Source organism: Lynx rufus, unplaced genomic scaffold (assembly GCF_022079265.1).
Source record: "Lynx rufus isolate CCGP_SWC_20201006 ecotype Redwood Valley unplaced genomic scaffold, mLynRuf1.p SCAF_19, whole genome shotgun sequence".
Lineage (NCBI taxonomy): Eukaryota > Metazoa > Chordata > Mammalia > Carnivora > Felidae > Lynx > Lynx rufus.
The window spans coordinates 10,317,503-10,389,591 of NW_025814833.1; the positions used below are offsets into that span (position 1 = coordinate 10,317,503).

Consider the following 72,089-nt stretch of genomic DNA (forward strand, 5'->3'; position numbering starts at 1 on the left):
CCTGTCCGGGGGCGCACGGTCGCCCAGAGGAGGTCGACTCGCCGGTGCTCACTATCGCGCCGAGCTCCCTCCGTCCCTCCCTCCGCCGAGGCGCGAGATTGCGGCGCGCAGCGCAGCGCAGCGCATCGACTGCCGCGGGCTCCGCTGGGCGATTGCAGCCGAGTCCGTTTCTCGTCTAGCTGCCGCCGCGGCGACCGTTGCTTCGTCTTCCTCCCGGACGCTTGTGGTAAGTTGGAGCCCCGGGCGGCATTGCTAGCCGAGACCCTAACGGTTCAGGCGGGGGGGATGGGGTGGGGAGCGGGGACAGGTCCCGGATGGTTGCAGCTTGCAGAACTGCGCTGGCCCGAGCGGGAGGTGGGGGGGGGGGGCGGGGGGTAGGGAGGGACTCTGAACGCGCAGCTCGAGGAGAGCCTGGGGGTCTCTGGGAGGAGGCGGGGGGGGGGTGTCTTAGCTCCACGGGAGGGGCACTGAAGCCTCAAAGGAGGTTGGGAAGCCGGGGTGGGGGGGGGAGGGGGGAGGACTTGAGATGGAGGCGCTGGGCGGAGGGGGGGAGGGTGGTCTCGAGAATCCAGCGCCCGGGTTGCTGAGAGAGAAACGGGAGGCGGGCGTGGGGTCTCAAGAAGTGGAGGGGCGGGGGGAGAGGGAACGTGGGTGTCTCTGGGCAGAGGTTCGGGCTGCGGAAGGTGCAACTGAATTGGGGATACGGGCTCCGTTTTTAAGAAAGCCGATTTCAGGAAAGTGGGAGGGGGGCACAGGGCTTGGGACAGTGGGAGCAGCGTGGGGCGAAGGATCCTCTCTGACGTGCTCATTGAAAACCGACCCTGATTCTCGGAGGGTCTCAGGGAACACCGGTAACTCTGGGGACAGGAACACTGCGGATCTGTGTCTGGGTCTAACAGCTGTGGGCTGAATTTGAACAGCGCTGCTGATGGTCACGTAAGTTTAAGAGGAGAGCATAAGGGCATTCGGCGAGCCTTTTTATGAGTTTACCTAAGTCACTATATTTTGAAGAGGATCGCGGAAAAGTCTCCAGTCTTAACAGTGTACCGCGGGATTGCTAAACGTAAGAACAGGTTGCCGTTCCTGAAGCCACATAAAGTTCGTCATTGCAAAACGTGTCTGTGTGTCTGTTTCTTTTCTTTTCTTTCTTTTTTTTTTTTTTTTTTTTTTTGCGCCGTGCCCTTTGCCTTTGGCTTCCCGTTGGGTAGTACGCGACCGGAGGTGACCAACATTTTGTATTGTGTTCAAGACCCCTTTATTTGAAGCGACAGCACTCCTCCACTCAGATTCAGCGGGCGACATTTGATACTTGGTATCTAATTTGGTCAAGAATCGGAGCCAGTACCGTGCAGCTTCTTCATTAATGTTCACCATCACGAGCCCTACCCAAGGAACCTCTGACTGCTGAGCCACTAAGGGCCTATGCCCCTCACCACATACCTTTCAGGCAGGCTAACCGAGGGAACCTCGCTGTAGGGCGAAGTAGCACTTAGCTGAAATGATTGGGGTTGGGGGAGAGACACTGCGCAGTGAGCAATCTCTGAGCTTCCCAGCTTGCAGACCCTCGTGACCTCACCCACAGGGGTGCAGAAGGACATCTGGGTTCTAGAGCTTAAATTTTGATGGAGAGGTGTATCCACATATCAACCATTCTGACAATCACACACACACACACACACACACACACACACACACACACACCTCACCCCCCCGCTCCAGGGGGTGAGGGGGGGAGAATTAAATAGTTTTTTCTATGTTGTCGGGAGGTGGGTTCTAGAATATTTAATTAAACATTTTATTCCTTAAATATGTTCTTCTAATCCTCCTGGGGAGGTAATAAAATATTTGTTTATTTCATCCACACAATTTCTTTCCTACTAGCTATTATCATCTACAGCAACAAGCCCAAGGTAAGTCCTGAAATTCCGAAGGTGGATAAGGCTTATGATTGCAATGTCAAGGTAGGATCTGGGGTGCTTAAGCCAGCACTGACAGTGTTTTTCTCTCTGCATGATCTAGAGAAGGTTATTAACCCTTCCTGTGCTTTCCTGAGAGATCTATATCTGGAGCTGTCACGGTTGATGATGATGACATTTTCAGATAATAACATGACAGGCTTTGGTGCTGTATGAATTCATGCGAGGAGAGAGGAGAAACTGACATTTTTCTAGATTAATTTAAGGCAATGGAGTAAGAAATATTTCTTTGTGCTTTCAAGGCTACCTGGGAAAAAAGATGTTTATTTCTTCAACAGTACAAGTAAAACCTTAAAAACCTAACATCTCTGATATGACATTGGACTGATCCATTAAAGGTTTAAGCACTGTGGGGATCTCCCCCACCGGGGTTTACAGGTAGTAGATTTCTCCTCTGGCAAGTAAATTCTAAAACCGTGTTAGATGGGCACTACCATTTGGAATTGAATGATTTGAGAATATTTCTGCATGTAGCTGGTCAGTACCTAAATCTAAATAAGAATCTGAAGCCTCCATGAATCCTCAGTTATTTTACTAGTCCATTTATTGCCTTCAAGTAAACGGTATTTCTCTCCACTGAAGGGAAACACAACAATCAAAACGAAATTTGAGAGAGAGATTATCCGAAACCAACATTAAATGTCTGAGCCTGCAGGGACATAGGTCCCAAGCTATAATGGCTCCAGAAGCTTCAGACCATTTCGTCAGCATCATTAAAGAACCTCTTACCACCTTACTCTTATAGCAGCGGAACCCCTCCCAAAATGGGGGTGTACAACGCTTGTATTGAGACTTTTTTGGTAGAACATCTGCTGAAGATCAGTGTTGTCTAGTGGAAGAAATAATGAATTGGTACCACTAGGGGCCTAGATAGCCATGAGCAAATGAGGAAAACTTGACCGTAAGTTGGAGTTAATAAGATACAGTAATAAGATATACCATCGTAATATAATAACGTACATTAACGTTACGCATTAATGTAATGATCTGTTAATCCTATTTGATTATTGTGAAGCACATGGATATTAAGCATTTTAAATTTTTGCACAAAGCTGTTTTTGTTTATTATTATTGTTTATTTGTCCCTGTTCCAGGATACTTATGTCATTTAATCTACAACTTGTACACTCTTGAATCTCAGAAACCCCATATGCTGAGAACATTGCTGCAAAACAGCCTAGTAATCTCCATTTTCAACAAGGAACACTGAAACCAACCAAGAGGTTAAGCCGCACCATCATTTGGCCAGTCGCTAGCCGATTTCACCTAATGCTCACACACAACGACCCCTTGGCAGTTATTTCTGACATTGTCATACACAAATGATAGAGTAAAAGCAGGAGTTCAAACACGAAGCACGTGAGCTAGAATCTTAATTATGTTGTTTTTTTTTTTTTCTCCCTGTACCCAGTATCTCTACTTCATCCTAATTCTTCTTCGTTTCAACTGTGTTTTAAGACTATGGCATCTGGGGGCGCCTGGGTGGCTCAGTGGGTTGAGCCTCCAACTGTGGCTAAGTTCGAGCCCCACATCAGGCTTGTTGCTGTCAGCGCAGAGCTGATTTAGATTTAGATCCCCTGTCTCCCTCCCTCTGTGCCCTTCCCCTGCTTGCGCTCTCTCAAAAATCAATAAAAGGTTTACGATATCGCATCTACAGTGGGCATTTAATAAAGCCAATCTTATTAATTAGGGTAAACTTTATTCATAGACGACCACTTGCATGATCTAATTTGAGAAGCACTAGAAAGGCCTCTGGGCCCCCAAATGAGTCGCCTTCGTGGTTTTCTGCAGCACTCGAGATTCTACATTGAGGAATTTCCTTCTCTAATGTTAGTTCTCGTCTCCTTTAAATACAAACATCCACTAAGAGGGGCGACTTATTTTTGTCACTGCCTATTAATAACTAAGCCTAAATTTGTTGACAGTTATCGAACAGTGAATAAAACTATAAATTCAGTCCTTCAGTCTCACAGACCGTATTTTAGCTGCTGGACAACCCCCGGTGCCCCGTGACCCCCTGTTGGACAGTGCAGGTATAGACTGTCCTCGTCGCTGCAGAAAGTTCTTTTGGACATGAATTTCCAGCACACTAGAACATGTCTCTTCTGCTTTTATTTAAAGAAGTTTTCACTGATGCATACCCCTTTTCAACATTTTCTGGTCTCTTAATGCCTACACCTTCGTTGAAATTTTCGGCACCTGGCCCTTTCTTGTTGTCCGGTTTTACTCTTGCCGGTTTCTAGAGACTTCATTATTTTTGCCGATAGCTGAATAACAGTCCGGCCTCCTCGTTCCTTGGCCTCTTGTTTTCCATTGTCCTCGGGCCCAGGGACACACCTGAAATACATCAGTTTCTAAAATTTTACAGTTCAGAAATACTAGGAAGTTCAGAAAACTTGGACTCAGTACCCACCCACTTGCCATCTCTACTTGCCATCTGATAGTCTGACCCCTATGCCACTCATCGCATTTCTCACCATCACCCAATACACACGACCGTCCGTCCTCGCTGCCCTTCCACTGCTCCCCCCACCTTTTACCTCCCCTATTTCAGGATAATCCGTCCTATTTTCTACTCGGATCGCTGAGCATTCCTGGAGAAAACTCACAAAACTACACATTCACTGTCTCCAGTCTCAGCTGGGCCCTCAGCACGGCTCAACAATCCCTTTGCTTGCCAAATTTGCATGTTGACTCCCTTTCCTATGTTCCGAGACACGTGTTCCAAACTTTTGCAAGTCCTGCCAACTTCTCTAGGCTACTCCGGTACCCCCCCGATTTCAGCAATTCTTTCACACCACACAGAGAAAACAGAAGCTAAAGAGATAGATGTATGAGGAAGATGTCATCTCTATTATCTTCTCCGTCCTCTTCTTCTAGACATTTATTTATTACTTCTGTCCCTACGTCTTTTGCTTTGCCTTGGAAACATAAATGCCCCTGTTCCTTTCCCGAGTTAACTTCTCCCTCTGAGCACTGGATCCTGTTTCCTTCTATGTCCAGAAGGTCTCATCCATGATACAGTCGTCTCTTTCTGCAGTATCTTACATGGTCCCTTTTGGTTCCTTGCCCTCCACATACAAACTCCATCTTCCTTATATTGAAAAAGTGGATCCCTTGTGACAGGCTAGTGTTATTAATACATTTCAAGTTAGTTATTAAAATGACCACGCTTTCCTTCTGACCCATTTTTAAGGAAGTGCTCTCCTGAACCTGTTCTCCATCCCATCCCCAGCCTTATTTCTCTATCAGTTTCTTTTGGGCCATGGAAAAACATTGAGAGTATATAGGTGGTCAGCGAAGGCCATTTCACCTGCCCTAAATTCCTAAACACGGCTTTAGTTAATTCGGTTCAGGTCACGATAAGAATGAAATATCCTCCATATCAACTAATCTCTCGAAAAGAATAGCAATGAACACACTGAACTGGGGTTCTCTTTATCTTTTTTCATTTTTCTAAAAAAAAAAAAATTACCGTTGCCTTTAAAGTCGTTAGTGTCTTTGAAGTCATGGTGCGTTTTTTTAATGTTTATTCATTTATTTTTGAGAAAGAGAAGCATTAGGGAGGGAGGGAGGGGCAGATAGAGAGGGGCAGAGAGTCTCAAGCAGGTTGCATGCTGTCGACGCAGAGCCCGACATAGGGCTTGATCTCACGAACCTTTCACGAACCGCGAGATCATGACCTGAGCCAAGATCGAGAGTCAGAGGCTTCACCGACTGAGCCACCCAGCTGCCCCATAAGTACGTTTTAAATCCACAAGTCTCTGAGTTTATCTCAGTAGTCAAAGACTTAATACTTTCAGGTACAGCTTCCTATGATCAAAGTAGGAAGACTCGCCCATTTTAAGAGGGTTACATGTATTTTACTCATGTAAGCCTCACATTTACCCCATGAGAAGGCATATTTACCCCATGCGAAGGTACGACTAATACCCGCCATTTGCAGGTAGGGAAACTGAGGCACCACAAAGGGGTTAAATAATCCACTTACGCTAATTAACTGAAACCAAGCTTGGAACCTTGCAGTTCTGATTCCAGAGACTATGCTGTCCAACGGTAAACTCTCCTGTCTTCGTTACGGAATGGGCTACTTTATCTTTCATACTGTAGCCCCTAGTCTTTGGATGGAACAGATTTGCATGTGAACATTAGGCTATTATTACTGACAGTGTCCATTAATCATTAATACGCTGTTTGACAAAGTAATAAGATAGGCGTGTAACATTTCATCTGGGGATTCAGCTATCAATAAAAAAAAAAAAAACAAAAGTAAAGCAAATGAGAAAGTACTGTTAATGCTGAGGGACTGAGGGACAAGAAGCCTGAGTGAGGCTCAGGGGACCTAGATCATTTAAAAGCTGACTTAAAATCATGGATATAATGCTGTTCTGCACAGAGGCTGACTGGAAAGACTCAGGTGTCATTACAGTGAGTTGGACACATAAGGGTGTGTGGTTTGTCCTATATGTGACACCACAACACAGGCCATTGAAATTTAGTCCTTTATATACAGTCGCCTACTTGGAATTCAAACAGGAAAATTGAAATCCTGGAGGTCCGAGACTGGAAGAAGCAGAGGGTGTTAAAAATTCTTTATCATGGGGCGCCTGGGTAGCTCGATCTGTTGAGCGTCTGACTCTTGATTGTGGCTCAGGTCATGATCCCAGGGTCATGAGATCGAGCCCCACATAGGCTCTGTGCTGAGCATGGAACCTGCTTAAGATCCTCTCTCCCCTCCCCCCCTTCCCTCCCTCCCTCTGCCCTTCCCTTCTCAGGTGCTCTCTGTCTAAAATTTAAAAAATTAAATAAAATTATTTATCGTGTATCAGAGAGGAGTGAGGGGTTGTCTGATCCTATTTGCCATGTATTACCTTTTCACACTGGCATCAGGAGAAACAATTTAATAGCCATGACCTGGAAAATAGGTACTGTAAAAAGTAATTGTCAACTTTTTAGTTTACTGATCTGAGCTGAGGTAGGAAGACTGTATTCCAGTTGAGTACTTAAAATTAATGAAGGGTTTAAAAGAACATACCAAACAATCTGTATGCTTAAAGGCTTTATTTTGTGATTGATGAAAAAAACTACTTCCATTTTAATGACATAAAAACTGGGACTTGTGATTCCACAATAATTTATTGCTTAGAAATGGGGAGTCAAATGGGAAAACTTAGTTCTGTGCTTTTAGCTTCCCTTCCCAAACCTATCTAAATTCTACTTGGTTTTCAAGGTCTGGTTTAAACAACCACCCCCACCTTGCATAAAGGTTTTGCTGACTAACCCACATACATGGCAAACTTGTTGCTCATAGTACGTAATCAATTAATATATCTTGATTAATTGTATTGTCGTATATATGATCAATCCATATCTATCTATTTATCTATCTATCTATCTATCTATCTCTCTATCGATCTATCCATCCATCCTCTTAGGAATGTATGTTCCAATGGTTAAAAGTGAAAGAAGACACAGGAAGAAATAGAGTAGAATTTCTCGCACACCTTCACAAAAACTTTTAAAAACTCAAAGCATCGGCAGAACAAAGGATTTCTCTGAAATGATGTCATGTAATCTCTCTCAACATACTTTAGAGCGATTAAGAAATTATAAGTCTTCTTAATAAAGTTTTTTTTGATGTTTATTTATTTTTGACAAAGAGAGAGACAGAGCATGAACAGGGAAGGGCAGAGAGAGGAAGACACAGAATCTGAAGCAGGCTCCAGGCTCTGAGCTGTCAGCACAGAGCCCGACGTGGGGCTCGAACTCACAGACCGCGAGATCATGACCTGAGCCGAAGTCAGACGCTCAACCGACTGAGCCACCCAGGCGCCCCAAGAAATTATAAATCTTCTTAAACTGGTTTATAGCTAAAGTTTAGCCCTATCATACACAGTTTATTTTTTTTCAGTTCACAATGGAATAATATACAACCATAATATATTTTTATTTATTTTATTTAAATAAACTAAATAGATAATTAATAGATGATAGATAGATAGATAGATAGATAGATATAAAAGAGAGAAAGAGACACCCGATTCTATTGGCCACATACATGTTTGGTGAAGATGGGTAATGATCAATGATTAGGATCAGTTCCATATTCTGGCTGTAGAATTCCCTTGTTTTTTAGCTTTTAATTAGTAACCTCAAGGGTCTACACTCATTTTGTAGTGTGAGTTGATGGTTCAGAGTGGAGCAGAACTTTTTCTTTTTTAAGTAATAATTCCTGAATGCCTTTACAGCAAATAAATTCATAAACAAGTTTTATTGCTTCATTTTTATACTGTAATAGGAAATCAGAGGTTACTATTAATGAATTCCTTGAGTGATAAAATTGTGAACCTGTTAGTTTTTTTTTTTTTTAATCTTAGAAAAACAGTTAAAATGAATGTAATGCTTCTGTAGGTAGATTGTTCTAGCACTCTTTGGGGGTTTGGTTAGTCACTGATTCCCAAAGGGCTAATAGCCCCATATCTTATATTATTATGTGTAATGTCAGTCTACAATAGATGCAGAGAGAAATTGATGACTATTCTTGGTGGAAGTAAAAGAAAAAGGATCTGGTATCTCTCCAACAAATTTTTTTTAAGCCAAGTTTTTAAAAAGCAGAAATGAGTTGGTTTCTCAACAGACTTATTTCCCTCGTCCTTTCATTATGCTTCTATACCTATTTTTAAAATCACTGCAAACAAATGGACAAAATTGATGACATATGGTACAATTATAAGCTCGAAAACTACTCATGTGTACGATGACCCTCTTCCCCACTTGGGAAGGTATTCTTTATTAGGATGGTTACTTATCTTTTTGAAAAATATATTTTTATTGTCATAAAATACACATACCATTAAAGTTACCATCTTAACCATGGTTACATGTACATTTCAGTAGTATTACATACATTCACACAGTTTTGGGACCATCACCGCCATCCATCTTTGTAACTCTTTTCATCGTGTAAAACTGAAACTCTATACCCATTGAACAAGTTCCCCTCCACCCCAATCCTTGGTTACACTTTCTGCCTGATACATTGCCTCTTGCTCCACAAAATCTTAAGTTAGCACCCACTCACTCATTTCATTAGTTTGAAGGTTCATTACCACCCTCTCACTGAATTATGGTCTACCTTAACTTTTTTCCTGCTTCTACTGCCAAACCTCAGCCAATCATCTCAATGTTTGGTAAGTAGATTGACAAAATTCATGATCCATGTTTATCTGTCAAATTAGTCAACTGCATGATGAAGGCGAATCCAAGGCTTGTAACAATCATGGAATTTCAGCAAGTGTTTGTTGAGGGCCTACTGTCTGCGTAACATTTCTTTGGATGTTAGAGAAGTGACACACATATTACACAGTACTTCCTTGAAGAAGTTAATAGTCCTGTTAGACCGAAAGGTAATTCCGTATAATAATATAGTCCTGCAGCTTATAGTACAGACGACAGTGACTTTCTTTCCTTCCTACCCTCAAGAGCCTCAGTTTCTACAACTATAGAATAAGAGGATTGTACCAAGTGATCTTTCTGATCTTTCTGGATCAAACTAACCTTTTTGTTACAAACAAGGATGCAGAGGGGCGCCTGGGTGGCTCAGTCGGTTAAGCGTCCGACTTTGGCTCAGGTCATGATCTCACAGTTCGTGAGTTCGAGCCCTGCGCCAGGCTCTGTGCTGACAGCTCAGAACCTGGAGCCTGCTTCACATTCTGTGACTCCCTCTCTCTCTGCCCCTTCCCTGCTCGTGCTCTGTCTCTCTCTGTCTCAAAAATAAATAAACATTAAAAAAAAGAAGAATTTTTAAAATAAAATTAAAAAAAAAAAACAACACAAGGATACAGAAACCACTGAGGTTAAATGCCTTACATCCCTAAGGTTACAAATCTGGAAACATAAATTATATGAATGTATAAAATGGAGAAAGGAATATGAAGAAACCTCTCACAAATTTTACCACTAAAATAAAAGTAGTGAGAATTTAATAGAATTTAATAATTTAATACATCATTACACCTAGAATCTAATGTAATAGTTAAAAACCACTGGCAACTTGAGACGATAATCCATTGCTATAAAGTAATTTGCTACCTTTTTAACCTTAGTGTTGTACTTGGCTGTGGATAAGTACAATTTTCAGAAGAGCAGCCAAACTTGTTCCTATCTATGGTCGATATGCTGAGTCTCTTGATTCAGAGTGAAGCAACTAGAGCAAATAAAAGGACATTTATCTGTAGCCTAATACAGAATGCAGGTAGGAAAACACTCACATTGTTCGAATTTAAAAAGTATTCTATCCCTCCTCCCACATTTCTTTACTTTTTCATGCAAATTGAAATAATGCTTATTCTTTCTGCCTGGGAGTCATTCTTGGATCACCTTTCTCCCTCTATTCTCAACCTTCTCAGTTATTTTGACAAAATGCTGCTCAAAACTTCCCCCCTTTTCATTCCCACTGTGATTATAGAATCTGAGGATTAGCGCCTTAAGGCTCACTTCCGACAACTCCCCAATTCCGCGTTTGAAGTCTACACGTCTCCCACACACATCACAATGCCACAAAATCGGGCTGCCCAACGTCTGGGCAAAGCAGACGTGTGGTTAATAGCAGCCAGAGGCTAAGGTAGCTGTCAAATGTCGAGACGTTTTATGAAGGTGGGGCTGGGAGGACGATGCAGATGGTAAAGCCAAGGAACAATACCTAAAATTCACATGTGCTATGATTTTGTATGTGCAGTGGAGAGGGACTGCTGGTCATATAAAGGATTATCTAGGTTGACACCGCACACATTGTATTGTGTTTGGTTTTGTTCGTTTGCTTTTTGTTTTTTAGGCCTCGAGGTCTGTCTCCAATGTGCCTGGCATGGTGTTTAAGGTTCTATATGCATCATCTTCCTTTTGAATTTGAGTCTTGTCTTTCCTACTGGCTTATGAACTCGCATAGGACGAAATTACGTATTATTCACTTCCCCCACAACTACCCTCTGCATACATCATTACACATTGTGGGCTCTTTCAATACATATTTGCTTAATAATTAATACATAAGAGCACACGAGCACTGTGGAGAAAGGTTTTTATAGTACAAATTTACAGTTTAATGACTTGCGTTCTCGTCTTTTCTGAGCCTCGATGTCCTCCCCTGTTTAAGTAAGCCAGACTGAATGGTTTACTAAGGGCATTTCAAATGTTGCAATATATGAAAATACCAGCAGGTTTGCAGTTCTGAAAATTCGCTTCAATAATAATGCTCAAGTAGTTGAGTTTTATAGCCAAGAAGATAATTGTAACTCTTCTCCAACTACTTAAGAACTCCTTAAACAATCTAAAATGAAACCTCACTTAGGATCTTGATCTTGTCCTTTCCTTTTTCACTCCAGGGCCTAAGTAGGAAATGATTCATTATTTAAAGGTTACTAAACGAGTGGAAATTTCTCTTCTTTTTGTCTCTTTTTGACAGCAAATTTAGGACATCATTGGCTACCAATAACAAATTAAATATAACCATTTTTAGGTGGTTTAAATTAAACCATCTGCAGCCACAGTCCCTCCACAAGAATTAATTAATATCTCGGTGAATATCAGGGCTGTCATTGCCTAGCTGATGATTGAGCTTCGTGATTAGAAATTGTCTTTTCCTTTAATATATTCCTAGACTGAATTGGATATGTAAGCTATTACTTTATAGAGGACTTCAAAAGAAAAGGAAATTTGTGGGCAGATATTCATCTCGAGGCCTTTAATTACATTTCATATTATCTTTTTCCCCTTGTATCAGAACCTTTCTTTTATGAGGCGTATTCAATTTACTGTATTTGTATTCAGAACTCTTTGAGTCTTTGAGAGTGACCGCAGATGGCTGGACGGAGCAAAGGAAAGGCCATTTATAGCTTGTTCATGACTTCTTTCTGTGTTCTATTTTGATTTCTAATTACTTTCTCTTGAAAATGATATCAAGCTCCTTTATCACCATCTTCAATGAATCTAAAGTTATACCCTTTGTGTTGGCATAAAATAATTTCAAAGGAACTATTCAAACTTGGGTCCTCAGCCGGATTTTAACCTGTGGCACTCAAGCCTACTCTAGATCTAGCTGAATAATCGTGTAGATTTCTATCACCATCATCACTTTAAGGATATTTTTTTGAAACTTAACTACACGTGACATTGTAAAAACATGGCAGAGAATATAGCAGTTATTCTTAGAGTCACAGAACTGGCAAGCCAGTATTTAATGAACATTTTTTGTGTGATGTGGTTCCTACCATAGAGGAACTTACATTTCTTTCAGCAAGATAAAATAGATACATGCACCATCAGATGTTCTTTGGATAGCTGAAAATATGATATGGATCTCTGGAGATAGGTGAAGCTTGGAGGTAAAAGAATTTGGACCAATCCATACTCTTCTGGCGTAGCTGAATTTCAGAACTTTCCAAGGGAAAGAAGGTTGTAGAGAGGGAAGAACAGAGGTCCAAACAGTAAGCATTGATTATGCAAAGCTTTGGGGAATATCTAAGCATTATATTTTTCTCAGAATCTTCAAAATGAAACACGCAGGCTTTCTCTCCCAACTGTATACGTTATCACATTCAATTACTGTTAAGGTTCTGCTCTGTGCAAGACATTTGACTGAATAGTCCAAGGTCTCCCAGAAGAGGAAACGATATATAACTTGTGATCTCCAGGAAGCTGGAGTCCAGTTGGGGAGCCAATATATGAGTGCCACATAAAGGATTTGGTCTTCCCCCCCTCAAAAAAAAAAAAAAAAGGTTTCTGTTAAATTAAACTTAGAGAAATTTCCAGGAATAGATATAGAAACGTTTTTGCCCTGAAGCTCAAAGAAAGAATATGGATTTGGATCAATTCTCTCAGGTGCCTTGTTCACTATCACCTGAATTTATAGTGACCAAATCTCTTTTTTGCTGACTCAGAAATTTCCAGATGGATAGCATTTTTGTAGAAAACAGACACAAAACCAAAAACATCTCACCGAGTCTGGCGTCCTTCATGCTCAATCTTGTTACTAGTAAGTAAGTAGATATCTGAATTATACATTGACTTATAGTACTAGTAAGTAAATGATTCGCTGTGGATTAAACTCTCAGGTAAAATCAGTTGTCTATCAAGTGACTACTAATTCTCAATACCAAAAGAGTCGTACATTTTTATTAGATAATTTACAGAACTTAATATTTTTAGGAATATTAGCAAAGTCATTCACAATTCCAAAATACAAGGATGACATTATGAAAACATTAACAAGTTGGGTACTAAGAATTTTAATAAAGCAATGGAACTAAAGTATACTGATAGCATTTGTAACAGACTTACTATTGCTTGTGTTTCAAAGATAAATGAATACAGGCTTAAAAAGGGGCCCCTAACTTGTTCCAGGTCACTCAGCTAATTATTGGCAAAGCTTACAAGGAGAACCCAAATCTCTTAAACCTCAAATGAGGTTCTTTTCCACCATGGTCTACCTCTTCTTGAAGGCTATGTGGCACATGAAATGAAAGCCTTTAAAAATTTGACATCATACTGTCCTTGAGAATCACGTCATGCTTGGTAAATCTAGAATAAACAGAAAGTGAATTCACACTGTTGGTTTCAATAACCAGAAAGTTTGTAGTACAAGTGTGTGAATATTTTCAAGGTTGTGATTTTCATTCTTACTGACATAGATAAGAGATCCCGTGTGTGATATATTATATATATATATATATGTATATATATATTCAGAATGAGAGGAAGAGAATCATGGAAAAGACAAGAGTATTTTCTGCAGTTTAAATTAGATAACTGACCAGTTGACAGGCCGTGTGCATTTATTTATGGTAGCATTTTTATTTTTTAATTTGTTAAAGCAACTGAAGTCTGAAACAGCTCAAGGCTGGATGATTCCTTTCTATAAATTACGTCTCTTGAAATGTACAAATGCAAGCATGAGTCACTAGCTACAGAATTCCAGCTTTAATCCATTATGTCATTTTTATAAGGAAACAAACCGGTGACCTTCACGTGGTGTTAAGGACAATGAATCTGTGAATTACAGACTATGGGAAAGATGTGATCATAACACGAACAGTCCAATGAGTTCGATGCTATGATCTAAAAGGGAAAAAAAAATAAAGTACATTTTGAAGGCAAACTGAAACATTCACATACCTTGGAAGCAAATGTCAAATAGTTAACTTTCAGTTAGATGTGCATGGGCAGAAACGGTAACCAGAAAGAAAATGCACAGCCCAAGGAAATCTGCAATGTAGGTTTTGTGGAGTGGTTTCAATTTTCTATTGATTCATCGGAACTTTTCAACTATAGGGTTACTGAAATTGTTATTTATACGTACCATTCCATCTAGTAAATACAGTGCAAAATCTCTGAGGCAGGAGGTGGTTCAGGGAAGTCACGGATACCTCTCGTAAAAAGGGGGAAAGGGAAAGGAATTAAATATTGAGCCCCACTCTATCCTAGTCAATGCATTTGACAAAGTACATACATTCCCTCATGCAATTTGCACGACAACCGTAATAAACAGGAAATGGAGACACAGAGAATTTAAGTCACATGCCCAAGCGCATAGCCCATCTACGTAGAGCCAGGCATCAAGCCCAAAATGTACTGTCACTATAACATTTACTTAGTCACTGGCAATGTCCTCAAAGGACTACATAAACGGAAAACAAGTCAGGAGACATCAGTCATAGGTAAGCTTCTACAAATCAAGGATGCGTGTATTCTCAAAGATGTCAGTTCATTTTTAAAGGTGAGGGAATTATTATTTACTAATAGGATTAAAGGTGGAAAAAGCGTGCAAAACGTTATCTAATAATAGTAATTGGCAATGGAATAGAAAAATGGTAGAAATGAATCATAATATTTTTTTTAAAAAATACCTGACACAGTTTATGTAATCAGAGGTCTTTGTGATTAAGAGCATTTAGAGTATGTAAAAGTAAAAAAAAAAAAAAAAAAATTTGTTTTGAAGATGGTGTTTAAGATTAGATGAGGAGTTTTATTTTATTTTTTTCAATGTTTATTTATTTATTTTCAGAGAGAGCTTGAGCAGGGGAGTGCAGAGAGACAGGGAGGGAGACAGAGAATCCCAAGCAGGCTCCGCACTGCCAGCATGGGGCCCGATGCAGGGCTCGAACCCACGAACTGTGAAATTGTGACCTGAGCCAAAGGCAAGAGTCGGACGCTTAACCGACTGAGCCACCACCCAAGGCGCCCCTTAAAGAGCACTTTAAATAAGTTTTAGAGTCTGAGTGTTCTCATCTTATGAGGGTAACAATTTGTCCCTTGCAAGATTGTTCTAAGGATGTGATGCATAACGTATACACAGAAGCTAGCGCATGATAAACTTAAAATAAACAAGAAAAAAAAAAAAAAGACCAGACAGATTTACCTTAAGTTCCCCCAAATCACATTTACTAGGGGGAAAAGACAGTCATAATAACACAGGAAACATTTTGAGTACGTATGCCGTGAAATTCCATTCTGCTCTTATAGCTTCATAACATAATAAATGCTTCTATTTTAATCTAATTTCGTATATGATAGTTATATTTTCTCATCATTTAACAAGCTCAACTTTATTTTTTTTAATTTTTTTAAATGTTTATTTATTTTTTAGTCAGAGAGAGAGAGAGAGAGAGACAGAGCGTGAGCAGGGGAGGGGCAGAGAGAGAGGGAGACAGAATCTGAAGCAGGCTCTGTGCTGTCAGCACAAAGCCTGATGCGGGGCTCGAACTCATAGACTGTGAGATCACGACCTGAGCTGAAGTCAGACGCTTAGCCGACTGAGCCACCCAGGTGTCCCAACAAGCTCAACTTTAAACATGGCATCTGCATTTTATTTATTTATTTTATTTTATTTTTTATTTTTTTTTTAAATTTACATCCAAATTAGTTAGCATATAGTGCAACAATGATTTCAGGGGTAGATTCCTTAATGCTCCTTACCCATTTAGCCCATCCCCTCTCCCATAGCCCCTCCAGTAACCCTCAGTTTGTTCTCCATATTTAGGAGTCTCTTCTGTTTTGTCCCCCTCCCTGTTTTTGTATTATATTTGTTTCCCTTCCCTTATGTTCATCTGTTTTGTCTCTTAAAGTCCTCATACGAGTGAAGTCATATGACACTTGTCTTTCTCTGACTAATTTCGCTTAGCATAATCCCCTCCAGTTCCATCCACATAGTTGCAAATGGCAAGATTTCATTCTTTTTGATTGCCGAGTAATACTCCATTGTATATATATACTACATCTTCTTTATCCATTCATCCATCGATGGACATGTGGGCTCCTTCCATACTTTGGCTCTTGTTGATAGTGCTGCTATAAACATGGGGGTGCATGTGCCCCTTGGAAACAGCACCCCTATATGCCGCGGATAAATGCCTCGTAGTGCAATTGCTGGGTCATAGGGTAGTTCTCTTTGCAGTTTTTTGAGGAACCTCCATACTGTTTCCCAGAGTGGCTGCACCAGCTTGCATTCCCACCAACAGTGTTTTCTTTTGGTATACTGATAATATATTTTGTACTGTTTTTCCTGAAACTTTTACAGTGAAGCTGATCGTGCCAAGTTGAGTAAATATTGTGACTAAATGGTTTTGTATAAAAACAAAGCATACCAAACAAATCCACCAGTGATCTGAGAATATTTTAAGAACGAGTTTTCAATATTACTCAGAGCAAAAGCCTATAGAGTATTCAGAACCTGTCATTAGTTTTTAGCTGAACTCTGAATTTGTTAGCTTTAAGGAAACTGGAAAGAAAATCGCTGGCTGTATATATGCCACGACAAGTTAAACAAAAAGGGGGCTGTGAGGAAGACATAAACTTGCACAACAAACTACAAAACCAACCCCTCCCCAAAATAACCCGTAATGAATATCAGCTGTGAAAAGTGGAGTTTAAAATAAAGTTTCAAACACAGCTTTTGCCCATAATAAAGAAGGCATAGAGTTTCTTCTACTTGGTCCTTTTTTGGATGCTTACGGACTTGGCACGTTCCTCACCAGAGAAGTCACTGGAACGTATGGTTTCGTATTAAGATCAATGACTGAAAAGACTCATCTCAAATAGAAAAGTTTGCATCATTCTGATTATACATAAACACTTAATATTTGCTGATGCGAGATAGAGGCCATATAAAAGTTGACCTTTGGGTGTATCTTATTCAATTAAAAAAGATTTCATAATGCTTCAGCTGTCTGGCTATATTTGTCATAGGTTTTTGGGTTTGTTTGTTTTTTTTTTAATGTTCTGCCCCAGCTTCGGCATCACTACAAAATACGCACAACTTTCAGAGCTTTGGGTATTGACGTTATTGTTACTTTTTAATTTTTATTTATATAGAGCGTGAGCAGGGGGAGGGGCAGAGACAGAGAGAGAGAGAGAGAGAGAGAGAGAATCCCAAGTCGACTCCATGCCGTTAGCACAGAGGCCAACGCAGGGCTCGACCTCAGGAACCGTGAGATCATGACCTGAGCTGAAACCAAGAGTCAGTCGCTTAACTGACTGCACCACCCAGGCGCCCTGCATTATTATGTGTTAATTAAAACCTGGCCTTTCCTGATTCTCGATGTATATGTGTTTACACAATTATCATGTGAAATTAATGCAGTTCCCCATGTATTTTTAACAATACTATCAATCTTTCAAAGTTATTTTAAGATCTGATGTTTTTATTGGTAGTAATGGATTCAATCCCAAATCTTTTTTAACAGTTTTATTGAGATATAATTCGGATACGATGCAATTCACCCACTTTAAAGTATACAGTTCGATGGTTTCTAGGTTGAGAACTTTTTCATGATCCTCAAAAGGATCCTTTCTTTGTGTATAGACTTGCTTATTCTGGAACCCACAAACTTTTGACATATGTACTTGCTGGGAATGTCGGACAGGTTGTTTTATATTAAGAAGAGTTGGCAGGGGCGCCTGGGTGGTGCAGTCGGTTAAGCGTCCGACTTCAGCTAAGGTCAGGATCTCGCGGTCCGTGAGTTCGAGCCCCGCGTCGGGCTCTGTACTGACAGCTCGGAGCCTGGAGCCTGTTTCAGAATCTGTGTCTCCCTCTCTCTCTGCCCCTCCCCCGTTCATGCTCTCTCTCTCTCTCTGTCTCAAAAATAAATAAAACGTTAAAAAAAATTTTTAAAAAAAAGAAGAGTTGGCAAATAAAACAAAATTTGTGGTTAGATTCAGGCAATACACTCTTGATTTATCTGGCTCAATCCTTAACTTTTTTAAACTTCTGAATGTAATAAAATTTTGCGTCTGGGATTCTATCACCTTCATTTTTGTCTCAAGTTTTCTGTTAGTACCACAAAATCAATAAAAAGGGAGGCATCCTTAAAGTACTCCTGTTCAAAATTAATTGATTTCAGAAAAACCTTAGTTTCACACTCAGGAATATTCCATTTCTCCCTTTCTTTCATTTTTCTACCCAATCAACACCGGCCAAACTTGACTATCCTTTAAGGAAAGGAGGCATTTACATCAGAAAACTTTTGAGTATGTGCTATTTGCAGTTGAATGCCTCGGCCTCTGGTTGTTTGGGGGTTTTTTGGGTTTTTCCCCCCCTCTCAATCTCTAATATGGAACACACCTCCTTAAAATTACACCTATTCAGAGCATTTTTGTGAACTAAAACTGCCTTTCATTCTGCTAGGCTTCGCATTATTCTTTTATAATAGCCGCGTAGCATAACCCATCACTAGGAACTTTCAATTCGTATACACGTTAGCTGCCAACCTCAAAAAGCCACTTTAATCACATAAAACCTGCCGCCTTCTACCCAAAATATGATACCTATTATTTAATATACTTCCCATTTGCAGCGATCAGTCTCGTAATGTCTAGTAACATATATAAATAGATCCTATTAACATGCCCAAATTCGTGATTTAATCTTCTTTTTCTGAAGCGTATATGCTCTATACACAATAGAAAATAATTTGTTATTGTTACTTGTACTAAATATGAGGATGCGATTGGTAATGTGCTATTTTGTATTGGAAAGCTTTGCCCAGTGGTTTTGTCTTTTGAAATTGCTCCTTTGGTTTGCCATGTTCACTTGAACTTGTGATTCACTGTTCCGAGTATCACCAAGGGTCCACTCCAGTGCTCTCTTGGACACCACACAGAAAGCTTTAAAGGCAGTATTACGTTAGATAAAGAAGGTGGTATTAGAATATCCAATTAACTTGAAGAGAAAGTTAAGAGAATGTGAATGAATAAATCAACAGGATAAGGCAAGGGGATATGCTTTAAATAGTCTATAAACAAGACTCAGTGAAAGAAAAGAATGTTTTGAACAAAGGACAGAAGAAATAGAAAAGGAGAAGAGCATACCTTATGGTTCCATTGATAGGAACTTCTAGAATGGGCAAAAATAATCTAAAGTGATAGAAGTAAGGAAATGGCCACTCTGAGTCAGTGGGGGGTGACTACAAAGGAACAGGAAGATAGAACCATTCGGTATGTTCATTGGCACGGGGATTGCGCAGGTGTGTATTTTCTTCCTCAAAACTGGTCAAACTCCATATGTAAAATATGTACATGTTATTATATGTAATTTATACTTCATTAGAGTAAACTGTGTAGAAGTCAAAGCACTCAGTAAAGGGTAACCATTGTGTTTGAATGGGATCAGATTTTAATCCCGAATGAAAGATGACCTCCTTCTTTTTAAATACGAAATATCTGCGTCATTCCAAAGAGGTACATTACACTCTTTTGTAATGTATTCCTGCTTCTCAGGATTGAGTACTGCCATTTTTTTTTATTTTTTTTTTTTAACGTTTATTTATGTTTGGGACAGAGAGAGAGCATGAACGGGGGAGGGTCAGAGAGAGAGGGAGACACAGAATCGGAAGCAGGCTCCAGGCTCTGAGCCATCAGCCCAGAGCCTGACGCGGGGCTCGAACTCACGGACCGCAAGATCGTGACCTGAGCTGAAGTCGGACGCTTAACCGACTGAGCCACCCAGGCGCCCCAGAGTACTGCCATTTTAATGATGACGCTTAGCCACAGTAAGATAGGCATTTCTTTAATAGACATTCTACTTTAAATGCCTGTTTTTTTCCCTGTGATTTCAACCGAGGAGAAATAAAGCAGCAAACTTATCCATTAAATCTTCGCAGGATTCGTATGACTTTGAAAGCGCGATTTTTTTTTTTTAATTTTTTTTTCAACGTTTATTTATTTTTGGGACAGAGAGAGACAAAGCATGAACGGGGGAGGGGCAGAGAGAGAGGGAGACACAGAATCGGAAACAGGCTCCAGGCTCTGAGCCGTCAGCACAGAGCCCGACGCGGGGCTCGAACTCACGGACCGCGAGATCGTGACCTGGCTGAAGTCGGACGCTTAACCGACTGCGCCACCCAGGCGCCCCTGAAAGCGCGATTTTGAATTGAAACGACTGTTTCAGAATACTCTTTCTGCGGGTAGGCTGAAAGCAAAATAACATTAATTTTTGTAGGAAAAGGAAGATAAAATCTGCCTTGAACAATCACAAAATTCCCCTTCATACCACTTTATAAGTCAGTTATAAATAGCATCAGAAGTAATAGGGTTGCACATGAGAAATTGAAAGATAGTGCATGCACTATTTTTGGAGGAGCCATTGTGTCGTGTTTGGATCAGTATGTAGAGCTAGGTTGTGGCTAGGGGCGTCTTTCCTTTTTCTCTGGAGTCGGCAGCCTACAAAGGAGAAAACTTTATCAAAGTCATGTGGGAATTTTATTTTTATTTTTATTTTTTATTTAAATTCAAGTTAAGTTAACATACAGTGTTGTCATGGCTTCAGGAGTACAACCCAGTGATTCATCCCTTGTATATGACACCCACTGCTCATCCCAAAAAGTGTCCTCCTTGATGTCCATCAGCCATTTAACCCAACTGCCCACCCACCACCCCTCCAGCAACCCTCGGTTTGTTCTCTGTCTTTAAGAGTCTCTTCCAGTTGGCCTCGCTCTCTGTTTTGATCTTATTTTTCCTTCCCTTCCCCTACGTTCATCTGTTTGGTTTCTTAAATTCCACATACGAGTGAAATCGCATATCTGCCTTTCTCTGACCGACTTATTTCACTTAGCATAGTACTCTCTAGTTCCATCCATGTTGCTGCAAATGGCAAGATTTCATTCTTTTTCATTGCTGAGTAGTATTCCATTGTGTATATATGCCACATTGTTTTTATCCATTTGTCCATCGATGGACATCTGGGTTCTTTCCATAATTTGGCTATTGTTGATAGTGCTGCTCTACACGTCATGTGGGAATTTTAAAGACAACAGTTGAGTAAGGTAAAAAGAAACTTGAAATGACAGAATGCTGATGACAAAATATATCTCAGATTTATGTATAAATAACCGAAAGAAAAAGACTGAAGAGTGTGTGACAGATATAAAATCTGAATGTAAAGAATGCCATCAGTGTGGAGCAGAGGCAAATCAAGTGGGATTAAAGAGAGAGACAGAAATGGGGGGAAAAAAAGTTAATTTTGCCTAGGGTATTCCAGACTTTTTCAAAATTAATTAAAATTTTAGAAATGTACACGAATATGTTGCAAACACCAGAAAAAGTATTTTTTTTCAGTTGATAGGTCTGGAAGTAATTTTTTATAAATTTTTTTTTTCAACGTTTATTTATTTTTGGGACAGAGAGAGACAGAGCATGAACGGGGGAGGGGCAGAGAGAGAGGGAGACACAGAATCGGAAACAGGCTCCAGGCTCCGAGCCATCAGCCCAGAGCCTGACGCGGGGCTCGAACTCACGGACCGCGAGATCGTGACCTGGCTGAAGTCGGACGGTTAACCGACTGCGCCACCCAGGCGCCCCTGGAAGTAATTTTTTAAACTGTAAGATCGATTGTTTTTATGGAGGAGCAGAAATGCTTCATTATATCTCATTTCTCCCCCCAAGGGAGTGTGGAAACCCGCAATAAATAAATCCTGTGTGAATAGGTAAAATTAAGTGGGAGCTACAGCAGTAGAACAGGTCATTACTATGCACTGAAATGATTTCAGGCTTTGCCGCAATTCTATGTTTCATTTTTACCATACAGACTAATAACTTGGCAATCGACTTCTTCAGCATGCAAGGAGTCTCATCATGGCTCAAAAATTACTAATTTTGTACTTCTGGGTCTGGAAATGTGCTAGGCAGAACCAGGTTTACATCCCTTTTCATGAAGAAATTATTTTTATTTGCTGTAGATCCCCTACCATTTCACGAAAACACATGTTTAAGGTGATCATGTGTTCTCACATATTTATTTCATAAATCTTTGTATTATTTAGAGCTGTAAAACAGACAAGAACATTCTAGTGCAAATTTATAATATTAAATGTATTTTCCTGACATTTAGATTAAGATAGCAAAGCTTTTACCCATGTTGCTTTTCATTAATTTGAAGTCAGAACTACTCTTTATTTACTGTCATAAGGAATGAAAAATATAACAATTTGTTGGCATAGTCCATTGTCCCTTGAATGATTAAGAGGGTAGTCACATTAAATTATTTAAATTGTAGCTTTAAATTTATTGCATTAATATTTTATACTATGCTTCAAATCTGTTACTTTATATTGATAAGTTTATGAGCTAATAAATTATTTTAATGTCTTCAAATAATACGATAATTAATATTGCATATGTATTTTTTATAACTCTATTCGTCATTTCATTATTTGATTTTATTTACTTGAATGAATGGAAGAATTAGTTTTGTAGGGGAGGAAAAACTTTTCCTCTACCCTGTTGGGTTCTGTTCCTGAGACCTGCAAACTAAAATGCCAAGTGAGAGAATAACAGGAGAAAAAGTTTTGTTTCATATACATATGAAGCCAACAAAAAAAGCAACTGGCTTGTTTAACAGTAAAGTTAAGGACTTATATACTTAACTTGGTAGGAAAAAGGAGAAGTGAAGAACAACTTCTCTAGGAAAAGCAAATAGGTTTCTTTAGTAAAAACAAGTGGGTTTTTTAGGAGAACAGATGGGAGAGAAGTTTGTGATAATGTTTGTCTATACAGGTACCAGTGGTCTTTCCATCTACCACAGAGCTATAGAATTTTGCGGAGAGGGTATTCATGATAGCCTCATTAACCCAGACATTACAGCTTTTAGTCAGATAAAGGAAACACAGGAGGCTTTTTTTTTTCCTGCAATATGGTTACAGCAGATTTATTTGTCCTGCAAAAATGTAGCTGGCTAATATTTGTATTAATTTTGTTTTCAAATCTCAAAATAAACACTGTCAACCGATAGGTTTCAAATAATTGATACTGAAATGGCGATTTTTCAAATGTCATTTCCCCTTCCAGCTTCTAGTATCGTTTTTCATACCTATGGGTAAAATACCATTTAATTAATCCTGGTCTGTAATTACTTCCCGGGAAATAATGTTTTAACTTAATATTTGAATCATGATTTTGCTGGTTCATGTATAATACTCCACTGATATTTAATTTTCTCTGTTATCTGCTACACTAATGGTTGGGGCTTTTTAAAATTAACTTTATATAAATGAAACAGTCTTCTGGTGCCTTATGGGTATCAGCCTCATTACTTTTCAGTTATGCTTTATACATGGATAGTATAAATAGCTATTGTAAATAACACTTTACTTACAGAGTTCTCATTGCATTTTTCTAAATGTTTGTTTTCAGGGATATCAACCAATATCCATGAGCATCTATAGGCCAACCATCGCCATCCTTCAAAACTAATTGTAAGTATACCCATAAACATGCTACAGCACTCTCATTTTGCAGTAATATTCAACCATTATAGTTAGGAGATTCTGCTTATTTTGGTAATGTAGACCTACCTCTGAACTAGTAAACATTTTCCACGAATGATTTACCATATTTGAAAAAGAATATTATTTCATTGCTAAATAACATTTTAATGCAGCTTTAAAAAAAAAAAAACTCAGCCTATTTAATTACCAAATAATGTGTTAAACAGACACCCTTGCCAAAATGTTTAATCAGCACCCTGACTTTATACTAAATAAATATCAAATAAGATAACATAAATAAGAACAACTAGGCTAGTCAAGACAAACTGGGAACTTTAATTTTTCTCCTTCAGAAACAAACTCACATCCGAGATTAGGCCATAGAAAATACAGCTATTATTTTCCTATGATAAACTTTTGAAGATATTCTTGATGGATGGACCCAAAAATCTCAGGAGGAGTATGAGGGGAGACTGAGAATTTTGTTTCTTCTTTTTTTTTTAATTTTTTTAAAGTTTATGTATTTTTGAGAGAGAGAACGGGAGTGGGGGAGGGGCAGCGAGAGAGGGAGACAGAATCCGAAGCAGGCTCCAGGCTCTGAGCTGTCAGCACAGAGCCCGACGCGGGGCTCAAACCTACGAACCGTAAGATCATGACCTGAGCCAAAGTTAGACGCTTAACTGACTGAGCCTCCCAGGCACCCCTGAGAATTTTGTTTCTTAAAAAGGAGTATCAGGGGGTTCCTGGGTGGCTCAGTCGGTATTCTCTAGGTTTCTTAAGCATGTTATTACAATTTAGGCAAAGTAGGTCAGAATTAGATCCCTTATTTTAAGCTCTAGACTGCACAGGGAATCCTCAATTAAATTTCTGATTGTTCTGGGGTGCCTATAGGTGGCTCAATCAGTTAAGCATCTTACTCTTGATCCGTGTCCTAGGTCATGATCCTCACGGTTTGTGAGTTCGAGTCCCCCATCAGGTTCTGTGCTAACGGTTCAGAGCCTGCTTGGAATTCTCTCTCTCCCTCTCTGTCTCTGCCCCTATCTTGCTTGTGCTCTCTTTCTCTCAAAATAAATTTTAAAAAATTAAAATAAATTTCTGATTGTTCTCAAAGTCATCCACATATATTTAATTCCACACAATGTTTTTAGAATGATAGTGTTGGAGGAAGAACTGATAATGATCGTAGAGGTTAACTTGCTTTTACAGTAAAATGTTAACAGACTCTTTCAGTATAAAATTAATATATACCCATTACATAAAAATTAAATAATACAACCTAAAGTGGAAAGTGGAAGTCTATCCAAATTGGAGAGAAGTTAGGGTGGAATAAGGGTGGGGAATGTCTGCTGAACATATTATGATCGATCAAAAAATAGAAGAAGAAAACAGTGATTTTACATCAAAGTAGTTGCATCAAAATGGCTGCATTAAAATGTACCATAGTCAGAATGGTCAATATCAAATTGTCCTGCTTTGTGATTTGATGACTCACCATTTAACATGATGGCAAAGGTTCCACTTCCTTTGTTTAAGATGTATTGAAGAAATTCTTGGTGCTATATAGCCAGGTTTCCATAAAAGAAACATGAAATTCAAAAAGCGTAAAACGTAAAATCTTAAAGAGCCCCAGCAGCTGTCCTGAGAGTGCACACAAGAAGTCACTCAGTGTACTTTTGTGAAAATCCAAGTTTTCCCACAGATGTTTTCACTACGTTGGTGAAACAGGCTAACGTGGACAGGCAGGTAAGTTTACACTCTCAAGCTTCAAACCGTGTTCACTCACACAAGGCCACCTCGTCTATATCAATGGCAACAGAAGCCCTACGGGGTGGTAAAGACCAAGGTCAGCCTTAGTAGAATGTGACATAAGCCGGTTTCACCTGCAGTACGCCCCTTTGGACACACGCCTGTTGACACCTTGTTCTTACCCAGCTGTTAACTGGAAGAGAGATTTGATATACAAATTCATGCTAGAGTGGCAATATCTAACAAGTCCTACCCCATCCAGAGAGGGGCACATTTTAACATCGAAAATGGGACTCCAACAAATCCCTTGATTGGCTAAAAGAGAAAATATGCCCCAAATGTCATCACGTTGGTATATAAGCTTGTTGCCTACTTCGCTTCTCCAAAAGGCTGGCCTCCTCAGGGCATATTAGTGACACGAAAAATAGATATGCAACATACTTAATATAAAACCTTAGACTCTGGTTATTTATGGTAAAGAATTTTGTTATTGTCACTAAATATGTTCATTCTCACTGTATGTAGAAGAGTACTAAAAGTTTTGTGATAATGTACATACATCCACAACTTGATATTCTTTGAGGTTTTGAAATGGGGGTGCCTGGTGATTTCTAGCTATTTTAAGCTATATGAGATTCCACCGATTTTAAAAATAAAAGGCAATTGACCTGATTGGTCTCCAGCTATCACTCAAACTTAGTAACACCTACTCTGAAGCCTTACTTAATGCTACCTATGGGCTACTATGAGATATATATATACTTATTATATATATATATAATATATAGTTATTATATATCATATATATCACAGTGAAGGTAATATGTATCAGATATATATATCTGATACATATGTCATGTCATATATATATATATGATATATGTATCAGATATATATATCAGATATATATCACAGTGAAGATAATAATTTAGGAAATGTGTTCAATGTCTCCTGCGAAAAATAATCAGTTGGACACTGTGCTCCCTCCTGAGCTGGATAAGGTTTGTAATATTAGTAAGTATTAAAGGTAAATATTATCTTTTTTTCTGTAAAACCATATCACCATTTAAAGTTTCTTCACAGAAAGTGAAGAAATGATGTACATACATTCCTTCTACAATGTCACCACGGATTTATACTTGTCCCTTTCTTGACATCTATATTAACACCTATACTTAAGAATTAAATTCACACCTACGTGAACACCTATATTTAAGAATTGTGTCTTTTAAACTTTTGACTAGGTGACTCTGTGTTGTGATAAATAAATACAAGTTCATTTAACGGAAGGATTTTTTTGCAGTGTAAGTTCTCTGATATATAACTGAGTATTATTATAAAGTTGTTTTGGTTACCAAATGACTTAAAGGAAGACATAAGTAGACGCTAACAAAAATCAGCTATTACCTACGTACATCATATTGTTCTTCAGCTCTTCATTTGGTTAAAGTAAATGAAACATAATCAAAACTCATGAAAGGGTACAGAATTGAGTATTAAAATGTTGTGTGTTCCATGAGTAGAATATGCCTTTTATACCACCTACAGGAACCAACATGGTGTCTTGTACATAATATGCATTTAATAATATATTCAATAATTAGTGCAATAATAACGATTGAACTAGTAGTGATAAAATAATAGCACCTTGGGAATAGATACTCAGTCAGGCATGTCTTTCAGTAGTGAATATATATACATATTTAGAGCATAAGAAAACCTAAACCTTTATAAGATAATTCCACATTCCTCACAATTTTTACTTGTGCTAATATTCCAAAAATTGAAGTAGTCTTTTATAATAATCAATAGAACTAAAAAACGTGGCTTTAACTGAGGGAAGAAATATTTACTGATTTCAATAATCCAATTGAGCCAACTGATAACTTGAAAAACTACATACCACACATATTTTTCACTCTGACTAGTCTGCACCCAAAGCCAACAAGGCTGGCAATGTGGTTCAGAATGTGCCCGTGCTAAAATGTTCCAACTTCTCAAAATAAGCAAAAATCACTTTATTTTGGAAAGCTCAGCAGCTAAGCAGTTTCAAGGTAGAGTTGCATGGCCATTCACACTAGATCATAGCAGCGAAATAATTTTATATGTACATTTTCTGATTTTGAATATACACCTTTCAAAGCTATGCTTGTACTTCTAAATTTTGCATTTTCGAAACATTCATATCTCCCGAAATCTCAAATATGGGTGTAACTTTCTTTTAAACATGGGTGTAACTTAAGGAACTGCAACAATTAAATTAATACATGTGGTATAAGAGGCCGTCGGGATCAAGGAGTTTATGACGTAGAGAATGTTGATTTCGTATTTATTAGTCTTAAGTACATATTGCTATCATTTTAGAAACGGCACATATTACCTTCCCAAAGGATACAGATATCTTAATGAGGCAGAAGTTGTTACACGTTGTATGAAATGCATATTTGCATATTTGCATCATGTTTCTATCACATTTTACTCTCGTTTAAAAATTATTTTTTCCCCCGCCAAAATTAAACCTATGACCCAGACAAATAACACGTGGTATATGAGAGCTTGCTAACAATCGCTTTCTGAAATATTCTCTCTTCGTACCTCTAGGCATCATTGTTCATTTAGCTTTCTCAAAACTAAGTATCTTTATTTGTGTCTTTAGAGACAAATAAAAACTGATAGTAAGCTTATAAAAAGATACTAATAAGATGTGAAAAGCGAATCACGTATTTGTGGTATGTTCGTTAAAACTATATCATATCAATTAAAATCTCTATGTAATTAATTGTCTTTCCATGGAGTATTCGTATTGACTTCATAGGGTTTTGATTATATGAGAATATACTCTCCATGTGTTGCAAGGTTCTTAACATCATTGCCAATGACACTGTCATTTAGACGGTTGGATTGGGCAAGAAACTGTCGGTCATCCTTGAACATCTTCCTATCCCTTATGCCCCATAACCAATTTCATCACCAACTCCTGGCAACTTTAGCTTCTGAATATCTTCACTCCATTTCTAGCATCCTTATACTGGGTTTGGTTTGTCCATCACTTCTTGTCTGAGTACAGGAACACCCTTCGAAATGATTGCCCCAATTACACATTTGCACTCCCAAATCCCATCCTCCCTATTCTTAGTGCTCTGAGAATAAATACCAAAATCTTTGTTATGGGTTGTAAGAGAACCTAATCTGACCCCTGTCGACCTCTTCAGTGCCATAGTTTACCCTCTTCCCTCACCTCCCTCATGAATGCTTCGGCTACAACTGTCTACTTTCAGTTCCTTGAACACATCATGCTCTCGCCTCTGTTGTGAATCATTCCTTGCATTTCCCACCTCTCCTAACGCTCACACCACCATCATAGCACTTACTGCGGTTTATACGTTTATGTTTATACATTATATTAAGTTTGTCCATTTATGCTTGTGCTTAGAGATCCCTATCTCCTCCACTAGACGTGAACGTCAGGAGATGAAGGGCAGGATTTGCTTTGGCTGAAGGTTGTAATTTTCAGCATCCGGCACGGTGCCTAGCATATGATTCAGTAAATAGTCATTGACTGAATAACTCAATGAACACATAAGTATTTGTTAAAAAGTCATTTGTGTAACTTCTTGGAAGTAGTTGATCTGTGGTTGCTTAATTGTGCAGGCTATTTTTCTACTCGCCGCCCCCTACTGGTAGCTATATATATTGCAGCCTGGTGAAAAATTTTAGAGGCCTCAGGTACTAAGACCTTAACATAGGGTTGCAGATGGGAGCTATCAATTAACTGTGACAGCAGTAAACGTATCACCGTGTCTTCAAATGTGACATTAAGTCTACAAGCAATTGACATATAAAAAGACATCAGATAACCAAATCCTATCACTGCTATGCATTATTAAATAAGCAAGTTCAGGGGCGCCTGGGTGGCTCAGTCGGTTGAGTGGCCGACTTCGGCTCAGGTCACGATCTCGCGGTCCGTGAGTTCGAGCCCCGCGTCGGGCTCTGTGCTGACAGCTCAGAGCCTGGAGCCTGTTTCGGATTCTGTGTCTCCCTCTCTCTCTGACCCTCCCCCGTTCATGCTCTGTCTCTCTCTGTCTCAAAAATAAATAAACGTTAAATAAGCAAGTTCAAATTTGTGGCAAATTAATTCTGCATAACCTATAAAGTATTAGGAACTAGTGCTAATGGGGCTCACCTTTCACGTTAAAAAATGGAATATATATATATATATATTGAATGTAGTATGAAGGTATCATTCAATATATGAATATATATGAATATGATTGAAATGTGATGTTACTAGACGAACACGTTGATAAATGATATGATTCTGAGTTTATATTTCCTCCTGGCCAACTAAGATTTCTTATTCCTGCTTTAATTTCACATTGTATTTTATTTTTATTCCACTAAATTACACTTAGCTATTATGCAGTGAACCAAATTTGTCTCCGATTGCATATATCTCCTGTATCTCATACATTTTACTACCCTAGTCATGTTTCCATTTTTTCGTCTGTTAAAATATTGACAATTTTAAGACAGCACGATGAGTGCCGGAGCAATGTTTCTCAAGCCTTATTGTGGATGTAATCATCTGGGGATTCTGTTAAGCTGCAGATTCTGCTTAAGTAGGCCCGGAAAGGAGCCAGAGTTTGCGTGTCTAACAAGCTCCCAGGTGACGATATCGTCGGTCCGTGAACTATACTTGCGGGAGCACAGTAAAACAGCAGGGGTCAACAACCTTCTTCTGTAAAGGGCCAGGTAGTAATTATTTGTGGCGCTGTGTTCCACATAGTCTCTTGCAACAACTCAGCTTTGCTGTTCTAGCATACCGTCGGCCACGGGCAACATCGAGAGGAATGGTTGCTCATAAAACTTTATGAACACTGAAATTCAAATGTCTACAGTTTTCACAGAGTATGGCATATCATTCATCTTTTTATTTGTTTTTTAAAACCATCTAAAAAATGCAAGTGCCATTCTTAGTTCGTGGGCCATATACAAAGACAGTGTATAGTTTGCCGATCGCCCCGCGAGAGGATAAAGTGCCAGTGGGTAGGCCGGACGTGTCCGGCGAGAGAGGCTCTGTAGAGACGATTGCTGTGACTCGAAGACACAAGGCGTTGCAGATTTTCATGAGGAGTTGTGTCAAGCGAGCGTGCAGAATGAGAAGTGGAGGATGTGATTAAGTTCCACATTTTGGAACGTTCAGAGAAGCCTGGTCTGCCGAGAGGGAGGAAGAGGGTAGCAATGATTGAAGAAACCAGGAAAAGCTACATTGGAAAGGTCAGGACTCTCTGCAAGTGACAGCAGACTGTTCTCAGATGAGAGGTCTAGGGAAGCATTTATAGAATCGAGGTTTGCAAATTCATTGAGGAAAAGTGAAATGAAGATCACAAAGCCAGGCAGGGCAGGCCAGTCAAGCCATTTTGTCCATTATTACAAAGCACACAGCCGACTACAAAGGGAAGCCAAGAACTGATGAATGAAGATTAAAAACATGGCCTCTCCAAACGCCTCAGCGGCTGACTCACCTTGCTGATGAGCTGGAGAGTAGGCATACACACTGAGAGGTGAAATGAGCATGTGTCTGTTATTTCTCTGGAAGCGGCGGTAGAGTGAGGCAATGGAATGTGACCCAACACCAGAGCTGGAAATGGTGAAAGATGGAATGTCAAGTACAAAAGTAACTCAATCCCAATACTTTGGAGAAAGCTCTTCCTCTAGTTCGCTGTCCATTTCTCACATCATCCATCCCAAAAGGACTTTGTCCAGTTGTTTTACAGTTGTGTTTCATTGGAATGCTAGAAGTGAATTAAGACTTGCTTGGGGAGCACCTGGGTGGCTCAGTCAGTTAAGCATCCGACTTCGGCTCAGGTCATGATCTCAAGGTTAGTGAGTTCAAGCCCCACATCGGGCTCTGCACGGACAGCTCGGAGCCTATCTGGGATTCTCTCTCTCCCTCTCTCTCTCTGCCCATCCCCCGTACTCTCTTTCTCTCTCTCCCTCTCATAAGCAATTACACTTAAAACATGATTTGCTGGGAACTTATTATATACAAGGAACTTAAGGATTTTTTTTAATTCTTATAACAATCTAATAAATAGGGAAATGACCACTTATTTACTTAGATTTTCTCCAAGATAGGGAATGCATCTACAAGGAGCTATGACTCAGTCATAATCCCGAAGAGTAAAGAAAAAAATAGAAGGCAGAGGGAAAGTTTTCACTGTTCCACAATGGAGGGAAAGCCAACATTTTGGTCAGAAAATTATGCGTGACTTTCAAATACTGACTAACCATGACAGGAAAGGCAACTTATTAATGGAAGTTAGGAAGAATACCAAATGTACACATAGGAAATTTTAAACTTTTTTTAACATTCAAAAGACCTGGGACCAGGTTTCCATCAAATAAGGAGAGATGTTGCATTTAGTTATAATATAAATTATTGTTTATTGAACATCTACTCAACTCCAGGCAATATAGTGAAAATTATACAAATTATTCCATTTAATTTTCACATTTTAGTAAAAGTGGTTGTTATTATGAAAACTTAACATATGAGTCCAAGAGGGCTTAAGTGAGTTATTCAAGGTTCCCTGACTCCTTTGGACTTGCCTAAGAAAAATTGCTATTGTGGGGTGTCTGACTTTGGCTCAGGTCACAATCTCACAGTTCATGGGTTCAAGCCCCGCGTCGGGCTCTGTCCTGACACTTTGGAGCCTGGAGCCTGCCTCGAATTCTGCGTCTCCCTCTCTCTCTGCCCCTCCCCAGTTCAGGCGCTGTCTCTCTGTGTCTCTCAAAAATAAACATTAAAAAAAAGAAAAACCGCTAGTGTGTAAATCTGAAAATATTAAATACATAGCACATACCAGATGCCAAACAGAAATTCATCGTTGTTTTCTTGCTATTATGGTCAATAGTGTCACTGCTATTTACCTGATGCCTCTAAGCCTTTTTTTTTTTTTTTTACCTCAACCATAATGTGAAAGTCAATATAATACAAGTAGGTCAAAGGATTACATGAAACAACCCACTTAAAGTCTCTAGCATATGGAGGCCACTTGGTAAATGTCAAAACTACATAAATTTTCTCTTGAAGGATGCTCTTTATTCTTAAATACGACCCAATAAGACAGTCGATGTCAATGCTTCCAGTTATTTAGCGGTAGGCCCCTGGGTAATGAAGTTGACCGTGTATCTTCAGAAAACAATGTCTGACTAAAAAATGACTTTAGTTTAAGTGTGTGGAATCAGAAGGTTGAGTTTAGGGCTGAAATACTCCGAACATACTTCAAAGTTTCTGGGTTGATTTTCTGCCCCACCTACTATTTCCTGTAGTTTATTTCTTACATATCTGTGTATGTAACAAAAGAATATTAGTTATAATCCTATTAAAATAGTATAATTCGTTCATTTTTTTGCCCCAGTTCAAGAGTTGTCTTTTATTTATTTTAGAAATTTTTTTTTTAATGTTTATTCTTGAGAGAGAGAGAGACAGAGAGAGACAGAGCATGAGGAAGGGAGGGGCAGAGAGAGAGAGACACAGAATCCGAAGCAGGCTCCAGGCTCTGGGCTGTCAGCCCAGAGCCTGATGTGGGGCTTGAACTCACGAACCCTGAGAACATGACCTGCACCGAAGTCAGACGCTTAACCGACTGAGCCACCCAGGCGCCCCCAACAGTTGTCTTTTAATAGTTGGGGCAATGTTTACTGATAGTATGAAAGTGCTTGATAAATGTGTTCAATACATGTTGGACGAAAGAGTGAATTAATGACTCGTTTCCATTATTATTTATTATTTTTATATCTTTAGATTTCCATAAAGAAAGCTCCCTTTAAATTGGATATATACTTAGCTCTGTAAATTCATTTAAACAAAACACATCGTGTTCCCCTGGACATAAAAATACAAATGAATTAGGCCTTATTACACTTTATTTTTTTTAATTATATTTAAAAATTGATTTTGGTACTCGATGTGCTAACATTTAAGTACAGCACACCTGCCTCACATTGTTTGCTCCTTGGTGCTTTTCTTCAATTAATATTCATTTTGATGAGCTTTGGCAGTCCTCATGCTTTTAAAGGGTAAGCCAGATTTTCAGTTGACAAACAGATCTTGGTGTATTGACTACCAGTAACCTCGGATTCTAAAAGGAGAGAAGACGACCAAGTAACTCCAGTATCCTAGAGAAACCTGGTATTTCAGTGTCTTCTCTAAATTGTTACCTAAAAGCCGGCCTAGAACGTACCTTTTCAGAGAGGGACGCTTTGGGGAAAAATGTGTGCCAGAGAACCTATCATTGAAAAGATAGCTCAGGGAAACAAAGCCATAAAGGCCAAGGAGAAAGGGTCAAATTAACTGGGATCGTGATACCGTAGAGAAGTGGCCTGGGAGCTCAACACTGAAGACAGTTGAGTTTAGAATGTAGATCTGGCGGGAAGAAGGGCACTTCAGGAGTGTGTGTTGAGGGGCAGGGGCTCCACAAAAAGCTGGGAAACCAATTAGCACGGAATGAGTGGGAGCCGATGGGGCCTGTGACCTTATTGGGTTATAGTCAGTAACGGGATAAGGCGGAATAGATAAGACGAGGGCAACATGGAGAAGATATTTAAAAAGGGAGATGCTGAATAAGGGGTTTTGATAATATTTATAGCTGTTCTTCCAAAGAGAAACGCCTGTAAGTGCTCAGATAAACTGGTGGATCTGTCACCTCTGTCTCACAGTTCCGATGCTTTGGTAGTGGGCTCCCCAGTGATTACACCTGTAACAAGCATGCCCGACCACCAGGTGGCTACAAAGTCAAGTCACGCTGGGGGAGTTGCCCAGTGTTTGGGACTCTGATGCGGTGAAGGTTTTTCCAAGTCACAGCTTCAAAAATCTGATCAGCCACTTAGTGTCCTATCTCCTATCTAGACAAACTTATCGAAAAAGTCGAATGGAGCTCATCGCTTCTCAAGATTCTTAAGCTCAGGGAATGGGTCTGTATGTTAGATTCCCAAGGCAGGCACCAAAGCAAACGAAAGAGAAGGAACCAACACGATTTGTTTCAAGTTTCTATGCACCCTACTTTATAATCCGTGACTTGCTCCCAGATCAATGTCTTTAGTGTTACTGCTAGCCACCATCGAGCTCTGTCCTTGAAATATAATTTGTTTATTTCTCTCCCACAATTGACTGGTTGCCATTCCCTATGGCAGAGTTATAGCTGTGAGAAGTGATAGATGGTTACTGAATTAGAGGAAGAGGACCGGATAGTGAGGCTCTCTAAAGCCTTCAGGGGAAGGTCAGTGGCAATTTGGATAGTAGGAGTTGGCAGAACGTGGCTCCGGCAGCTTTTCCTTCATTATACATTATGATATCATGCCCCAGAGAACATCAAGTTCTCAGTTTATTTTTTGGGAAAATTACATAAAGCCAAGATCAGTATTGTTTGACTCTTCGTATTAATAGGTAGTGCATTAAGTTTGCATTAGAACGAAAAATGACGTAAGCTCGTTTTTAAAAAGCAAAACACTACAATGAACATATCAAAATACCCCTGTCACAGGAAAAGCATGCTGTTTATTACTCTAAATTATTCAGAGGTTTTGACACAATTTGCTGTAAACATTCGAGTAACAGAACAGTCTAGAACTAGTAGCTGACGGTGATACACTGAACTTCATCATTTTTCCTTCCCTTTGTGTCTTTGGAGGTTCGAATAAAGAGTGAATATTAGATTAATTAGCCAAAGTAATTATGGGGAACTATTATGGGATCAGCACTATGCCAGGGGTTCCAGGAGTTGGCATAGTGCTGACCCCAAAATTTCAGGAGTTGTATTGGCCATGATCTCTGACCTCCCAGCTTGCTCATGATCTTACCAGTGAGATGAGATTAACATGAAACCAAAACAAAAGCAGAATGTTGCAAAGAGCTAAATAGCGTGCCCTAAGCAATAAGGATCATACAGGGACAAAGAGGGGAGAAATCAACGAAGCCTGCATTTCAGAGGGAGAGCCATCGGAAAGTGAGCTCAATAAGATGGGATGAATTGTATCCATAGCTGCCATCCTTCTCTTCCATCTCATTAAGCAGTCTATTTGTCTTTTTACACCCTCTCCAGACATTCACAGAAGTCCTTCTGACATGGTAGGGACTCCATTGACATTTGCTGGTTGATCTAAAAAAAAATGGAAGGGGCAACTGAGTGGCTCAGTCTGTTGAGCGTCCGACTTAAGCTCGGGTCATGATCTCGCAGTTTGTGAGTTTAAGCCCCACAGTCGACTCGCTGCTGTCGGCACAGAGCCCCCTTCCGATCCTCTGTCCCCCTCTGTCGGCCCCTCCCCTCGCTTGCACGCTCTCAAAAATAAATTTTCAAAAATATTTAAAAAAGAAAATTGAAGTATAATTAACATACGGCGCTACATTAGTTTCAGGTATACGACATAATGATTCAGCAATTCTATGCATTACTCAGGGCTCCTCACAGTGTGGTCACCACTAATTTTTTTAGAAGGATGTGGTAACAGCAAACAAAAGAGAGACATTTGGTTTTTCTGTCAAGTATATAGTTATCTTGTGAAAAGTCTGTAATGGCCATGGGTAGAGGACCTATTCATTGGATCATAGTGCCAATCTGAAAGCAAAGTTTATAGATGTGCTTCTTTTCAATTCTTTTTTAATATTTATTATTTATTTTTGAGAGAGAGTGAGAGGGACAGACAGACAGAGTGGGGGAGGGGCAGAAAGACAGGGAGACACAGATTTCGAAGCAGGCTCCAGGCTCCGAGCTGTCTGCACAGAGCCAGAAACGGGGTTCAAACTCACAACTGTGAGATCATGACCTGAGCCGAAGTCGGATGCTTAACTGACTGAGCCTCCCAGGCGCCCCTGGTGTTTATGTCTTTATATTAAAGAATTTTTATTTGTTAGACATGCTACTCTCAAATTTCAGTCTTCCATGAAAGCAAAAGGCATTGAATGATATAGTTGCAATTAATGTTAGGCAAGTACATAATTTTAATGGGACGTGATTAGACGTAATTAGAATAGTGTCACGTCACCAAAGATAGAGATAGATTGACAGCCATTAATAAGGTAAAAACCTTGACTGAATTTCTTGCCTCTACTACAACATTCTGAAAGTGATCTTATAATTTAGGATTAAGGCTGTTGTCTTCATAATTACATACAAAACAATGACTCTGAGTAACCACTCTTTTTCAAAACTGTGGGATAATGAACATGTATTTTTCTGAATGCTGAACTAAATGGACCACAACTTCCTAAATGGATGGTCTTCTACAGGAAATGTAAACTATTAAAACCCATAATTAATAACCAGTTTGTCACACGTTATTTTCCCTCTTTTCATACTTATGTCTATCAAGTATTCTGCACATTCAAGAGAGTGTCAATATGGTAACTCGTTAACCAACACTTGGTAAATAGGTAGGTCTTCTTCATTGGAAGAGCAGAAACAAAGGTTAATGCATATTTCCTCCTTCAAGTGGCCATTATTCTAGAATTTTAGGCAGGAAAATATGGTCCTTTATGCATCACAGATAAACCTATATATGCACTTTAATTTTTGAAGTGCACTGGTTTTTCCTACTCTTTGAGTTCCGTTCATTTGAATTGTTTTCTTCCTCCTCATTTTTTAAAACCTTTGGCCTAGAAGAGTCTAGAATATCACCTGTAGTTTTCATTTCGCTGGGAAAATTCTGCTTTTTGATTCCATTCTCTTTCGAGTGTCCAGGAAAAGCTCTAAACCCCAACTTTGGTAATGGGACTTCTTCATCTGGGGGAGGGGCAGACAAGAAAGAAATGCAACATTTTATAGCAACTATATTGGTAAAACTTTAAAAACTTGGGGGGCGCCTGGGTGGCGCAGTCGGTTAAGCGTCCGACTTCGGCCAGGTCACGATCTCACGGTCTGTGAGTTCGAGCCCCGCGTCAGGCTCTGGGCTGATGGCTCGGAGCCTGGAGCCTGCTTCCGATTCTGTGTCTCCCTCTCTCTCTGCCCCTCCCCCGTTCATGCTCTGTCTCTGTCTGTCCCAAAAAATAAATTAATAAATAAATAAAAAAACGTTGGAAAAAAAAAAAACTTTAAAAACTTGGAAGAGCCAAGCATTTGAAGGAACGTGGGCCATCTAGATGTTTTATGCATTACTGGTCGAAGTATGTATTGGTACAACTACTTGGGGAAAAAAGTTGGCATTGTCTTCTAAAATTGAGTATACACAATGCGTATAGGACATGTTGTTTTAATTTTTAATTGCTTAATGAATTAATTGTATCAATGTCACCATGTTTGGTGAGATGATGGTGACTCACCTACCAAGGGTTATAATTATTTCTGTTCTATGCACCTGAGGCCAGACTATTCTTAGAATTCCAAGATGGCCAAGTATCCCAGTGGGCATCATTTGGTAAGGCAGCATACCAGGCTGGGGCAAAACTAGAAGGACGATAGAGAAAGACTTGTTTTGACAAGAACGCTATACGTTTAGAGTAGTGCATGGTTTGTAGCATTTCAACAATGACTTCATGAAGGAAAACAAGAAGAAAGATGGAATGATGATAATTTGACAGTCGCTGCTGGATGTGCAGGTTTTTAGTCATAACCCAGAAAAAAATGGGAGGCATATCAAATGGATGCTTTTCCGTTTTGCACATTTGGGAGAATGTGAGTTTCTTCCAGGCTCACAGGAAACATGTGTCTTTGTCACATAATTCAAGGATAATGATCTACAAGTTCCGGTCAGGAACATTTAAGCAATTTTAATTGTGTGTGTGTGTGTGTGTGTGTGTGTGTGTGTGTGTGTGTGTGTTTATTTTTGAGAGAGGGAGAGAGAGAGAGAGAGCACGAGTGGGGAAGGACAGAGAGAGAGGGAGACAGAGGATCTGAAGCAGGATCTGTGCTAACAACAGAGAGCCCGATGTGAGGTTCGAACCCACAAACCGTGAGATCATGACCTGAGCTGAAACCAAGAGTCTGATGCTTCACCGACTGAGCCACCCAGGTGTCCCTAAGCAATTTTGAATAGTCCTATCCAACACTTAAGCCAACATAAATAATTAGGCACAAAGCAACTTGGCTTTTGTAAGGGGAAATCATAAGATAAGCAGAAAAACACGTAAAAGCGTGAATTTTAAAAAATTCCACACATTTTTAACCAAGTTCCTCACAAATGGTAATTTGAAAGAGAAAGAGAATCGCCTTTGGCGAGGCGGGAGATGTTTGGTGGTAACAATGGCTGTTACTTATTGAACATCTACGGATGTCAGGTACGAGACTGGACTCTGCAAGTTATTTCTTCTAATTGTCCCAACAGTCAACTGTCAATAACCAAGTCATTATCGCTCCCATTACCATATAAGGAAACACAGGCCAAGAGGGCTCAAGTGAGTTTCTAAGGTTCCACAGCTCGTGAGTGACAGAGCTGGGATTCTGAACCCAGATCTGCCTGATTCTAAACTCACATTTCCTTCCCCTAAAGCTGACCCATGTATTTTGTAGCCGTACTGAGCCAATGAAGCATATTCCTGACATGTTTCAGGTCCCATATCCACCCCTCTTCCAAGCTGGTTCTTCTGCACAGAGCATGGGCTCCCGGCCCCAGCTCTACCGTCTACAAGCACTGGCAAGTGACCCATTGGGCTTCTCCCTGACCAACTGGGCATCGAGCAGTGCAAGAGCAGATCCCTCCACAAAGCTGGGAGAGTCATTCTGTGGGCTACTCCTGCATGCGGGTGGGTACATATCCACTGGGTCCTGGGACCCTGCCTAAGACAAGTGAGGGGGCGGAGAGACAAATCAAACAGCTCAGTACCTGGTACTACTAAATAAAGGCGACTGTGTCCATATTCCAGTTACCAAGAACCCAAAAACGTTACTGTCATTACATTATCACCACCGTTATTACTAGCTGTGTAGCTCTTGGCGATTCACATGAACCCCTCTTGGACTCAGTTTCCCAAGTCCGTCAAATAAGGTCGACGATGCTGGAAGGATCCAAGATTGCCATGATGATGACATGACAACAGAAACTCATTTTACTCCGCTGGCAAATTGCCCTTTAAGTGTTCTTCAGACAGGAGAGATAAGTTCACTTTTCCCTTTGATGTGATAAAAGTGAGATTGAGATTAGAAGAATCTTGCAGACATTGGCCCCCGTCCAAGCTGATGCGTTTGCCAAGGAACTTGGGAAAGCTAAAAACTTCTATTCCACTTTCATCAAACTGAACAAAGATAACTTGGGATCCCCTGTGTCGGACTGGCTCTTTTCAATGTGGCATTATTCTCATTCTCCACCACTGCAGAGGCTTCACGCTTTGGAAAATTCCAAACAAGACTGGGGTGCCCAGCGTCTGTGACCGAAGACATTTCTGATTATTTCAGTCCTGGCAGCATGTTCTGGCTCTTGATGTTTTTAAACATTTTTTTTTTTTAAAGAAAAACTATTAAGTACAGAAAAACTCAGATTCAAATACATTTAATATCTCATCCTCCCCCCAAAAAATTACTTTTTAATTTAAATTTTTAAAATAAACAAAACCTTAAAATAAAACTTGAAAAATGTATTTCTCCACATTCCTAAAAGCCTCCTGACACACTTGCCTTCCCAACCTCTTCGTTCCCCATATATAACAGTCTGTTTAAACTCATGCCGATAGAATTCCTTTTCAATTATTTCTTATAATTTAGATCTATGTGCAAGATGCATTCCTGGCCCCTTCTTTCCTTCATAATGCCTTTGGACACTCAAGTCCCCCCCAGTCTCTCCCTCTACCAGCTTGGCAATGACCACTTTCCCATTTTTTGTATTCATGAAAGTTATCTTATAAGCCAAGTTGTAAACTCCTTGAAAGAAAAGACCCTGTCCTTTCATACATCTTAGTACTTACAGAAGCACCCAGTCCAGTGCCTTGCATCGAGCAGAAGTTCAATAAATAATTATTGAGGGATAAATTTATGTAATTTTGCTATGAAGTCCCTCATGAATTCTTGGAACCAGAAGTGAAAGAAAGCTCTAGAAAATTGAATCGCACGGTTTTAGAACCATAAAAATTTGGCTCTCTGTTTTAGGTGGTAAATAAATATACACTGACACGCATTTAAAATCCAGTAAAGGGGGACACCTAGGGCTGGCTTTGTCAGTAGAGCGTGCAACTCTTGATCTCGGGGTCATGGGCTCAAGACTCACATTGGGCGTGGAACCTGCTTAAAAAAATAATAAACAAAATGCAGTAAAGATTAGTTTGTGAGGCATAAATTCATGAAAAGTTATTTAATAATTATTTTGAAGGAAGACCTCACACTTTTTTGTGTGTGCCGACATTATAGATGATAAACTCGCCTTCCTAGGAAATGTCCCTAGGGTCCTCTGCCAGAAAGGACACTGGGCTCACAGGTCATAGCTATGTTCTGATAATTAGGCCAACATTATAAAAGAATGCACACAACTCCCAGCTCATTATATTACTATTTTCAGGCAATTGACATGAAATATATCAGTGAAAAATACATATCAAACCACATAAATCCTTGTCGACTGAAATACAAAACCCAGTTTTAAAAAATGACACGCTTTTCCTGACAGTTGGCAAGGATACATTAGAAAGACTTTTTTACACAGTATATATTTTTCGGTTATTTCTTCAGAAGTATGGCAAGATAGTGTTCATATGACCCACTACCCATCTGAATGAATGTGTTATAATAATACAGGGTTTTATTATTTTCCCCTTATTATTTCAATGCAGAATAAATGCCATCTGAACAATTCCCCTATCCCTCACCAGCCTTATTACACTGATAACAAGATGTGGGCAGACAGTTTTTTAAATAGACTCTTAAAACTTAATTTCTTAACATAGTTGAGGGGCTTCTCTTAGAGGTCCGCGTGGGTAGGTGAGAATCTGTCAACATAATGTCTGTTCTCAGCATTTTTCCTAAGGGCAACATGCTGTTTTGTTTTCCCGTGTAATTATTTTTACTTGTCTTTTGCTGCTTATGTCCTTTAATTTCTCTTAGAACTTTGAAGATGGACAAGCGTGGCTGTTTAGATTCTCTCATAATACAAAACAGTGTTTGTGATAAAGACTATGAATTATCTTTGATAAACATCTGCTTATAGTTGAATGAGGGGTTGTTTAGTACAGAAAGTGGTATTCAGCGAAAAGTGCAATTTATCAAAGAAATACTTCTTTCCTTGTTGCATTTACCGTCTTGCCGGCTTGGTGTATCTATATTGCTTATTTGTCCTTTATTACTGTCAAGACAGCAAATTTCTCTCTGGAGCAGATGGTGTAACTGCCATTGTTCCAGTGCTTAAAATTCATTCTGCTGCAGGAAATTTTTATCATGAAACCTCTAATTTAGCAATATTAACAAATTGAAGCTATGGACTGTTTTCTCTGGGATGTCTGGCCTTTATTAGATATCTGAACAAAAAATATATATATTTATATCATGAAAATTGGATCGAAGTATATATTTGATTATTTCTTCATAATCAATGTCATTATTGATTATTGACGGTGGGTAAATGCTATAAAATGTTAGTCAGTCATTAGTTGTATAAGAGTTGATCATGGATTTTGTTTGTTTCCTTTACCAATATCTCCATAATTTATGGCAATGGAAATTTAAAATTATAATAGGTGTCTTGATACTTTTTGAATAGAGTGTTTAAATTTAAATCTATTTTTAAACTTCAAATTTGTACCTTTTTTGTCCATAGCTCCTAATAACACCCCGCTTCACCTACCCCACATAGAAAGCCATCAGATTTCGTATTTTACCTTCAGGAAAGAATCAAGGGAAAATGCCATTTTTTTCACGCCCCGCCACATTTTCAATATTGGAATGATTAAAATAAGACCAACAAAAGTCTTGCAATCAATTTTAGCCTTGCAGCTTAAAAACTAAGGCAACAAATAAATCTTCTATGGAAATATTTGTAATAACTTTTGAACAAATAATGCATGCAGGTAAGTGTTCAGTAAATAGAATTCCACAGCCTGTCAAAATTTTTTCCATGCTTACTACTTTAGAAATAATTCCACTCAGTGTAATGGGGTAAATGGGGTAAAATGGGGTACCCCATAGTTGGACATTTGTACAATCGCCAGTGAAAGGAGTCTAATGAGTTGATCCCATGTTGATCAAGTCCATTATCGTTCGGGTGACCATCCAGTCCAGGGTGCCCAAGAAGGTTACGGTTTGTACTTACTGAATAAATGTCGACAATACTTTCTTTGAGACTCAGAGATGTCCCAATTTGGCTATTAAGTTAGATGCTAATTCTTAACTCTCATGCGCCCACATAAACCTAAGAACTTACAGGCTGACACATATAAAAGCACTATAAGCAAACATCCCTTCACCAAGAGGAGCATGCAAACTTATTAATGACACAAGAAATACATGTGAAATCCCTGCAAAAAAAATCCACCAACCTTTGAATTAAAATCAAAATTTGCGAGGCAAGCGGGAAGCTCTGTGGGACGTTAGGGAAGAGATACATGGATGTAGACTAGAGTAGTCAAGGCTGATTTAAGCAGTTGTCTTCCTCCAGGGCCTCGCAGGCATGAGGCCACGTGAACAAAGTCCTCGGGATGGTGACCATTCAAGTTCACAGCCTCTCAGTCAACACTGGAAATGACTGAATGAATACAGAGAAGGGTATGGTAGAAAAAATAATCAATAAGGACTTCGAAATTCCCGTCTCTCGCCCTGGCGTTGCCACTGGCCACCTTTCTGTCGTTGGGTAAATTACTTCTTCCCGTTGGCTTTGGTTGTTTCATCTGTAAAAAGAGAGTAAACCAGATTCACTGAGCTGTTACTACTTGTGAGACTACTTTGTGCCAGGCGCTCCGCTCAGGACTATGGCAATGATCTCTGAAGTTCCTTTCCTGCTCTAACGTCTGTGGCAATCACTTCCATCACCAGTGTTTCCAGTGCGATAGGTCTAGTCAGCTCGGGATCATTCACTTCTTTGTCAAAAAAGAACATTTCTTGCAGGTAAGTGAACCCCACCCACAGCATATATTTGTTATGTTAAGTTGACTTGCAACTTCTCCTCACAAGTGCCCTTTATGTCCTCCTTGGATTAGGACCGTATTTTCATCCCCCGTGATAATGACGCAACCCCAGAATGGCAGGAAACCCTTTTGGGGAGAAGCTGGTAGGGCATATTTTTGGAGCATGAAAGCTGCCATTAGGCTGCAGGTGACAGAGGCTGCCAAAGAAGCTGAGATTTCCTCTGTGTATCCAGCTGGTTCAAGGCTATAGGCTCACTTCCCTTAGTGGGTTTTCCTATTTGCAGGGAGGGGGGAAAGTGGCCCTAAGCCATCAGAGTGGCGTATATATCACATTTGATAAGGCACACGGGCGCTCTACTCCATTAACTGGAGAAGTTGGAGCTAAATCTAATCGAAAAGGGATCCGAGGAGCAAGAAAAAATTAATTTCACTGGCCTAATATTTATTCTGCACTTTAAACTTGTGGCATGCTAAAAAAAGTCGTTATGCTTATCAATACATAAGTCTGTGCCGACTTACTATAGGAGATACAAAATACGAGATGGAATATAAATAATATTTAAGTCGATACTTAGCTCATTGACCTTTGTCACATGATAAAACTTTTCGTGTAGTTAGGCACGAGAAGGGAAACTGACGTCCTTTCAGGAAAGTATTCCTAGCACCTTTCATTAATTAAAAAAAAAAAAAGTGAATTCCAAGTGTTAAGAAATTTCTACTGGCTTTCCACATAGCCTCTTTGAAATTTTTAAACTTACAGTGTATTTCTTTTTCAGAATTACATAGCCCTGTACATTTAAATCTGTAAATGTACTGAGGCAACTATATAAAGCATTAAATTAGAGATCGGAACAGCTGAAAACTAACTGAAAAGAGCTGAAAATAGAGTTGCAAGTAAATCATTGAGAATCTGTCTTCACATATACTGCGTGTGAATGTTAAATCAATCTGTTTTATTCTGTCAGTCATATTAGACTATGCTACCCCCTCAATTTATAAAGCACCTAATCCTTGAAAACTTCAGACCGAAAGGGAGGGAATAGAAAGAGGAAAAGTGAAGATCATATGGAATCAATTGACAATGCGCTGAAATATTCACTTGCAGATATTGCTAAGTGTATGTTTGAAATAAAGGCCGAATTTGAAACTAGATTATTTCTTTTGAAAAGGGGCTCAATTATTTCAGGGTGTAGAAGCAAACACAATTCAAACCTGTAATCATTTTCTGTAGTGTGTGTGTGTGTGTGTGTGCGCGCGCGCGTGCGCGCGCTTAATCATTGTTCTGGCAAAATAAGACCATGATCCAAATTCTAGGCCTTATTCCAAAACTTCTAGGGATTGGAGACACCTTACAAGGTGTTGCAAGGGGCCAGGCATAAGACCAGAGAAGGCAAATGCAGACCCCAACTCACAGTGATATCCAGAGGGCTAACCAGCAGACAGGCTTCATTTTTTGCACTTGAACAAAGCCAGGAGTGGCTACGGGAGAGTGTATGTAAGAACAAAAAAGAAAAAGCAGGCTGAACTGAGACCAATAGGGTGATGGCTATTCCCTTTCTTCCAGATGAAATACGAAAATTTTCTGGGACGGAGAGAAGTGTAAGAAGATAGATCTGTACCCCTGGTGTTTCAGGACAATTCACTGGGCTCTATAACAGAGTTATAGATTACTCTGTCTTCTACTGTAGAAAGAAATGACTGATTGAATGGAATGTTTCACTGATCTTCCTGAACAAACCAATCTCTAGAATTTCAGACACAGACAGTGCCTTCTCAGATGAGCTCATGTGAACCTGCTCATTCCCTGAACTATTTATTGAAAGCAAGTTGAGAATTCCCAGGGCCTTTAGATTAGTAAACACAGAGGCCAAATATGTGGTCAACGGAATCCTTGTACAACGTTGAAAGTGATCATTTGTAATATGTTTTTGACCATTATGTAGTACTATCTTATTACATTATGTAATATGTCAACTGTTTCAATCATATTCTAAGGGAAGAATGAATATCCTTACCGATTGTTAATATTCCTGGTTTTGCTTTTACTTGAGCAGCTCCATAAATGGATATTTATTTGGTATGTTACCTTTATTAGGAAAAGAAACCTGCATGGCTTCTCTTGTTACAAAAATATTTCTATAAATATTTTGATCAAATCTCTACTGACTTCTATTGATGTGCTAAAACAAGGTGAAACAAACATCTTAAATGCCATTTGCTGATGATTAGATTGTAAATGTTATATTCCATTCTCCACTTCTTTGAGGGATTTCATTTTTAAAGGAAAACCACGATCGCAATGTGGACGTGTTCATTAGGGGACTCCCAGCCTTTTTCAGAAGGTCATATTCTGCCAGAGGGTAAAGAATCCTGCTTTGCTCGAGTAATGTTTTCAATCTAAAATCTAGGAGACAGGTGCTCACTTGTCCTCCTCCATGCTTAGAAAATACAGGGAGGAGGCCATAGTGGCAACTGTCACCGTGATTGATCTCGTTGGGACAGAAGATTGACCAGCTGATTGTAACCCATGCACTGAGGACTCTCGCACCACAGTGACACTGTCACATTGAAACTCTGCAAGGTAGAACAAAGCAGTGAGGTTTTAAGGTTTAAAGGTTGTGAAACTCAAGTTCCTTTTCTCACGATGTCTCAGCCACATGTCGTTCACAGATCACCACGTTGCGATGATGGATGTAAACGTACCCGATGAAAACAGTGATAATGACTGCGATTCTCTATTTTAATTTTGTATTGAACCTTGTCTAAATGCCACTGGTAGAATTATAAGTAGATGTGGGGCGCCTGGGTGGCTCAGCCGGTTGGGCGTCCGACTTCGGCTCAGGTCATGATCTCGCAGTCCGTGGGTTCGAGCCCCGCGTCGGGGTCTGGGCTGACAGCTCAGAGCCCGGAGCCTGTTTCAGATTCTGTGTCTCCCTCTCTCTCTCTGACCCTCCCCCGTTCATGCTGTGTCTCTCTCTGTCTCAAAAATAAATAAGCGTTAAAAAAAATTAAAAAAAATAAGTAGATGTAAGCAGAGTCGTCTATGATCAGCATAGTTTACAATCTTCCTGTCCTTGAAGTGTGTACCAGTTAAGCTCAAGCCAGGGAAAAGGTTGTTTTATAGAACTCCATGGCACTCAAAATCGGAATGTGAAGTGACTGTGGTGGCCCACAATAGTAAAACGGTAGTAACTAGAAAGGAACTGTAATTAGAAATAAAACAGAAATCTGTCATTCATCTCTTCGTTCAACAAATACTTAACGTAACAGCTAATGGGGCAAGGTATTTTCCGTTCTAACTCTTAATGAAAATCATCTCATGCGTCCCCGGACCATGGAAAGTAGGCTCGGATGTCATTACTCTGCCTTTCTGCTTAAGTGTATTTTACACCTGCTTTGAACGAGAAGGTAAAACACGGATATTATTAGGAATGATCATTGAGTGGGAATAATCAAGGGACGTTTCCTACATGACATGGATTCCTGGCTGGAGTGAGGTGCACAGGCGGGCCATGAGGAAGCGGAACATTAAAGACTTCATTAAAGAATTTCATCCACATTTGGATCTTATGACTCTCCAAATACTCTAATCTCATTCTGCACAGAAGGTGAGCGTTATGGCATTCCCAGGCTGTGCCGGGTCACAAATGAAGCTTGAGAGCAAATGTGCACCAGCTGCCGTTCGGGTAACAAACTGTGCCCATTTTAAAAATTATTGGAACTCATTTTGAATTTGATATTCAGTGCAATCACACAAACAGCTATTGGAGACTTAATGGGATCCCCGTCTCCATGCTAAATGCATTGGACTCCAAAGCATAGCCTCAACATTCAAGCGCTTTACAGGCTGGGGACAGTGATCGCCTGACCCCTTTGCAAAAGCACAACTCTCCTTGGGCCACCTGGGTGGCTCAGTGGGTTAAGCATCTGACTTCTCATGGCTCGTGAGTTCAAGCCCTGCGTCAGGCTCTGTGGTAACAGCTTGGAGCCTGGAGCCTGCTTCCGATTCTGTCTCTCTCTCTCTCTCTCTCTCTCTCTCTCTCTCTGCCCCTCCCCCACTCACGTTCTGTCTCTCTCTCTCTCACCGTCAAAAATAAACACTTAAAAAAAATTTTTTAAGTACGACCTTCTATCTCATGCATTTGAATTTACATCATCTTTGGTTTGGGTTTTACTTATCGTTTCCTCTTGATTCTTAAACTCAGAGGATTAAGTGTTCCTTGGCAGTAGATTTTCTACTTGAGCAGATACTACCTGACTACATTGGCGTATAACATTTACAAATGGACTAAGATAGTTTCTCTCAACATAAAACTGTTTTCCGTTTTTGCTGAGTCCTTACATTTAAGAACACGAAATCAGGGCCCTTGGACTCTGCGGAAGGCCCCTTTGATGTGGAGATCTTGATTAGCATATTCTCATTTAAAGGTGAAGAGCTAATTCTGTGGAATGCCAACAGTAATTTTGTAACTAGCTCCTGCACTGAAGGGATTTTTCCCTGACTGATTAGCTTTGGAAATTAAAAAAAAAAAAAACAAAACAAACAAAACAAAATCTGTTTTCATACAAGATCAACAAGGGAAACGTTTTTTTTCGATTTCCAAAAACGTTAATTTTCTTTCCATAATTACTTTCAACATTTTGCTTTTTTTTCCCCTCAATAAAGTTCAAATTGCTCTCAAGAGCAGGGAAGTATGACTATAGTTCCCAGAAGATGATGACGCAAAAAGGTCATTGAGAAAGGATATTATGCCCTTCCATCAGGATGTGGTCCTCATGCAGGCGGTGATAAAATAAACTGTGTTAATTTCTGTACATCTTTGGAAGTATCCAGTCTGCATTTTCAGTTTAGTTCTCATTACTGTACCTTCCTTTAAAAATGATGCAATTAAAGCAGAAAAGAGGAAGTTCCTATATGTTTTTTTTTTTAATTTTTTTAACGTTAATTTATTTTTGAGACAAAGAGAGAGACAGAGCACAAGCAGGGGAGGGGCAGAGAGAGAGGGAGACACAGAATCCAAAGCAGGCTCCAGGCTCTGAGCTGTCAGCACAGAGCCCAATAGGGGGCTCGAACTCACAAACTGTGAGCTCATGACCTGAGCCAAAATCAGATGCTTTAACCAACTGAGCCACTCGGGCACCCTGGGAGTTGCTATATTATAACTGAAGTTTATTATTATTATTATTATTATTATTATTATTAATGTGTGTTATCTATATCAAAACTTTTAAAAACCTGAGCAAATGTCTTTCGAAATTCTTCTGGGAATATAAAAGTTAGTATTTTATGCACAACATGGGTAGATGCCATTCAGAATAATGGATGGGACGTATATTTTATGTATATTTTTGTTTATATTCTATATATTTACTTATGTTTTTAATTGTTGTTACTTGATTTTTGTGTTGTGTGTAGGATTACAGTACCAGAATGGTAGCATTTTTCTAGCTTCTGAGTTTCTTTACAAAAGGGTATGGTATTGTAATGTAGGGTATTGGGCCATACTAGTTTTATGCATTAAAAAAAAATTCCAACCAGCTTAACAAATATGGCAGACGTAGTGGCTCATATAGCCAATCTTTGAGGTTGTAGTCGTTTCTCATTGGCTCAAGCTGTGGTTACTGCGTTGTTGCTGGGGCAGGGCGGGATCTTCCTTCTTTTTCTTTAAGCAGGAAATGAAACTCCTCTAGACACCCGTCCTTACGGATGATCTTCCAAGGGCATTGTGAATGCTTGCCCTTAATTTCCACCTTGAAAAAATTGTGAAGGACTATAATTGACTTATTTGGATCAAATGATGGTCCTAGGGTCATTAGCATGACCAAGAGGCTAAGGTGCTATTGTAGACCCAGAACTGATAAAGGCCGCCCCTTCTCATTTGGGGAGGGAGCTTCAACAGAACCATAGAGAGTGGGGAAAGAAGAGTTCCCCCAAGGGGCTTCCTGGCTGACTCAGTAGGTAGAGCTTGTGACCGGATCTTGGGCTTTTGAATCTGAGCTCCACGTTGGGCTTGGAGCTTACTTAAAAATAATAATAATAATAAAAATAGGGAGCCTGGGTTAGTCAGTCGGTTGAGGATACGACTTCAGCTCAGGTCATGATCTCACAGTTTGTGGGTTCCAACCCCGCATCAGGCTCTGTGCTGACAGCTCAGAGCCCGGAGCCTGCTTCGGATTCTGTGTCTCCCTCTCTCTCTGCCCGCCCCCCACCCCCACACTCATGGTCTCTCTGGCTCTCAAGAACGAATAAATGTTAAAAAAAATTTTTTTTCTGTTTTCTTTTAAACTGAGGTATAATTGCAAATTCGTTTTTTCTAGAAAGACTTCTTGGATTGCTCATGAATTTTCGGTTTACTACTGACACACACATTTGCTTTTTTGTTACCAATTTTCACCCACAACAATGACTTGGCCATTGCCTCCCAACTTTTGCATATTGGTGTTCTTGATGAGTAAATCAGGAAAAAATTCAATAATGAAATTCGCAAAACAGAACCCATTTTCTAAGAAAATAATTAGAAACTAGAAGACATGGGGTGCCTGGGTGGCTCAGTTGGTTAAGCCTCTGACTCTAGATTTCAGCTCGGGTCATGATCTCATGGTTTGTGGGTTCGAGCCCTGTGTCGGGCTCTGTGCTGACGGTGTTGAGCCTGTTTGGCATTCTCTCTTTCCCTCTCTCTCTGCCCCTCTCCCGCTTTCTCTCTCTTTCTCAAAAATAAGTCAATAAGCATTAAAAAAAAACTAGAAGACATGATTTTTTTTTTTTAAAGAGAAACAATTTCATGTTTAATGAAGTAGATGGGATGTTTGTGACAACATTGCTTTCGCTTCCTTTCTGGGTCATAGTTTTGTTCTATGTAAGTGAGGTTTCTGGATAAATGAGTTTTTGCAGTTTACAGAGCATCTAAGAAAAATACCTCCTTCAGCGTTTACAAGAGCCTTAGAAGCTAGGTTCCTGATTTATGTCTTAGAAAAGGATTGATTACTTTGTAGTCCCTATTTTCTCCGGAATGTATGAGCTGGTGTTTTTATGCAAACTTCACACTGCCATAATGTTTTTTGACCTTCCTATACTATTCATTAACATCTCGATGTTTTAAATATATATTTTTTTAACATTTATTCATTTTCGAGAGAGAGAAACAGAGAGTGAGTGGGGGAGGGGCAGACAGAGAGGGAGGCACAGAATCTGAAGCAGGCTCCAGGCTCTGGACTGTCAGCACAGAGCCCGATGCGGGGCTCAAACTCACGAACCTCGAGATCATGCTCCGGATAAAGTCGGACACTTAACCAACTGAGCCACCCAGGCGCCCCCACTATCTCAATTTTTTTTTTAATGAAATTATGAACCACAGATAAGTTAGATGATTGAGCCTAGTCAGTACAAGGTAAGTACAGGGTGAGAGCCTTTGAGCTTTGAGTTTCTACCCTCTCTGCAAAACCAAAATAAATCCGGTTTAACAGGATAATTCTCTCAGTGTGAAAGAACTAAGAAATTATGAAAGTACAAGTTAATTAGAATACAGAGCTACCTACTTGGGCTGACAGTCATTAATTACATGTTCTCAGCTGGCTCAATTTCAGGCAATTTGCTGCTACACCAAACAAAAAAAGTTCCCGATAGTTTTTAGTCTTGGAAAAAAAAAAAAAAAATCCCTCAAAGCACAAACGGAGAAATAATTGCTCGATAAGGTGTAAAGAGAGCAAATTTTAGATTTAAGCTTTTGGGCCGGTGTTTTCGGAAGTTTATTCCCTTTGCTACCTGTTTCAAACTCCAATTAGAGTTAGTGGAACAGGTTGGGAGTTTGTGTCTGCTCAAGCGAATAGGTGATTGTTCAAATACCGGTGCAGCGAGTGGAGATAAGTGTGGGTCTGCCATGTTTTCGGCAATAGATACAATTCTAAGAAGCTGTCTAAAACCCAACTTTTCCCAAGTGAATCATGCTTTTTTAGGTGCAATGAAACTGTTCAAAGAACCTCATGAGTCCTTCCTTCCCTTTTAATTTTTTCTCACCTCATGCTTTAATCAGATTAGCATCTTATTCTTGCCAATTAGATATGTCACTCCTATTTAATGGTTTATTAAGTTGGCATGTCACCTGTTTATGGGATCTGAAGGTTTTGGTACTTGAGCCCCCGTTGATAAGAGTTGCATGCCTCTGCTAATAAAATAACCACCGCTAGAAGCTTTGAGGTAATTGTTTTCTTAGAATCGAGAGTATTCAACCTTGGTGGCAACATACTGTGGAACTAAATGAAAAGTGAGAGCGTATTAAATAAGGTCTTAGTTCTCAATGCTGAGTTTCTTAATTGTACTTAGTCCATAGTCGTGATGTAAGTGGCTGAGGGCCTCAGGATATGGGCTAGATGTGCAAGGAAGAGATCAGTCATCAGAAAACGGTGGCTTGCAGGGAGCCTGGGTGGCTCAGTCAGTTGGGCGTCTGACTTCAGCTCAGGTCATGACCTCATACTTCGTGAGTTCGAGCCCCGCGTCGGGCTCTGCGCTGACAGCTCAGAGCCTGGAGACTGCTTCGGATTCTGCGTCTCCCTCTGTCTCTGCCCCTCACCTGCTCACGGTCTGTCGTGTGCTCTCTCTCTCAAAAATAAATAAACATTAAAGAAAATTTTCCTCCTATTTTATTTTTCTAAAGCCTTGAAACTCCTGTATGTGCTTTACACTTAATGACATATTTTATTTTATATTAACCACATTTGAATTGCTCGATAGCCCCATGTGATCAGTGGAAACTATATCGGACAGTTCAAGACTTAGGGTCATCAATCTTATTGATCTTTTTAAAGACCTAGCTTATAATTCTTTGATTTTCTCTACTGCTGTCCTGTTTTCAAGTTCACTTATTTCTGTTTTCATCGTTTTAATTTTTACTCTTCTGCTACTTTGGGTTTAATGCTCTCTTCTTTGCCTAGCTTTTTAAGGTAGAAGTTTATATAATTGGGGCACCTGGGTGGCTCAGTCGGTTAAGCATCTGATTTTGATTTCGGCTCAGGTCATGATCTCATTGTTTGTGAGTTTGAGCCCCCTAACGGGCTCTGTGCTGACAGCTCAGAGCCTGGAGCCTGCTTCGGATTCTGTGTCTCCCTCTCTCTCTGCCCCTTCCCCACTCACGCTCTGTCTCTGTCTCTCCAAAATGAATAAACATTAAAAAATATTGGCTTGGGGGCACCTGGGTGGCTCGTTCGGTTCAGCATCTGACTCTTGATTTAGGCTCAGGTCATGATCTTGTGGTTCATGAGATCGAACCCCACGTCGGGCTCCACGCCAATAGTGCAAAACCTGCTTGGGATTCTCTCTCTCCCTCTCTGTCTGTCCCTCACGCTCTTTCTATTTCTCTCTCAAAATAAATGACTAAGCTAAGAAAGAAAGAAAGAAAGAGAAAATGGTGGCTCAAATAATCCCTAATGTGGATTGTTTATGGAACACATTTCCAGAGGAAAAAACCTGGATACAGCATTTTTCAGGAAGGGACTAGGAGTAACTGAAGGGGAAATGCACGTGAAAAGCAGCACACACGAAAGGGGTAAGAAAAGGCAGTGTTTCCTCTGTTGTTCTGGTGACAATAGTCCCTGTTCTACTGAATGCTGACAAGCCCCATAACAGTTACAAAAGAGAAGGAAGGGAGTACTGGAGGCTCGGGAAGAAATAGAGGAAAAGAAATATAACCACCTGGTGGTGAGAGGAATGGAAAATAGGAAAGAAAATAGATACATTAAGGCTCACGTAGGGAAGCAAGCTGTCTCAGAAGCTGACCAGAAAGCATCAAGGGCAGATAGAGTCAAAGGGGGAACTAAAGAGAGTTCTAGGGGCATCTTGAAGAACTAACTCAAATCAAGACAGCCAAGCTTAACACAGTTGAAGGCATGTACATAAACTATGTGTAGTATAAGAATACAAAAGACGGGATTGTAAAAACGCAAAAGATTATGGTGATTTATGCAAGTTCAGGGCAATAAATCAGATTTCATAGCAAAGAAAACATTTTTATGAAAAGGAAGAGAATAGGGACCATTTCTGAATGACCTATATCAGTCACTAGATACAGTTACCAAAACAAACATAGAGGAGTTATTAAAAAGACAGGAAATCTAGGGGCACCTGGGCGGCTCAGTCGGTTAAGCATCCAACTCTTGATTTCGGCTCAGGTCATGATCCCACAGTCATGGGATCGAGCCCTGCATGTGGCTGTGCCCTGACTGTGGAGTCTGCTTAAGATTCCCTCTCTCCCTCTCCCTTTACCCCTCCACCCACTTATTCTCTCTCTCTCTCTCTCTCTCCTCAAAAAAAGATGGGAAATCTAGAAAGAGTGATGGATTATTGTTGATGTGATAGAAAACAGAAAAAGAGGAAAGGTTTGTGAATATTATGCACCACAAAAAATGAGATTGTTGGGGCGCCTGGGTGGCTCAGTCGGTTAAGCGTCCGACTTCAGCTCAGGTCACGATCGTGCGGTCCGTGAGTTCAAGCCCCGCGTCGGGCTCTGGGCTGATGGCTCAGAGCCTGGAGCCTGCTTCTGATTCTGTGTCTCCCTCTCTCTCTGCCCCTCCCCTGCTCACGCTCTGTCTCTCTCTGTCTCAAAAATAAATAAACGTTAAAAAAAATTAAAAAAATAAAAATAAAAAAAAACGAGATTGTCTCTTTTCTACGGACAATCAAAAGTTATAAGGATTTTTATATATAAAAGAAATCTTGGAAACATAAAAGTATTGATGTATGTTGTTTATGTTTTCAGATTAAATGCGGTTCATCTTCAAATCATTAAGGAAGTGTTAAAAAACAAAGCAGTAAATTTGAAGATCTAATTGACTTTATTCAAAAATTCATGAATCGTACAGCATTCCGTCTAGCAAATAGAAAGGAACTCAGAGGAGCTTTACAAAATGAAAGGCTTTTGTAGGCAGAAGTGGGCGGGGGGGATGGGGGGGGAAGGAAGTTTCCAGCAAAGACTGGATGGTTTCAGGTAAGGTCACCTTTCTTTGGGGACGGAAGGGGTCTATGGGAGATTACTTCCCTAGTGCTGACCAGGTAATTCCCCAGATTGACTGGTTAAAGGTTACATTCTTGAGAGAAGCTGAAACTTCAACCAGGTTAGGTATTAGTGACATGGGCTTAGCCCAAGTGACTCCATTTAGATCCCATTGTCTCTTTTTTAGCAATCCATAGTGCCGAATAGGTTTAAGCACCCCGAGGGATATTTTATTTGCACTTATCAAATTCAGGTTTGTTTCAATACCGATTAAATACTACGCAAACATTAATAACAATTGGGAGCATATTATGTCATCGTTGACTATTGGCCAGCAACACAAACGGTAGTTTTTATTCTTGTGGGTTGTTTCTTGAAGATTCTTTTTATCCTTTCAGGCTTTTATTTACATTCAAGTTAGTTAACATATAGTGTAGTATTGGCTTCGGTGATTCCTCACGTACCTATAACACCCAGGGCTCATCCCAACAAGTGCCCTCCTTAATGCCCATCACGCATCTAGCCCATCCCCCCACCTCCCCTCCAGCAACCCTTAGTATGTTCTCTGTACTTAAGAGTCTCTTATGGTTTGCCTCCCTCTCTGTTTTTATGTTATTTTCCCTTCCCTTCCCCTGTATTCATCTGTTGTGTTTCTTAAATCGCATATATGAGTGAAATCATACCGTATCTGTCTTTCTCTGACTGACTTGTTTCTTTTAGCATCATACCCTCCAGTTCCATCCATGTTGTTGTTGCAAATGGCAAGATTTCATTCTTTCTGATGGCTGAGTAATATATATATATATATATATACATATATATATATAATTCATATATATTATTCATATATTCATATATTCATATATATATATATTATTCATAATATATATATTTTCCCTATATATACATATGCCACAATTGAAGATTAATTTATTTTGATAATTCCTGATACAATATGATACAGCGATATGTCTTCTAGTACAGAGAAACACGGTCAGTATTTGTCTTACTGTTAATTACATTTTGCTCTGAAAGAATGTTTTGTTTTTTGTAGGTGGAGCTGGGGGCTAGTTGGGGGGAGTGGAGGGGGGTGGTGGGAGAGGAGGGCATCAGCAAGGCTTTGTGCTATAGCTGTAGGAAGCTGAGTAAAGCGAAAAGTAGTCTTTAGTCCTTCCTCTCTGGTGTTTTACAGAAGATCCATACAATGTCACCGTTCAGTCACTTCCTCGCGGAACGGCATGTGAGAAGTGGGAAATAAGATTTTATCCACATGCAGAGTGGCTCTGTAATTTTGCACGGAGTTCCTATGAAATGGAGATAGCACAGGCCTGACATGTCAGCCTATTTAGGCAGATCTGGAGAATGGGGACGACATGGATGGTGTAGGTCTCTAAGTTGACTACATTCGATGTTGGTCATTACTCTATTGCAAGGTACCATATAAACAACTAATGAAATGCTTACTATACAGGTATGAAAGCCCAATTTGCAGATCATTTACAAGGTAGAGGAGATCCCAACTCAGTTGAATGTATTGAGAGGATTGAGAAATCACTGGGTAGCTGTGACTTACAATACCTTCATGGTAGGGTTCCAGGCTGGGGCACCTGGGTGGCTCAGTCCGCTAAGCGTCCCCGACTTCAGCTCAGGTCATGATCTCACAGTTTGGGAGTTCGAGCCCCGTGCCGGGCTCTGTGCTGACAGCTCGGAGCCTGGAGCCCGCTTCGGATTCTGGGTCTCCGTCTCTCTCTGCCCCTCCCCCCACTTGTGCTCTGTCTCCCAAAAATAAATAAATGTAAAAAAAATGATAGGGTTCCAGGCTTTTCTCTCTGACCTCTTATGCTATTCCCCAGTTACAGTGGCTCACATCCACCTTAAGCCATTTGCACTTGACATTCTCTGTGAACACTATTCTCCTAGAATCTCAAATGACTAATCCTTCTCCTTCAAGTCTGAGATTATAGGTCACTGCCTGAAACAGTTCTTCCCTGACCACCCCATCCAAACTAATCACCCCGACTTTTCATGCTGGTCTGTATTATTTTTTACAGAATTACTACTATATAAATGATCGTATTTGTTCAGTTCCTCACTAACTTTCTCCCTGGGCCCATATTATAAACTCCATCATTGCCAGAACCTTGTCTGTCTTCTTCACAACTGTATCCCAAGCAACCAGATTGTATGTTTATTGAAATAGGAATGATAACCAATAAAAATAGACCTCGGCCAGCTCACCAATTAAGTCTTGGGTCTAGTTCACGCATTGGATAATGACGTACGAACTGTTGAAAGGATTTCAGAGAACGGATACAAAAATGATAAAAGGCTTAGAAAACAAGACCTATTGATGAGGTTTTCGGGGGGTGACAGTGGGTTCGTGGGGTCCGGAGCCGACGACCAAGAAAGAGTTCTTGAAGTCGTCTTTGGTGCAAAAAGGTGATTTTATTGAAGCACCGGGACAGGACCCCGTGGGCAGGAAGAGCTGCCCAGGCACCATGAAGAGACACTGGTTATGTACTATGGAGTTGGGGGGGGGGGGTAAAGTCCAGGGGAAGTTTCCAGAGAGATTTTCATATGCTAAAGAAGACTCCCAGGGTGGAGGAGGCCTAGCTATTGTCAAGCGAAGGTTGTTTTTCCCTCTAGCAAAGCATCAATTAGCATTAAGACAGTAAGTTCCCGGAGAAACATTTTACTCTGCCAGCCTCAAGTGTTAGTCAGTGGGCTGCAGGTAATTGAGTTCCATCTGCCATTTCCTTCTGCCTTTGTTTCCCACATCGCTGTGGAGGGGTGATGGAGACTTAGGTCCCGCAGGACTTTGATCCTTATCAGTTAACCTTTTGTTTTTTCCCCTTTCCTTTGTTCTTGGGCCACCAGGAGAGGAACATCACCCGAATCCCACCTGGGGGGGGGGGAGTGGGGGTGGGGGTTGCAGCCTGTCCTCTTGCTTTATGCTCCCTCTTCACTGAGGAGGAGAAAATGATGATATGAGTTGGAATATCACTACTCCAGAGTAAGAATCCATTAGTGTTGCTTGTTGGTTTATAGTGTATTTACACAGCTCCTTTGGATGTATAAACTTCCTTATCCTTTTACATAATAAATATGTAAATTTGTTATTACTATCCCTATATTACGGAAACGTGGGTATGGAAAACTTAACTGACTTGTCCAAAGTCACATAATTATAAGTCACAATTCACATGTTCTCGTTTTTTAATGCTTATTTATTTATTTATTTATTTATCTTAAGAGAGAGAGAGAGAGAGAGCATGAGCTGGGGAGGGGCAGAGAGAGGGGGAAAGAGGGAATTCAAAGCGGGCTCTGAGCCGAGAGCAGTGAGCCCAACGCGGGGCCGGGACTCATGAACCATGAATGATTCACATTTTCTTAGTCTTGTGTCCAAAATTTTTTGTCCTTGACATCACCTCTGATTTAGTCCCCAGAGCAAAGAATTTCATTTGGATGTAACAAAGACATTTTCTTATCGGGGTTTATAAATTCTGATAAGCGTTGTCCCACGTTATTCCCAGATACCTTTAGAATTCCTTCCGGAAAGATATGCACCTGTTTTGTGAGGTTTGGAAGCCAGTAGAGGGTATGGCTAGAGGGTAGAGATGACTTAGGTGCAGTCTCTTCAAGCTCTTCAATCTTAGCTTCTATAGTCTTTCGGCCAAGTTTTCAACTTTCGAAATGAATCCTTTCAAATTTATTTTACATTTAAAATTGGACCAAATGCTCCTGCCTTTTGAGCTTTAGCATCACAAGTGTACTTGGCTCTAGGATGTGCTCATTGCACGGGCTGTGTATATTTTTATTCAATACCCAGAGCGTGCAGTGTGAACATAATAGAGATTGAAAGACATCCAGGAGGGGAAAATACGAATTCTTAAAGAGGGAGTAACCATGTGCTTCGTATAGATTTGTTACACTTTCTATTCTAACCTTTTTGCGTTTTTGTTTTTGTTTTTGTTTTTGTTTTTGTTTTTGTTTTTGTTTTGGGGGGGGGTTGTGTGGTTGTTTTAACTAAATCTGCTTCTGAACTGTCGGTTCCACAACCTGGATCCCAAACTCATAACGGGAATGTCATGTTGCTTCTGTTCTTGTGGTCGGTCTGTTATTCCTCTTTGACTTAGATCCAACATTCGTTAAAATTTCACACGGATAGTCAAAGTCAGCTTGCCGTAACGGAAGTATTCTTTCAATAGAACTATAAAGACATATTTGGAAGAACATTAAGTGTTACGATCTTGCATCATTTTATTCAAATTGTCTGCTGGAACATCAGATGTTCTCTATTTACAGTTGATAATTGAAATCTCCTTAGTATCAGTTTACCCCATGATAACATTGGTCAATGTGTCATCTTGTGTTCAGCTAACTGGATATTTCTTTAACCCACTTATTTAGAATGTTTGATTATTGTCAATATTTTTACAGTGAGCATCTATTCCTTCAATAATTATAAATGGATCATATGTCCTTCAGTTGAAATGGAAAACATTGTTTTCGAGTAGTAGAATAAATTAGCTTGATTTGAAAACTGTGTGATCTTTGCGCTAAGATTCCAAATATAAATTATGTTTGCTCCAGCCGTGGCTATATTCCTTATAATTAGAAGATTGTAAAGAAAAAAAAAAAGAAAATTGTTTCATTATTCTTCTTTTGGCCTCTCCTTGCTTCTATTAGAAACCAAAGCTGAACTTAGACATCTAGCAGCAAAATGAATATTTAGAATTACTTATCAAGAGACCTAATCCAAATATAAACTTAAAAATGGTATAGGCCAAAGAAAAATAACATCAGTGCATTTGAGCAAACGTGTAAATAGAATTGAGATGAAAAACAGGTGTATAGGGAAAGAGGAATTTTAATACGTGCCGACTAGAAATACTGGGGCATTTTCTGTAATATTATCAGACTGGAAGGTGTAATAGTTTCTTTTTTAATGTCAGAATATATTCAACACATTGTGTTTCTTCATGCCTGGCATATAGCAGGTCCTCAATAAGTATTTGTTGAAAGAATAAAAGAACCAACAAGTCTTATTTGAGCACCTGTTATGTGGAGGATAAAAAACTACGACCCAGACAGAGTTTATGATCTAATATGGGAGAGAAGAAATATAAGGCGGACGCACAAATGACCCCCATAAGAAAGTGTGTGATAAGAATGAACATATCCTAAAAGGTCAGAGGGAGGCCAGATCATTTCCCATCTGAGAAGGTTTTAGGGAGAAAAAGGGACGTGAGCTTCAGAATTGGTAAACATTAGGAGAGCAAAATTATTTCTCGTAGAAAGTTAAGAAAATATATAAAGGTTCCTAAATCAATACTATGATAAGACATTTAATAAATTAAAAACAACCAATATTGGATTACCAAGTGATTTTGTATGATCATCTATTGTTAAAAATTCCATTCGCCTTTGACAGTAATAGAATATGACAGAGCCTAGGTTTCTCCAAGCCTCTGTCTCTTAGCTTGGTTTTTTTCCCCTGAATATGTTACATACATCAACTCTAGCGTATCCAAAATATTTTAGTAATTACTCTGTCAATGCTTTATGTCTTCAGGTTAAACTTCTAACCTAAGTTATTAGCAATTAATTTAGCATTAGTTGTTTCTAGTGTCAAAACTCGTACCTATTTTTCCTCTTGAGGAGGGAAAAGACTTGCATTATTTTTTAGTTTCCTCTTAGGTCAAATTTGCGAGAAGTAGCTGGTACTAGGAAACCTTGAATCATCAGGGTAGGGAGAGGTGTTGGGACTAAAGCACGCTGATGGCCTCACTCAGGAGATGTTCGCCTATCTTTGAATGATAGGAAGATCACTTTGATTCTTTTTTTGTTTTTTAATGTTTTATTTATTTTTGAGAGAGAGACAGAGACAGAGTACAGTGGGGGAGGGCCAGAGAGAGAGGGAGACACAGAATCCGAAGCAGGCTCCAGGCTCCAAGCTGTCACCACAGAGCCTGACGCGGGGCTTGAACTCACGAACAGTGAGATCAGGACCTGAGCCGAAGTCGGACGCTCAACCGACCAAGCCACCCGGGCATCGCTGTGATTCTAAACTGGTTTGCTGGCCCCTTCATGCGTGTTCCTCCTAACTCACTTTCCCATTTATCAGATAGAATCATAAATGTACAGGGATCCTGCAGATGTTGCTAGTCACTCTATATGCAACCACTAACACATGGACTTGAATGGCATCCGTGTAACCGCTTGTTGAATAAATTGATAACCATCTGCTCTGGAAAAGTAAATCCATTTAAATAGAGCAATCTAAGAAACACAGTATAAGAAGATCAATGTGTGACTCCTGAATATACACAGTGCATACTAAGATAAAATGCCAATGGCTTTTTGCTTTATTAACTCTTGAAATATTTCTACTCCAATTACTCTACCCGGCTCTACCGAAGAGGACGGAAGACTTAGGGCCTAACTGCCCCACACTCTTTCCACACTTCCTAGCTGTGTAACCCTGAGCCAGTGAATTAACATTCCTTCACTTGGGGCACCTGGGTGGCTCAGTCGGTTAAGCCTCCAATGGCGGCTCATGTCATGACCTCACAGTCTGTGGGTTTGAGTCCCACGTCGGGCTCAAAAATAAACGTTAAAAGAGAAAGGTGTTTAAAAAAACATTCCTTAGCTTCACGTTTTCTCGTTATAGAATGTGACTGATAATATCTATCTGAAGACAGTGCACTGAATGAGAACATCTATTGATTGACTTTATAATAGATGAAAATGTGAATACAGTTTTTAAAAATTTACGTGGAAACATGCACATGGAGTTTTTTGCTCTTTGCTTACCAGTTAAAACTAATAAGTTTCTGTAAGTAATTGCACATGAAATTCCAAAATCCACTAAATTAAAAATAATATATATATATATATTTAATAAGAGAACTCATGACACCTCCTTAGTGATGCTGATTAATACTATCATTTAGAGGTATGTAATTCATGACGTTTCTAAACGCAAATTAAGATAGAAAGCTTTTTTATACGTGATCGTATCGCTAGATGTTTACTGACATAGCTTGAAGGATTAAAAGTTAGAGAATTATAATTTAAAAGAATTACTTAATGTTTATTTAGTTTTGAGAGAGAGAGAGAGCATGAACAGGGTAGGGGCAGAGATAGGGAGACACAGAATACGAAGGAGGCTCCAGGCTCTGCGTGTTCAGCGCAGAACCCAATGCAGGGCTTGAACTCAGGAACTGTGAGATCATGACCTGAGCCGAAGGCAAACGCTTAACCAACTGAGCCACCCAGGCGTCCTGAGAATTATTATTAATCGCCGCTTACTTGCAGCAATTGTAGAATACCTTTTGTTGGTTAGTTTTTTTGTTTGTTTGTTTTTTGTCTTGAACTGAAAATTTACCCCATTGTTGTTCTTTTATTCATTCAATGAGGTTGTACCACGTTTGGTATCATACTAGGAGCTACAGATGTAGCAGTCAGTAAGACGATCCTTCTCCTGAAAGAGATCAAATTTTATTGGGAGAAACAGGCAATCAAGCAGACAATGAAAATATTATATTGCAAGTGCTACAGCAGGAGAGAGCTCAGGCTCTCCCAATCTACCCCCTAGCAAAAATGCCAATCAAGCAGTCCTTCCTAGAAGAGGTAGTGTCAGTGTTTCCCTTGCTCGGCCTTTCCAGGGGAGGTTGAAATGCAAATTATTTAGATATGTAATATCTAAGTAAGGAATATAGCAAGAGTTTATTGTTTGATTCCTTTGAGTTTTGCACCACACTAAACTAAAAAACATTTCAGGGACTAGAGGTAGAAGTGAAAAGAAAAAAAAAAAAAAAACCTAAGAGACAAAGATACAATTTTTTTTTTATTTTTTTTAACGTTTATTCATTTTAGAGACAGAGAGAGACAGAGCATGAATGGGGGATGGTCAGAGAGAGAGGGAGACACGGAATCCGAAACAGGCTCCAGGCTCTGAGCTGTCAGCACAGAGCCCGACGCGAGGCTCGAACTCACGGACCGCGAGATCATGACCCGAGCTGAAGTCGGTCGCCCAACCGACTGAGCCACCCAGGCGCCCCCAAAGACACAATTTTTTAACGTTTATTTATTTTTGAGAAGGAGAGAGACAGAGCGTGAGCCGGGGAGGAATAAGATATGATTCGAAACTAGATGTTCACTAGGAGAATTCCTAGTGACGTTAAGAATTTGGAGGTTGAATGCAATCTGATAGGTGACAATACTTAGGATTTTTCTTAGAGCGTGATGTAGTTAGATTTTTTTTTTAGGGAACAAACAAGGCGCACATTTTGATTTCTGTGCATTAGGTTGTTTATGGAACTGAACATTGCTTTCAGGGCAAGCTGCCAATGCAATACTTCTTTAGATGTGTTAAATGATCTGGCAAACCAGCTGTCCATCATGTTAGCCAAAATGTGTTGACGTGTCCTAATAGGTACTTTAATACCTGTTCTTAATTACACTCCTTCAATGTGTTCTCAACCCATATCAGAGTATTGCTAATGAGTTACGTTAATATTCTTTTGCGAGATGCACCCATTCCATTGTTATCAGTTACTTTTTTCATCGTCCCTCAAGTTCTTACGTCTTTTTGGCACACACCACCTACATGCTCTTTTACTATATTTTTATAAATAATTTTGCAACTACCTCAGGTACCAACCCAAAAGATGTTAGCAAATGACGTGGCTTACTACACATCGCGAAGAAACTAGATCTATACCTGCCATTTTAGAGAACCGGGGAGGTAGATTTCTACCTCTCAAATTCTTTTGACTCGACTGGATTCTGTTGGAAGATACTGTACCGTCTCAAGTTTTAATTGTGCTAAAGCTCTACCCATTTGAATTGACCTGTTAATTAAAGTTGCAAAAATAACTTGCTGAATCATGGCACATTTATTTTGATTATTCGCATTCTGGCTTTCCTCTTATTTTCATTATCATTCCAAATATGCATTTAATTTTTGTTTGCATGGCAATTTCAGCCAACATACCTTCATTTAGGTCACTTTGTACAGAAAATGAATTATCTCATTGTTTCATCCATTTGATGGATTTCTGCTACTGCATCTGCACTCTTGAATTGTCCCAGATCAGTTGTGAGCTTCTTTATTATCTTTTCTGAACTTCTTTTTATCACAGTATCATCTTTTTATATGCTCACTTTCTTGCTTTTAGATCATTTATTGTCTCACTGCTTATTATTTAAAGATTTTTTAAAAATTTTTTAATGTTTATTTAGACAAATAGAGAGAGAGAGAGAGAGAGAGAGTGCATGCAACTGAGGGAGGGGCAGAGAGAGAGGGAGACAGAATTCAAAGCAGGCTCCAGGCTCTGAGCTGTCAGCACAGAGCCCGATGCAGGGCTCGAACTCAGGAACCGTGAGATCATGACCTGAGCTGAAGTCAGACGCTTAACCGACTGAGCGACCCAGGCATCCCAGTCACTGCTTATGATTTAACTAGGGAAGTTAAAGATGGGAATCGAGATGAAAAGATTAGGTCAATTTAATCTCCCAACTTTTCCTGTCCTCCTTTGCCTCTACATAGTAGACTTCTTAGAGTGTCGCTCAGCGTGAAAAAAAGAATGTTCATTTCATCACCCATCTATGCATTTATCCATTTATTTTGTAACTATCATTAACGCAATATTTCACACTCAGTTGGTTGCACATGAATGGATATATCCATTAGTTTCTTAATGCAATAAAAATTGCTATTTCCACCAAGTCAAGTTCTCTTTTGCTTTAATTCCCTATAGTGTAAAAAAGGGGAGAGAAAGAGAGAGAAAGAATCCATAACTAATATTGCTTAGGAAGGGTTTTAACGTAGACTCAAGTGTCAGATAATGACAGGTAATTTTCTTTCCAGAATATGTTTTATTTTGAGCACAAATTATATAAAAACCTTTTCTGCTTATTTTTTTAATTTCTTTTTTTTACATTTATTTATTTTTTGAGAGACATAGAGGGACAGAGCACAAGTTGGAGAGGGGCAGAGAGAGAGGGAGACACAGAATCCGAAGCGGGCTCCAGGCTCCGAGCTGTCAGCACAGAGCCCGACAGGGGGGCTCGAACTCACAAACCGTGAGATCATGACTTGAGCCGAAGTTGGACGCTTAACTGACTGAGTCACCCAGGCGCCCCAAGACATTCTATGTTTAGACATTTGGAGAGAGTTGTGTACTCTGAGGGAACATGGAATCTCCACGCCTTTTCCCCACACCTTGCCCTATGCTCCTTCTCCGTCTGGCTGTCCCTGGTTATATCTTTTTATAATAAACTGGTGATCTAGCAAAAGAAAATTCTGTGTTTTAAATCACCATCTATTATCACAGACCTTACACAGAAACCTTTTCATGGAAGATAGATAAATGTTTCTGAAGTCCTTTTTTTTTAAATTTTTTTTTAATGTCTATTTTTTTTTTAATGTCTATTTATCTGTGAGAGCATGAGCAGGGGAGGGGCAGAGAGAGAGGGAGACAAGAATCCGAAGCAGGCTCCAAGCTCCAGCTGTCAGCACAGAGCCTGACGCGGGGCTCGAACTCACGGACCACGAGATCATGACCTGAGCTGAAGTCAGACGTTTAATCATTTAACCGACTGAGCCACCCAGGCACCCCTGAAGTCCTTTTTAAATGCAGCCAAATTAATCCGCTCACACATAGCTTGATAGTTAACATACTGATAATTTCCTTTAATTTCAATTTTGGTCAAAAGACATCTTGATGTAGAAGAAAGCATCAGGAAAAGAAAAATTAAGTATGCTTGTATCCTGTTTGACTTGGTAGGGAAAAGGTCTACCTTATCTCAAGAAATAAATATTACATGATAATAAAATAATAAATAATGTTTACAGTGAGAGCAGGTAGTCTTACCTCCAAAAATGAATTCTCAAGATGTAATGATGAAATAATCTTATGAATAAATAGCTGCAGATCAATGAAATTTAGAGGCATGTATCTTAAACATATTCCAATTAGTTCCCATGTCTTTTGTCACACTTCTTGATTTTCAAGATATTAATTTAAAATAAAAATATTGTCCTTGGGTGACTCAGTTGGTTAACCATCTGACTCTTAGTTTTGGTTCAGGTCATGATCTCACTGTTTGTGATTTCGGCCCCCGCATTGGGCTCTGTGCTGGCGGTACGGAGCCTGCTTTGGATTCTCTCTCTCTCTCTCTCTCTCTCTGTCTCTCTCTCTCTCTCTGTCTCTCTCTTTCTCGCTTTGCCTCCCCCATTCACACTGTCTCTGTCTCTCTCAAAATAAATAAACTTTAGAAAATAAAAAAAAAAATTTTCATACCTTTCCCATAACCGGGTTACTCTTTCATTCTAAAATAATGATCAAATGGAACCAGAAAAAAAAAAAAAAAAATCACGGCCCAAAAAGTATCCATTCGTGTGGTATTTTATGTTTTTAAAGATTGTTGATGTTCTAGGGTATTTATCTAAATTACCTTTTATTTTTAATTGTTTGAATGTTATCTGGAGAGGGTGATTATTTTCCTATTTGTTGGTAATAAATAGCCTACAACCCATAATAGTTAGAACATGAGCAAAACTTTTCCACTTCATAAATAATTCATGCAAATTCAGCAATGCACCCCCAAGCTGCATTTTTATAACCTGTATGTAATATAGAAAGCATTTAATGATATTAAGAAGTAACCAATTTTAATGAACAAAAGAAGTCTGTTTTAATGTGGTAAGTCAACTTCGTTCAGAATACAGCTTGTCTAGAGTAGGCACAAATATATGCTTCTATATGTCATGGCCCACCTGATCAAATTCTTCAGAGAAGTTAATTATTTTCTCTTATTTTCCTATTTTGAGAGTTCGAAACTTCCATGATTAGAAACAGACTGTTGGTAGCTCTAGTTTAGAACTCTCAAAGAACTATCCAACAGTTTGTTCTTTTTCTTGTGGTGCCTTCTGGAAGGCACCAATTGACCCTTGACAATTAATTGATGGCTTGGGAGGCAATCATGCCATGAAAACCTAATCCATCGAGAGTAAATACCAAGGTTCCCTGGCTTAAAATCTTTTGGTTACTGGCAAGGCCCTTGATTTATTCATCTTTGAATTCCCAATGTGTAGATTAGTATACAGTAAGTCTCATTAAATATTTACTGAATGAATTAATTAGTTCCTTTCAGCAGGCATTTATAGGGCATCTGCTATTGTCTTCTGTCTCTGAACTTGTACTACACTTCCTGTTTGTACCTTTTGACTACTATTTTAGTATATACCTTGTTTTATGATTATTTCACAAAACAGTTTAGGATTTTGTTTTATTCATATCTAGCTTATCAACAGAATTAAATTATGTGTTCCTTGCAGGCAGGAATCAGTTCACTCATTTCATTTGTACCTTTCCTAAAGCCAGCGTATAAACACAAAGCATATATTTTGTTGGTTAATTTGAACAGTATGATCGAACATGAAAAAAATGCTACCCCATTGCCTTATAGCATTCAGCAAACCACTCCCAAAATGAATGCATATTTTAAGAGAAATGATCATTTATACGTATTATGAAGTAAAATTTATTTTCACTCTAGAATGTCAGTTAGTAATGATGAAAACAAAACTTGCATGAAAATAAACTTGCATGAAATAATTGGTTAAAAAGAGCGAATCAATATTGGAGACAGTCTTCCGCTCTTCAGCCTGCAGAATATACCCGTTTCTCAAACTTTGAGATAGGCTTTCATTTGAAATTGACTCATGAATTATATTTGTCACCTAACTTCTTAATTTGTGGATAATATCTTGCTCTTCTGCACCTGTTTCCTTTCTGGTTAATATGGAGTCTAGAAGGCATAATGTGTGCTCTTCATCGTCTTATTTTTATGCTCAATGTTTCCTTTATTTGGTTATCAAAGAGGTTTCAATAATGTGAACATAATACATTCGGTGCACCGTTTTTCTATGCATATTTCAATTACCCAATGCCAAGATTAGAGATTCAAAAAAATAGAGATTTTAGGGACACCTGGGTGACTCATTCGGTTGAGTGTCCAGCTCTTGGTTTCAGCCCAGGTTATGATCTCAGAGTCGTGAGACCAAGCCCCGCGTTGAGCCCCGTGTTGAGGTCTGCACTGAGCATGGGGCCTGCTTAGGATTCTCTCTCTCTCTCTCTCTCTCTCTCTCTCTCTCTCGCCCTCTGCCCCTGTCCCCCACTCACACTCTCTCTCTTTAAAATAAAAAAGAGCTAAATTAAAAAAAAGAAGTTTTGTACATTTAGACCTAGCAAGTTTAGAAAGTATGGCCTCATGGCACCTAAAATCCACTAGGATACCCAGCATGAGACTCAGAAACAACAGAAAACTTGAGCGTAAACTTTCCATGCTTCTCCAATCAGTGATCAGCACTCTTCAGGAAATCTAGACATAAATAACTATTCCTTGTTAGCCTTTTCAGATAGTATCTTGCTGCAGACTTGTTAACCACTTTAAAATGCTTAAATATGTGCAATGAATTTCTATGTATTGCCTGGTCAGTAAGGTCGTTCCATTCTATATTGATTTCTCTTTATTGGTAATTGTCTTCCTCTTTGGGGCAAAAACAGATGCTGGAGCACAATAGTGGCAAAGTTTTTCAACGTTTTCTGGGAATCCAAGATGAAGAGACTGCCATTTTGAAATAATGAAGCTTCTAATACCTCAATTAATACGTCCTAATTTCATATTTATCATACCCGTGATGGAGAAGGTTGACAAAGGCATAGAGTTATTGAATATTTTGCTTAATTTTGTTCACATGGGTATCATTATTATAAAATTACATGTTCTTTTCACTTGAGGAAACAATCAAATTCAGGAAGCTGTAAAGTGTACTCAATTTGCTTTTGTATGCAAATACTTTTACAACCTAGAATCATTTTGAGGTGATATCTATCTATCTACCCACCTATCTATCCATCTACCTATCAACTCATACACACACCAAGATGTAGATCAATTGTTCCCTTGATGCAGGACATGAAATAAAATCGAGACCTAAGACTAATAAATTATTTTAAAATAACTTTATAGATCTTTGCACACATAATATATCCCAGGGGTTTCAAAATACAATGAAACTTACTTGCTTTTTCAAACAACTATGCAGACATGCACAGAAAACATTATGCATGAAAAAGACCAATAACCTGAACTTATGATAATAATAATAACTCATATAGTCTAAAAAATAATGCTAATCTTACCAGATCACTTCTTATTTTTTTGAAATTTTCAATGAAGCAGACCATGTATCTGTTCTGTGTTGAGAGTAAGTGAGGAAACACGGAAAGTAAGGGAGAAAATCATCCTAAAATAAAACGCATATAATAGTATTGCTCTTGAGTAAAGTATTTGCATAATAAGTAATCATGATGCCTAATGTAAATGCCCCAAGGTTTTTTTTAAGTAGTGATTTATTTATTTAGAGAGAGCGTGCGTGTGCAGGAGGGTTAGAGAGGAAAGAGAACCCCAAGCAGGCGCCACACCAGGAGCGCAGAGCCTGATGCAGGGCTCGAATTCACAAACTGAGATCATGGCCTGAGACAACACCAAGAGTCAGACGCTTGACCGACCTGAGCCACCCAGGCATCCCGTAAATGTCCCAAGTCTAATCAGGGTGGCTACTCACATGAAAGTATTCAATTCTCTGTAACAAAGAAGTAGGTATATGATTCAATTCCTGTGAAATGTGCTAGTCCCAGGTGTGCTCAACTGAGTCTATTCCACCACCTTACCTTAGTTCTTTAAGTGTCTTGCCTTCTCAATTAGATCATAAGCTCTCCTATATCACCAGGGGTCCCTTCTTACTCTTTTTGGTTTCTATCTCCTCTAGTACCTAGGACTGCACTGCATTCTTAATTTTTTTTTAATGTTTTTATTTATTTTTGAGACACAGAGAGACAGAGCATGAGCAGGGGAGGGGCAGAGAGAGGGAGACACAGAATCCGAAGCAGGCTCCAGGCTCTGAGCTGTCAGCACAGAGCCCGACGCGGGGCTCGAACTCACGGACCGGAGATCACGACCTGAGCTGAAGTCGGCCGCTTAACCGGCTGAGCCACCCAGGAGCCCCATGCGCTGCATTCTTAATCAGTGGTCAAGAACTGCCTGTAGAACCTAATGAATATTTAGTGTATTTGTTCCAACAATGTGGTTATCACTGTTTCATTGAGGAGAGGAGCTAATAAACAGGGTGTTACGATAATAAATATATATTAACTTGGATTTTTAAATGAAAGAAAGTAAAATCCTAAAACTTAAATATTAAAAAAGGTACAGAGGATATTGTCTTAGTCTGTTCAGGCTGCTGTAACAAAATACCATAGTCGGGGTGGCTTATGAACGACAGAAATTTATTTTTTTATTAAGTGTTTTGTTTTAATTCCAATGTAATTAACAGACAGTGTTCTATTAGTTTCAGGTGTACAATATGGTGATTCAACAACTCTATACATTACTCGGTGCTGGTCATGATAAGTGTACTCTTTAATCCCCATCACCTATTTCACCCAATCCCCCCATGCCTGTCCCCTCTGGAAACCATCAGTTTGTTCTCCACAGTTAAGAGTCTGTTTTTTGGCTTGTCTCTTTTTTTCCCCTTTGTTCATTTGTTTTCCTTCTTAAATTCCACACATGAGTAAAATCACATGGTATTTGTCCTTTTCGGACTGACTTATTTCACTTAGCATTGATACACTCTAGCTCCATCCATGTTGTTGCAAATGGCAAGATTTCATATTTTAGGGCTGAATAACGCTCCATTGTATATATGCCTCTGTGTGTGTGTGTGTGTGTGTGTGTGCGTGTGTGTGCGTGCGCGTGGGTGTGTAGCACCTCTCCTTTATCCATTCATCTGTCGATAGACCCTTGGGTAGCTTCCATAATTTGGCAGCTGTAAATAACGCTGCAATAAACATAAGGGTGCATATTTCCTTCTGAATTAGTGGTTTCATATTCTTTGAGTAAATACTCAGTAGTGTGATTACCGGATCATAGGGTAGTTCTATTTTTAACTTTTTGAGGAGCCTCCATACTATTTTCCACAGTTGGCTGCACCAGTTGGCGTTCCCGCCAACAGTGCACGGGGATTCCTTTCTCTCACATCTTTACCAACACTTGTTTCTAACAAAAACTTTTTTTCTTGGTTCTGAAGGTTGGAAATCTCGGATCAGGGCACCAGCATGGTCAGGAGAGGGCCCTCTTCTGGGTTGCAGACTTCTCATATCCTCACTTGGAGAAAGGGACTAGGGAGCTCTCTGGAGCATCTTTTATAAGAGAACTAATCCCATTCATGAGGGCTCCCAACCTCATGACCTAATTAATCTCTTCTCAACAGCCCTACCTACTAATACCATTACAATGGGGCTTGGGATTCGACATATGAATTTAGTGGGGGAGGACACATTCAGACCATAGCAGATATGTATGTCGTCACATCGTTTCTGAAGCTTTGAGTGAAACTGGGGCAAGAAGGGAAATCCTAAACAACCGATATTTATGCTTACGGTTTTCATCCGAAGCTCTCAGACAATGCGAGAAAACCAAACACGTATTTTCCAATCATTTCCATCTTCCTCTTAGAGGAACAGCAGGACGATCTTCCAAATTTAACCACTGCTGAGTGAAGGAAAAGCGTTTCTAATGGCCCTGTGTTTCTTTTCAGTTATTTATTTACTAGGTTGGCCTTTCTCCAGAAGATAAGTAGGAAAGACAGTACATCAGCTTACCTCAGATGTGTTTTGATCAATTGAGCCAGAAGGATAAGTTGGATTTTTGTCTCAGCAGGTAGGACTCTCTAGGAAGAGGTATCAGATGAGATCAGAAGGGGGCCAGGTGGGCAACCTGCTAAGGTCCTAATACAATCCAATAGAAACATCTCTGATTGGGCATGTTACGAAGATTGACAGAAGTGAAATGTCAGGGGCATAGAAAGTTTATTTCAAAAGACCAGTCCTCTGCAGCGGGTAGAAATCACAGCAATTAGGCAAGTCATGGTATCAGTGAAGACTAGATTAGATATTGTTATTCCCATCTGACACACACCTATATGAATTTTTGAGGTTCGGCAAGAAAGTTTTTATTCTCCAGTCACAATCACTGTGGCTGTGATAACCACTGGCTGTGAAAATGGCCTCACTTTATCTAAGTGCTTCAAGCTATTTTGTCGTTTTAAGTTGGAGTTTTCCACAAGGCTGAAGAGTGGTTCAGTTTTCCACTCCTGGCTCTCTTATAGTTTTTTGGATCATTTTGAAAGCAGCTTTATTCGGTTAATTTAAACATTATTTAGATACTTGTAGAATATTTGAATATCAATAAACATTTAAACGTAACATAAAATTCAATTATATTTAGGGGCACCTGGGTGGCTCAGTCGGTTGAGCGTCCCTCTTCAGCTCAGGTCACGATCTCACAGTCCGTGAGTTCGAGCCCCGCGTCCGGCTCTGTGCTGACAGCTCGGAGCCTGGAGCCTGTTTCGGATTCTGTGTCTCCCTCTCTCTCTCTGCCCCTCCCCTGCTCATGCTCTGTCTCTCTGTGTCTCAAAAATAAAGAAAAACATTTTAAAAAATTGTATTTAAATATTTTACATATA

At 39.6% G+C, this 72,089-nt stretch overlaps 1 non-coding gene across 1 annotated transcript; it reads left to right on the forward strand.

The window, feature by feature from the left end:
* The first annotated feature begins 39,092 nt into the window (after positions 1–39,092).
* LOC124514092 (small nucleolar RNA SNORA35) lies at positions 39,093–39,221 on the forward strand. Its single transcript, XR_006962583.1, has one exon. It is a non-coding gene; the product is annotated as a small nucleolar RNA SNORA35 (small nucleolar RNA).
* Positions 39,222–72,089: the final 32,868 nt, after the last annotated feature.